The sequence below is a fragment of the Callospermophilus lateralis genome, chromosome 14, assembly GCF_048772815.1.
Source record: "Callospermophilus lateralis isolate mCalLat2 chromosome 14, mCalLat2.hap1, whole genome shotgun sequence".
Classification (NCBI taxonomy): Eukaryota; Metazoa; Chordata; class Mammalia; order Rodentia; family Sciuridae; genus Callospermophilus; species Callospermophilus lateralis.
Window position 1 is genome coordinate 108,902,491 of NC_135318.1, and position 72,089 is coordinate 108,974,579.

General features: G+C 35.1%; 1 protein-coding gene across 2 annotated transcripts; it reads left to right on the top strand.

Annotated features, from left to right (window-relative positions):
• The first annotated feature begins 13,940 nt into the window (after positions 1-13,940).
• Positions 13,941-38,976, top strand: LOC143380501 (leucine-rich repeat protein SHOC-2-like). Of its 2 annotated transcripts, XM_076833567.2 has the most exons (8): positions 13,941-14,643; positions 17,968-18,105; positions 26,401-26,531; positions 32,507-32,695; positions 35,446-35,568; positions 36,950-37,087; positions 37,397-37,514; positions 38,768-38,976. In XM_076833567.2, exons 1-8 carry the CDS (start codon positions 13,941-13,943, stop codon positions 38,974-38,976), a joined length of 1,749 nt encoding a protein of 582 aa, XP_076689682.2. The 2 variants fall into 2 exon arrangements, with proteins under 2 accessions (XP_076689682.2, XP_076689683.2); XM_076833568.2 differs by lacking the exon at positions 17,968-18,105.
• The last annotated feature ends 33,113 nt before the right edge of the window (positions 38,977-72,089 follow it).

A 72,089-nucleotide genomic window follows, 5' to 3' on the forward strand; every position in this document is an offset into this window, starting at 1 on the left:
AACTCTCATAGATTATATTTGCATCAAGAGTGAAACACTTTAAAATATAATTTTAGTTTAAAAAAACTCAACATATATTATATGACAAATGTAACACATTATCCCTTTCCTATAATATACTGAAATTAAACAGTGTGTGGCATTCTTAGACATGGAAAGGGCTAAATGTTATGGTTTACAAATTATTTTTATTCATATGTGTTTGAATCACTGTACATGCATTTTTAAAAAATATTTTTAGTTGTTGCCGGACACAATACCTTTATTTATTTTTCTGTGGTGCTGAATATGGAACCTTGTGCCTCACGTGTGCTAGGTAAGCACTCTGAGCTATGACCACAGCCCTCTTATGCATATTATAAGATTCATTTTTTTCCTAAATCCAGAGTTGGCTTTAATTATAATGCAAAGTGATTATATAGAATCACATATAGCAGTTTATTCTGAATAGACTTAGATAATGATATTTCTGTTTTCTTAATTTCTGAATCTATATGATAGCATCTTATACTAAGGATTACCATATGTTTATAACAAATACTCTGTATTTGTGTTGATTTCACAATTTCATAGCCTCTTATTTTGAGAAAAGAGCTATGGACTTAAGAAGTATTGAGAAATTCAAAAGTCAGCTCATCTTTGTGTTCCTAAAGGCATCATATATCATTTTATCCTAAAATGACATCTAACAGCAAGTCATTGTATATGAAAATTTTTTTTTTCTGAAGTTAGTGTTTCACTAATTTTGCATTTTATTTTGAAAGATAAGCATACAGCAACTGTAATCACTGTAAATTACTAGAAGAACTTATATCCAGAATTTATGACTTAAACAGTATAAAACACTTATGTACTTTAAACTACTTTATAAAAAAATATCCAGAGATTCTGAAATCTTACTTCAGTTTTGACATCTGGCAATATATTTTAAAATACATTCCCAAGAAACAAAATTTCACAGTCTTTCTTTAAAATAATGAGTAGTTCTTATAAGTAATTGGTAGAGAGCTTGCCCATATTTATATATGTGTGTGTATGTAAACATCAGATTTGGGGGCTTGGTATCCTAAAAGATTTGGGATATGTGTATGTCTTTAACTTGAAATATATACATTCAGAAAATATATGTTTTAATTCCAAGTTTAAAGGGTACCACATACTGAAATCTTGTGGTAATTTCATATAGTTAAACTTGTCAAGAAAATTTGAATCAAATGTTAATTAACTTATTCCTGCTTTGTTGGAATATAAATTGAACTATTAAAAATAGAACTGAGCCTGTCACAGTGGTGTATACCTGTAATCCCAGTGGCTCAGGAAGCTGAGGCAGGAGGACCACCAGCTCAAAACCAGCCTCAGGCAAAGAAAGGCACTAAGCAACTCAGTGAGGCCATGTCTCTAAAAAAAAAACAATACAAAATATGGCTGCAGATGTGGTTCAGTGGTTGAGTACCCCTGAATTCAATCATCAGTGATCCCCCAAAATAGAATTATGTATTTTTTACCATGTTCTTAAATATGATGGATTTACATTAGTTTTATCAGTTTAGAAAATGTTAAAATTTTGTGTTTTAAAAAATAGATTTTAAAAGAAGTCTTCTATTTGGTAATTTGTTTAATCAGTGCAAGTGAAATGAAAAAACAGTATAAAAATGAATGTAGAAAATGAGCAGATACTGAGTGTAAATCCAATAGGTGAGTAGAGATTTATGACAAGTGCAGGCCATTCGATAGTAAAACCCTACAGTCATGATCATGATTACCTTGTACTTCTATTTACACACACACACACACACGCGTGTGTGTGTGTGTGTGTATCTGTGGAAAATAGATAAAATGGTACTGGTTTCCCAGGAATAAATCTAAACAGAATTTATTTCAAAATGGAAGAGAGATTTTTTTTTTTTTTTTTACAATATCTGCTGAACATTGCGGTAGAGGTATGTATTGACAAAATATTAGTACTTAAACCACCTTTTTATCATGTATTGCCTCAGTAACAGCATTTTCTTCAACATTAGAAAATAGAAAGACACTGAATTTATAAGGACCCTTAAGAGCAAAAAGGAAATTAAAAAAAAAAAAAGTATTTTAAGCATCCACTGGCCTACCAGGTGATGTCCCAAGTTTAATTAGGGTGACTCTCATGAAATTACCATTTCTAACTGTTAATATAGCAGTTAGAAACTGGAAATGTCTCAATCTAATAATTGATAACTGAGTCAGATTACATTTCCCATTATCAAGAAAGGTAAACTAAAACACTGACTTTAATGAACAAGGTTTCCTTAAAATATGCTATCTCATGTTTAGATCACAACATCTATGTTAATATCACATCATAAAATCATTATACATTTGGGAGCAAAAATAATTAAGCACTTAAAAATATTAAAATGAAGAATCTTGAAAAAAGGAGATAAATTCATGTTTCCAGAAAGTCTATTATTTATTAAGCATTGCACGCTATACTGTGTTGTTTATCCACAAGACTGGCAGGTAATTATTTTACCATTCATACAAACAAGTAAACTAAGTTTCAGAGTGTTTAAATGACTTGCCAAACATGTTGAAGTACAGTTATCTGTTAGGGTTAGGAAATACAAGTAACTCAAAAGAGCGTGAAACACATTTGGCCAACCAATGATCAGATGTGATTAATGAACTCAACTGTTGATGGTCCACTGCCTTCAAGATAAGGCTTACTTTTAAGTTCATCATCTAAAAACTCTAATAATCTCCCCAAATTTGACACATATTATTACACTTTCCATACTCAAGAAACTTTCCAGCCTTAGGACAATATAACCTAAAAGAGAGCAACCAATTTGGAGTTCTTTATGATTCCCCCTATTAATATCATCCTTGCTTTTTCAGTTATCCAAATCTTTTAGGATATACCTCAATCTGACTCCCTCCATGAAGACTTTTGTAACAACTCTATAGTCACAGCTACACTAAGATCATATACTGTTCATTTAACACATCTTGGAAATCTGTTTGTTGTTTCTTTTTGAAGCAGCCTTGCTTTTCCAAATGGCCATGACTGTGATTACTGTGTACCAACACCTGGCAAATCATCCTTCATTCTGGCAACTCAGAAGTTCATGGAAATCACATGGAGACATTTGATCTTTGCTCTGAAAACTTTTTAAATCAGAAAAGCTATTTTATCACTCTGTTGGTTTTATTTATCAATGGTTATCTCAAGGCAGAGCTCAAAAAGTTTTTTTTTCTTATGCAGTAGTAGGGACTGAACCCAGAACCACATGAATGTGAGGCAGGCACTCTGCCATTGAGCTACATCCACCACCCATTTTATTTTATTTCATTTTGAGAGTGGGTCCCATTCAGTTTCGAGGCTGGCCCTGAAATTACAGTCCTCTTACCCTGACCTCCCATAGTAGCTGGGATTACAGATGTGCACCACTATTTCAAGATTTTAAATGTTTTTAAATATGCCTACTTATAACTACCATGCATCAGATCTATGTGCATGGGCTATAATATATTTTAAGTTGAAGAAACAAATGTTAAATCAAGCTCTAAAAAGGTTAACATTTAAAATTCCTGACATAAAGTATAAAAGTTAATAACAAACATCATTGTAACTTAAAAAAAGCATGACAGGTATGGTGGCATATGCCTGTAATTCCAGTGCCTTGGGGGGCTGAGACAGGAGGATCATGAATGAGTTCAACACTAGCCCTACTGTATTATTTTGATTGTATCAATTTGTGATCATGAAGCCTTGTATTAGAAAATATTAAGAATGATACTAAAGAATATAGTCAGGCACTATTATTAGATTGGTTTTTAGTTCTTTAGTATGTCTTACTGTTGATTCCTTTTTGAACTGAATCTGAAAATTTAACTTTGATGTTTTAGATTCTGCCACTCAAATAATTTTACTTTAAGACCCTTGATATAATAACAGTAGTTATACAATATATTTTTTTCTGAATGACATTTTGTTTTCAAAGGAAAATTCCAATTATTTTTCTCACTTAATGATACTTTTAAAATAAATATTTAAAATCCTTATGTTCTCTGATTTGGATATATTCATTTGACTCAGTTCCATTCTCCCTGTCATTTTGGATTTGCAAGAGCAGTATAGCAGTTGGGAGGAGATCAGTGTTTTTCCCCTTAATTTTTCCTAGGCAATGACAAGTTTACTTTCTTAGTTCCAAATTAAAAATATATCTGACAGGGCTGGGGTTGTGGCTCAGTGGTAGAGTGCTTGCCTACCATGAGCAAGGCACTGGATTTGATTCCTTAGCACCACAAAAAAGTAAATAAATGAATAAAATAAAGATATTAAAAATTACATCATGTTTGATTCCTTAGCAGCACATAAAAAATTAAGTAAATGAAGAAAATAAAGGTATTAAAAATGACATCATGTTTACAAACAAAGTACATCTGACAACCTCACAGAATATTTTTAATATTTGGTAGATTATTGGAAATTGTAATCTCAACTCTTTATCATTCCAGTTACTGGTAACTTTATACTTTTTAAAATCTCAAAATTTTAATGGTTTTAAAAATATATATCAGTGTTCTAGTTTGTTTGATAAATGACCCATGTTTTTTAGGAAATGGAACTGTGAATGCTTAAAATATTATGAGGTTAATAGATATTCCTGAGAAAATGTTTTGTTATCCTCATAAATTTGAGAATTTTTGTGTATAATATAATGATGACCCCATGAAAAATATAAAGAGCACAAATAATTTCTTCTGAAAAGGCAATGAACATTGATGTTAGAAACACATTTTATCCCAAATCCCTTTGACCATTGAAACTAGAGGATATTGAAATACATTTTGGGGAGATATTGAGAATGTATTACAGAATATTTTCAGATTAATATATTGTTAGGATAATCATAAAGATATGTTTGGAGACAATGGTTACCTAAGGCCATAGAGACCTAATATACTTTTAAATATTAAAATATCTCAGTGTGTAAATATTCTTAGAACAATTAATAATGTTGGTGTCTTCTATTGTCAAGGGTATATTTCTATAATCCTAAGAATTTTATTAGAATTGATTTTTAACATTATGTATTAAACTTTTGTTTTTTTGGAACTACATTCTATTAAGACTTAGTAGTAGAAATTTTGGTGTTTTAAGGAACCTATGAAATCATTTAATGTACCCTCAAGACTTAATTTTCTTATAAAACAATTGAAGCCCAGAAATATATTTTTTGCTCAAATCATATTGCATTTCACCAAGGGATTGAGAACCAAAACACCAGTTCCAGATCTTTTGTTGTCTTTTTTTTTCTTTTTACTGCATTTTTATTTATGTATTATTCTTTTGAGGACATTCCTTCTGAGATGGAAATTAGTTAAATGATATCTCCATTTAACAAGAGAACTGAGGGAAAGGGTTGTTTGTATAATATGAGGTGAGTCATATTTAATGAGAAACTAAGTAAGCCACTAGACACACAGTTCTCTCCTCAATAATCTAAATTATTTTTCTCTTCTCTTTATCTCTCATCCACCTTTTGTTGCCACCCAAATATAAATTACTAGTTTTAAAATAAGCATGTATCTTTACTGGTTATACTACTAAGCGAATTATCAGGGCTAGGTATTAAGACCAGGGAAATGGGCCAAGGATAGACGAATTCAATTCTTTCTGAATTGAGCTGCATCGTCACTTCCTAGTGGTTGGTTATGGAAATATTTATCTATATCATCTAATATTATTAGACAAGTACACTTAAATGACTAGAGTTAATATCTACATTTTGAATTTAAATGTATTTTAAAAAACTATTTTGGCACACTTTTTGCATAGAGATATTTAGTGCAATTGGACTTTATGAATTATGCATTTGATATAAGTGTATTATTGAAAGACATTTTTATTTAAGTTCCAGAATTATCAGTAAATTATTAGTGCGGTTGTAGGATCAGGACTGAATTGAGGGGGGAAATAATTTCTAAAAAAATAGATATTTTTTTGTATTCAGTTGGCAATTCTTCCCTTAAACCATAGAATGTAATCCTACCTTTAGAAATCTTTTTCTGTCAAATATTTTTCTTGGTTCATATGTCCAATTCAAAATATTTACATGATTATTTATACTTACTTATTGTATTCTGAAATACAAGAGACATATATTATTATAGGTGATCGTCTTATGACTGTCAAAAATATCTTCTTGGATAGGTCATTTAATTTCTTTAAGCCAGTGCCGCAGTCCAGCTGCAGCAGAATATCCGGGGGTGACGAATGAATTGTGTACGTTGATGCAGCAGGAATGGAAGCCGTTTATTGTAGGATAACAGAGGTATTTATACATTTTGCACAGCTTATCTTAATTAGCATAAACTAGATATAGCAGTCAACCAATCAGGAATCTCCACACTTAATGGCTCCCTTTTGTTACTTTACAAACCACTCCCTCTGGCATTTTGCCAGGCGCCATCCAGACTTGTTTACAGACTCTAACATATCCCCCTTTTGTTTAATTTAAATAACGACCATAGTGGTTTTTACACAAACACCATAAATAACCTGCTAGAAACAGAAAGGGAGGATACAAAATGTTACAATTCCAAGCTAATTGATGGCTCCATGCAAGAAGCCCTTGGAAAAATTATACCAGCAATGACACCGTTAGCAAAGATACTGAGTTACAATTTGTTGTAGATTACAGTTTGTTGTCTCAGTCCAGATAAAGCAGTGTCTCAATAGATTAACTCACAGTCCAGGTAAATCACAGTCCAGGTAAGTTCTGCAGGCAGCTAGCTTAAGTTGTAGCAGCAGAAACAGCAACAGCTCCGAAGTCTCCTCGGGTTCTCAGCTGAAGTTTCCTCCGGTTCTCAGCAACACTGTAAATTCTTTCACCTTTGTTTTCACCAGCACTGGGATAAAGGCAGGAACTCTGGATGGCTAAAGAAAATCCTGTAGCATTTCACTAAGAAAACAACCTTCTGAACAATTTAGTACATTATCTCAAGGAATTTTTACATTTGAAATAAGCCTTAATAGTGCTCATTACCCATTAGCTTCCAGGTATGGGAGAACCATTGTAGTTACTGGCCTTGGAAATGATCAAACTTCAGGGACGCCAGTAGAGTCTTCTGCCAGCTGTAGCATCTGAGGCAGCCCCAGATGGCCCTGGGGAGAGTCCCAGACTAAAACTGCTTCCAGGCACAGGGAGCAAAAGCCTGCGAGACTGTGCCTCCAGGTCAGGTCTAGATTTGGGCTCGCAGTGGCGATCCGCTCCCCTGGGCAGGGGGGCGGGGAAGAGCCCGCAACTGCCGCCGCTTGGAAATTCCTTGCCTCGCTGTGACCAGCTCCTGCACGTGGCAGTCACCATTGCACCGAATCACGCACCCTCCGGTAACGAAAAGTATTCAGTAATAGCCTTTTGTTGTAACTTTTTTCCTGATAATCCTTCTTCTTCTGAACTTTCTTTTTCTTTCTGACTAGAGTTTCTGGGCTTTTATCAACACATGCCCTAACTATTCTTGGTTCCACTGGGGTGCCTTTTTCCCTTATCAATTTACTTCTCACCCCTTCCATATTTTCATCACAAAGACAATACAACATTTCAAGACAAAACAAGACACAAACATACTGCATCAATCTTCTCCATTTTCTCGAAATGGCCATTTTTCCTCTCGCCCTATCTGCCTAGGGACAAGCAGATTGCTCCCGTCCTCTCTGTGGACGGGCAGCTTTTTTCGTCACTTACCCCCGAGTGTCCCGGGGCTCCCGGTATGGGCCACCATCTGCCGCAGTCCAGCTGCAGCAGAATATCCGGGGGGGTGATGAATGACTTATGTATGTTGATGCAGCAGGAGTGGAAGCCGTTTATTGTAGGATAACAAGCCAGCATTTCCTTATCTATAAATGGGCCTTAATCTCTCTCAGAATTATTTTAGCAACTTAATGAACTGACTGATAAAAGCACTTAGCACAGTGCTTGGCATATACCAATTGCTCAATAACTATTTTTTTGCTGCTGCAAATACTGTTGTCAGATTCAAATCATACTATTTGGCAAATCATTTCACTAGACCTTGGTTATCTGTTAAATGGGAATACTGCTACCTGGGATGCTTGCTTTTTTAAGCAAATGTAATAGTTGGTAAACTCTCCTGTCTGAGCTGAAGTAGCAAATTTTATACTATTAGAACCAAGTGGGGTGGGATGGGGGGTAAAAACATAGAGTGGATATCTGCTTTTAGGGAAAGAGTTTAACTAAAGGCTCTAAAACGGATTTGCCTTTGCCGAGTTCTGCTAGACTGAGACACATGGGGATATACAGCTTCCTTCTAGGCCAGCCAGACAAATACAGACTCCTTTGTTGATCGTCATTTAGAGATACATAATCCCTTGCAAATTGAAAATTATCAATCAAGATATTGATTTCATTGGTGTTATTGATATATAGTACCCATGAAATCCTAAAAGAGGAATCTGTGGCAGGGTATAGACTCTTTTAACGGAGTATCCATAGCCTTTTAGAATCTGCCCTCAAATTTTTTACCTTGTTCAACTTTATGCCCTCACTATGCTCCCCCCCGCCAATCATCTCAACTCCCACATCTTTTCCTGGGAGAGATTAAGCAGGTAAGTTAGGTGTATATTTTTTTAGTTCTTCTGTGCTCTTATATAGATGTGTAACTCTCACATAAATTTATACTTTTTTATTTTAAAAAGATAAAAAAGTTACTCATTATGAGGAAGACATATTTTTGGAATTTACATCCCAATACCAGCACATATGATAACAACAGTCTATAATTACAAAATCTCCTTCAAACTTCTGTAAATGCTTATAAAGTATACTACGTATAACTTTGGGAGATATTACATATGATTTAGCATATACAGTATATGTAAATATAGTGATTTATATAGTTGTATAATTTTATAGAGATGGTTAGTGCATTATTTAGGTATTGCTTATGTATTATAAGAAATTTATTAACATTCAAATTTACAGATTCCTGCTTCTTGTCATCTTTTGTTCCTGTGGTTTTTATCAGTTATTAGTTAATTATGTTTTTCTGTTGCCTTTTCTGTGACCAATTTAGAAACCATCCTCCACTCATTCTGGTCTCTTGAGTTATTGGCAAAGAAGGGGGTGTTGAAATCCTCAATTATAGATGAAGATTTATGAGTTTTCTTTTTAGTTTTATCATGATCATCTGAGACTTATGAAATAATTATTTAAAATTTGAAACAGTGACAGGATAAGGCTTGTTAAACTATGGACCAGTGGCCAAACGTAGGTTGAGGCCTGGTTTGCTATAAATTTTTGTTGAAACTCATCTACTCCTGTTTGTTGTGTGTTGTCTTCTTCTGTTCTCATACTGAAATAACAGAATTCATGTTCCTGCCACACAGACTTAATTTGGTCTGCAAAGCCTATGTCTCTCTACAGAAAAAGTTTTTGACCTCAAAGTTTCATGTATTGAAGGCCTGGGCCCCACCTATGGCCCATTTGGGAGGCTTTGGAACCTTTTCTGAGGTAGAATTTAGTGGAAGGAATTTAGGTCTTCAGAGGCACACCTTTAGTGGGGAGATTGAGACTCTGGGGTGTTTTTCCCATTTTGCTTCTTGGCGAGCATGTTGAGAGCAGTCTTGCTCCTCGTGTATTCTCTGCCGTGATGTACTGCCTCACAATAGGCCCAAAGGTAACAGGGCCAAGCAACCAGAGCCTAAAACCTCTGTAATATGAACCAAAAACAATCCTTACTTCCTTAAAGTTGTTTATCTGATATTTTGTCACAGTAACAGAAAGCTTCATGACAGAACCCTGACTTAGAAGATACTGGAAGTCTAAATTAATCAACATCCATATGCAATCATGATATGGATGCTTATCTTTGTAATTGAGCATGTTGTAAGGCAAAGGATACACATGGAATTTAAAATCTGGCATCCCTTTTTGTAAAAAAAAATTTTCCACTTATTAGATGTGTCCTTGTTCTTGTTTATACATAGGGAATAGAGTCGCTTTTCAACTTAGAAATTCAAAATTGTTTTCATAATTTGTAACATTTCTTTTGCTCATGAAAGTTACCTCAACCTAGACCTTTGCAAGGGGGAAATCAGTGCCATTTTCTGGTTTGATGCCATTTTGGATTAATAGTAAAATGGATTTAAGAGAGTTAACTTGGTTATAAGAATGGGATTTATTTAACATCTTCCTTAGGATCTGGTTGTGAGACTTTGAAATAAGATAGATTAAAACCTCATATAAAGTGCTCTCTTTACAGTAGTTATTAGATGGTTGGAAATAAGAGTTACCAGGAGTGGTGAGTATCTCAGTATAAAAACACATTGCTGGCATCAATTTAATTATGATACAATTTTAGGATTTCTTCCTCAACTGGATTTGAAGCATTTGAGACTGAGTACTATGTATACTACTTCATGAATGAGTACAAAATTCCCAATTTTTGTAAATGTAGCTGTCCCTCCAAACATTATACAATTAAAGTAATTACATAAAGCCCAGACTCTTGAATATCTTATTTTCACGCAACATCAAAGATTACTCTGAGTACATTTTCCCTTAAAAAGTTTGGCAGTTTCAATTGATTCAGACATAGATTGAGAATTTACTATTGGACTGTCAAGTCAGTTCACTTGAACAAAATGTGTTTTACTAGATGTGAATTTTTTAGTTAATAGTCCAGCCTGGTTATTTAATTAAAGAATAAAAGCATGGTGAACTGTGAGTAAACTGTGTAGTAACAAATCTCATTAGGTACAGGAGCTGCAGGATGGGTATATGACTCAGCTCAAATCCATCATGGCTAGAGTAAAATCATTGAAATAGCTCAAGTATTGGTAGTCTGAATCTCAAATATAGTGGATGATGTTAATAAACTAAGGGAACTCCTTTAGACTTCAGGAGGACCCTAAAATTATGAGTAATGTTTTTTTTTTTTTCATTAATGTACTTATTTCACGAACTATCCTTGACCTTCAACCTCCATTGCTTTAGAATGATACTTGAGGATACATTTACTGGTTTTCAGATCCCACATTTGGTCAGATCAAATGTTTCCCAAACTTGATAAGCTTTTATGCAGACACTTTGTTTTAGGTTTTAGATTTCCTGGACTCTCTTCCAGGAAAAGGTTCTGATTGAGTAGTTGGAGATGGAGCCTCAGCTTTTGCAATTTTAAATATTATTTATTTTTACACAGTTTTAGGGTGCTGGTTAGGAATATAGAGTTTAGAGTTTTCCTTCTAAATTGTGTGTGTGTATCTAAATAAAAACTGATTTTTCAGAAACTTAGTATGATGGCCTTTCTTTCCATGCTTTTTGTTTGTTTGATTTTAGTACCAGAAATTAGACCCAGGGGTGCTTATCCAATGAGCCACCTCCCTGGCTTTTTTATATTATTATTATTATTATTATTATTATTTTATTTTATTTTGAGATAGGAACTTGCAAAGTTGCTTGAGGCCTCACTAAATCTCTGAGGCTGGCTTTTAACTTGTGGTGCTCCTACCTCAGCCTCTGGGGAACTACTAGAATTTGCAGGCATGTGACTCCATGCCTGGCTCACGATGACATTTTAAGGACATGTGAGCAATGCTGTATCCCTGAAATGATGCATATTTTCCATTATTAATTGTTGTATTGTTTAAGTAAAAGCACTTCATTAGTTTGAAGGGGCCATAGTGGTGAATGGCATGAGCCAGAGCTTTCCTGGTATGCTAGCAAATAATAGCATGTTTATTTAATTGTATTTACCAGTGTAAGTTCATACTTTGCAGGTTAAAATTATAGATCCTTCATTCCCTAGCCAACTGCTTTTATCATTGCAAGTCTCCTGTTTGATCAAATTCCTACCTTTTCACTATCATATGCAAAGTAAGCCCATTCATTCTTATTTTAGGCAAAATGTCCCCTTTCCTGATGTACCACCCACCTCTCCTTGTTTGAACTCTACTCCATTAATAATGGGCGAGTTAGCCTAAATTCATCTCAGCTGTTTTCACTGATAATGATTGTCCCAAACGTTCTATAGCTTGTGTCACTCATATGAGGAATTAATATACTACACTTCCTAGTTACTTAGTTATCTTGAGTGTTCTGACAGTCTAACCTGTAAACTTGTGTGGGTGAGGGGCCATAGCCTACAATTTTTCCTGTTCCTGGGATCAAAGCCAGAGTCCTTATTCATGCCAAGCAATGTGTATCATCAGTTAAAGCTAACGAGTTAAAAACAAGAATTGTGTATTTTAAATTTAAAAATTTGGGAGAACTGATGCCTTCCACAAAAGTTTTCCATACCATTTCTTCACCAGTGAAATTTTTATACATTTCCTGTGCTGTTAATCTTTCACTTTTCCAAGAATATAGACATCATTAGAGATTGCTGTGTCATGGATTCTCAAGGGTGATCCCTCTGATTAACCTGTATGAGAATCAAATAGAGTGCTTACAAAGTGCACAGTTTAATACTGTTTTCCCTTATTTTAAATTTTTTCCATCTATATAATTTTGTTCTTTTGCCACACTGCTGGTCCATTCTTTTATCAACTTTATAACCCTTCCTGTTTTCTAAAGCTATAATTAGTTTCAGGTAGAGCAGTTTTAGGGTGCTGGTTAGGAATATAGCCTGAAGATATATGCCGATTTAAAATGTTGTCTGTTTTTCACTTCCACAATAACAAAGCTAATTATCTAAAAGTACTTCTGTGTTTCAGTGTCCCTTTGTAGAAAATGTGGATAATAGTTCATCTCATAGTGCTGTTATATATATCCACGTAAAATATATAAATATTTGTAAATTCTTCAGTGTTTGTATTAGCACTTAATAAATGTTAGCTGCTGTTGTGATTTCTCTCACTTTAACTTCCATAAAGTTTTACAACAGAGTGATTTGTAATCATATACCTCTATCAGATTCCAAATTCCTTGATGGGAGGGCCTGCCTTATTTTTTAAGTTTTTAATTCATTAAATTTCAGTAAATACTGTATCAAGTAATAGGAAGATGGCAAAATCCTGTAACAGTGTAGCCAAACTAGCAGGTTCTGGCGAGGGGCAAAGAGGGATAAGGAAAAAAGACTCACATACAGACAGATGTTTTTGAAGGTAAAGCTGGGGTTGGTGCAGTGCTGTTCTCTGAAGAAGATGATCTAATGAATTATGCCACTATTCTTTATTTATATATGCCTCATTTTCAGGTTAAAGCCTCTAGAAGCATTATTCTTTGTACTCAGATGTTTATAGGACTAGCAACATCATGCACTATTCCACAATCCACAGTTGCAGTGTGGAACATGAGGAGCTTTGTGTAGCTCTCAAAGTTCATTGTGTGAACTTACTGTTAGGTGGACAGGTTCAGGAGAGGCGCAACTGGTGGAACACTGGTATTCTAGCAAGAGATTTCCTCTATTCCCAGGAGCTGTGTGTCTGATTTGAGACTGATAAAACTCTAGCACAGAGTCTCCTCATGGAGGGCATTCCAACAGCAGGTAGGCATTCTGCACCTCTGCAAAGAGACATTCCTGTCTTTCAGGCGTGCCCCAGCCATGAGGTCATGTAAGACCCCTGTCCCAGACAGTGTTCTCCATTCTCTGTGACCACTCTTCACAGCAAAGTTCACAGAAAGACTTTTCCTGAGACTGTTTACTTCATATTAATTATAACATCAGGTAATTTAATACTCTCTATTGTATTTCAGGAATTCTAATGAATCATTGATTGAGCAGCACCATTTTACCAGTTCGAATGAGTTTTCAGAAATGGACAGTGTACTTTTGGATCCAACATGTGACAGATGGGTGTAACTCCATGCTAATTACCTTTTCAAGCCAACACTTGTTTGATGGTGTAAGATGTTTTTCTGTTCAATGTTGAATTTTATTGCTAGAAAATAAAGTAAAAGTTAATGTATTTTTTTTTTCAAGCTTGAGTCACAATGAGTGGTGATTTAGGGAAAGAAAAAGACTCTAAAGATAAAGATCTGAATGTGCCATCAGTCAAAGAAAGAGAAAAGACGTCAAAGGCCTCTGGAGATTTGGGGACAGAAAGCCATGAAAAAGAACCTAAAACCAAAGGGAAAGATGCCAAAGATGGAAAAAGGGTCTCCAGTGCTGCCCAACCAGGGGTGGCTTTTTTAGTTGACAATAGGATCAAGCGGCCAAGTCCTGCACGTGGGACTGGGAAAAAATCCAGTAATGCAGAAGTAACTAAAGAGCTCAACAAATGCCTGGAAGAGAATTCAGTGCGTTTGGACTTATCCAAGAGGTCTATGCACATATTGCCATCATCAATCCAACACTTGACTCAATTAACTGAACTTTATTTATACAGTAACAAACTGCAGTCCCTCCCAGCAGAGGTGGGCTGTCTAGTAAATCTCATGATACTGGCTCTAAGTGAAAATTCACTTACCAGTTTGCCTGACTCTCTTGATAACATGAAGAAGGTGCAGTTGCTTGATTTACGGCATAATAAACTGAAAGAAATTCCTTCAGTGGTGTATAGGTTAGAGTCTCTCACCACTCTCTACCTTCGCTTTAATCGCATAACTGCTGTGGAAAAGGACATAAAAAACCTGTCAAAACTCAGAACGCTTAGCATTCGAGAGAACAAAATCAAACAACTACCTGCTGAAATTGGTAAGAACATTTGGGTTATTACTATTGATTTTACTATTTGTTATGCTTAATAATTCTGTTGAGTGCTTTTCCATATCAGAAAATTCCTAATATTTGTTTCTAAGTAATTAGACCTTTATTACAAACACAGTCAGCTCTGATTTTGATTGGAAAAAATGAATTTGAAAGATGTTTGCTTAATTGTTAAGTTGTCATCTGTTTTCAAAGCACCAATATATTTATACTAGATATATTAAGGCTCTACGTGCCCATTCTCTAACTTTCCTTTTTTATCTAAAGGCTTTAAATTCACATCACTTTCTACTTAGTGTATTTCTAAAGATCTTCATATTATACCTTTGTGAACCTGAAGTGCCATAGGAAATAGAAAAACATTTTTTTTTAAATTTTGGTAGTACCTACATTTTTATTTAAAACTCTAATATTACTATACTAGAGTGAATCTCATCATCATGTATGTCCACAAGACATTAATCGAAAAAAAACCAACAACTAATGCACTTAAATAGCAGAAAGATCAATAAAGGAAAGGGAAGAGGATCTGAGGGGGGTGGATAAAGGCAATTATTTTATACTGAATTTGAGCAAATCATACTCCATGCATTTATAATTGCATCAAAACAAATCCTAATGTATCACTAATATGATGCGATTAAAAAATAGAAAAAAAATCGAACATAGTAGCTGTGCAGGGTGCCACATACCTATAATCCCAGCTACTTGGGGGCTGTGGCATAGAAAGTGGCTTGAGCCCAAGATTTCCAGATATTCCGGGGCAACATATTGTATCAAAAATGAAATCAAAACAGCAAACAAAAAAAATCCAGGACAGAAAAGTAGAAGAAGAGAGATCTGTCTTAAACCAACACTTAGCATTTCTATACCACTCATTCTTGTCTTTTATAGTAAGCTGAATAGTAAGAAAATAAAGGAAATGTTTTAAGAGAATAGTAGTAGGAAAAAAGTAATGAATATAAATGTGTAATTTCAGTAAAAAAGAAATGAATTATCTTTATTTTTAATTATGGGAAAACTTCTGAACTATTTTGAATATCGAAATTTATTCGCATCAATTTTGTGAAATTAAAGCTACAGTTTGTGGGGTTTTGTAAGAGTTTTAAAAAATCAAAATACAAAGTATATTTTTATTTTTAAAGGGAAGCTTTTATTTTGTAAAAGGTTTAGTCAAAATACACAGACGAATTAAATATATTCTTGATTCAGTATAGATCTTGTTAGTGATAAAGGAAATTTTCTGATTTTAGGCTCTGGAGCTTTTCTGGGAGATAATGTTCTGTGTTTTAAAATGCAGTTAAACTTTTAGATAACATGTTTTGTTAGATTTAAGTCTAGACACTTAAATATTAATTTTAACTTCAGATTTCTCAAGACTATCTGTTATAGACTTTCTCAAGTAATACATGGTATGTATGAAGTAAGTATAGTTTGCTCAAGAGGTATTAAAATATTCCCAGGAATTTCTATGTGGAAATGATTTATTACATATGGCCCCATAGAAATGAGATTGTATAATGACTTCTGTTAGTATGATATTGTCAAAATTTGACCTGCATTTATGGCTTATTGTTGGATAGAAGTATAGAGTTGGAAAAACAAATAATGAATATTTTGTTGTTGTTCCGAGGAATTGAACTCGGGGACACATGACCAGTGAGATATACCCACCCCACATTTTGAATTTTATTTAGACACAGGGTCTCACTGAATTGCATTATGCCACACCCTTGCTGATGCTGGCTTTGAACTCTTTGTTCTCTGGTCTCATCCTCCTGAGATACTGGTATTACAGGCATGTGCCACCATGCTCAGCCAACTGCTGAATTTTTGTATGGAAATGTGAGATATTATTGCTTTTCTTTGTTATTGTTGTTTTGTGTTTGTGATATACTTAGTCCTAAAAAATTTGACTTAAATTCCAAAGTCATTATGTAAGGGTTTCTTTCTATAGCATTGCTATAAAATTACCTAGACATTAATATACTATTGTTGAATGAAGAATTATTTAACAGGATTTTAAATTTAACTTCAGTTTGTTCTTGAGAGTATACATGCAGCATTTTTACTGAAAATTGAACATACTTTAAAATTTTTTTTATTTCTTTTTTAAGTGTAGATGGACACAACACAATACCTTTATTTTTATGTGGTGCTGAGGATAGAACCTGGACCTAGCCCATGCTAGGCGAGAGCTCTACTGCTGAGCCACAATCCCAACCCCTGAACATAACTTTTTAATTTGGCATATTGTATGTTATTAAATGATCCATATTTGCAGCTACCTAATTTTTGTCTTTTATTCCTAAAATTCTAATTCTAAAAAAAATCATGGAATTGAAACGACTTCAGGTATTATGTCTTTGAAAAGATGATGACAGATCTTAAGTTTTATTCTGAAGTGAAGAGTAGAAGTATCCAAAATTTCCTTAATTATCTTTATTCTTTCAATTAATATAATGCTTTTTACTAAGCACCAAACAGACACAGTGAAGACGAGGAAGTACTTATGCTCTAAGGATTGCTATGTTTTAGGATTGTTCTGTTCATTTATTATTATGTAATGTTTTTTTATATTCCAGATGATTTTCCTTGCTTTGAAGTTTGCTTTGTCTGAAATTATAGCCATACCAGCTTTGTCTTCATTGTCTGTTGTTTAAAATTTCTATTAAATTGAGAAGTTATTTTTATTTATTAAAATTTTATGTATTTATGTAACATCAGATTATATGCCTGAATTAAGCATGTATAATAAGCATGTATATTTTGAGGTGTAAGGCATTTCTCCATCTGAACTCAACATGTATTTGATATAATTGTGCTAAATTTGTCAGCTTTTAAAATCTGGACTATGTCATCCAGCATTTGTGGTTAAATTTGCTACTTGAATATATGACATGGAGCCCTGGATGCAGCTAGTGGTAAAATATGGTCTTAGTAGGTGTGAGACCCTGAGTTCAATCATTAGGACAAAAGAAGAAAACCCCACATGACACAGATTAGTAAAGTAATCTTTTACAAGCACTATTTTCATATTATTAGATGTCATTTTGAAATAATAGATTCAAATTTTGAGTTCAATTTTAATATTTTCAGAAAGAATGTAAATATGTTGGGGAAAAACCAGGTTTTTAACTTACAATTCAAGTATGTTCTTTGATTTTTCCATTTTCAAAAAAAGTTGCCTATGTAATAATATTATATTTCTAGTTTTGTTTGAAATCATAAAAATTACTCCCTTGATTCCGAGTATCACCTGAGATATTATTTAATAATGCTTATTAAATCACTATCTTGGTCAATTTACAGGTGAATTATGTAACCTCATTATGCTGGATGTAGCTCATAATCAACTTGAACACCTTCCAAAGGAGATTGGAAACTGCACACACATAACCAACCTTGACTTGCAGCACAATGAACTGCTAGACCTCCCAGATACTATAGGTATGAAAGGAGAAAGAAGATATTGATGATTATTTATAGCAACCTAGATATTTAAAGAGTTATTTTTGATCCATTTTGGTAACACAAATTAAAGAAATTATCAAAGTACTATATAAGTAATAAGAATTTTAAGACAGTGTTTGAAAACTTTTTCTATTTCAGGAAAATAAAATTAAATTTTAGGAAATTAACTCAGTCGGTTTAAAAGAATGTTAAGTTTCATGTATATACTCTATTATTTATAGCTTATTATAAAATGATGGATTTTTGGTATTGTTATTTCAGCATATTACATGGAGGAGGTCCATTTTTGCTAAAGTAGGCAATATTAAAAAATAAAGCCTTTGCTGTTTAGTTTTCTGAACATGGCCCGTATAGTTTAAAGGTTGCTCATTTGTAGTGTTGAGGGAGTAGTAAGAAAAGACATGTTTTAAAGACTTACATCACACTGCAAAAAGTTTGAGCTTACCAAGATAATGTTCTATATTTATGTAGATTTTTTTCCAAAAGCCCAAACATTTCTACAAACACAAAAGGTAATTTTAAAAACATAATGCTTTTTAGTTATTAGTGTAATATAGGAATACTATAGTGCTTAATATTGGCAAAATATTCATATAATTTCATTAAAATATTTCAGAGATGCTATTGTATTTTTTTGTGATGTAGGTTTGTCTCATCTTTCTCTAGAAAGATTTTTGATTGCCTGTGGCAGGTACCTAATGGAACCACTATAATCAATCCGTGTTCATAGCTGGATATTTTTGTGGTCCATTAGGTAATACAAACTTTGTTACAGATTATTTAGAGGACTGTTTTATCTCTAATTCACCTATATTATTGGTTGTAGTCATGATTGGTCCCACTCTGCTCAGGCCCTAGATTTGACTCTTGCCAGAATGACAGTCTTGGAGCTGCAGGTTAGGAAAATGCTCTCAAACTCTTCAGCCTTTTGCTTATTTATGGTCTATTATTTAGTTCTTGTTAGTTCTTTTTTTTATTTTGGAAAATGGTTTTTAGAGTTTTTTAAGGGTATGGTTTGAATTAACTCCCAAGGAAATTGTTAAAGAATTTTAAAATCCAGTTATTTGGCTCAACTCTATACAGAAAAGCTTGCTGAGACTTAGTTATAGATACTGTCCATTGAACACATGCTTTCCTGAATTCTTGTCATGGGTCTTTATATCATATTCTTATTTGAAGTGGTAATGGGTTAAAAGTATTTTCTAAATGTTTTTCTGAAAGGCAAGATCATCTGTAACACACAATGAATTGTTCTTACAGCCATAGTGAATATTTTATATAAATTTTCTATATGATATTTATATTCATGGTTCAATATAGTAGGAAACAAGAAAAACTATTTCCTAATTTTCTTTCTTTAAAATCTATTGAAGGGGCTGGAGTTTTAGCTTAGTAGTAGAATGCTCATCTAGCATGTGCAAGGCACTGGGTTTGATCCTCAGCACCAAATAAAACTAAATAAATAAAATAAAGGTATTGTGTCCAACTACAACTTAAAATTAAAAAAATAAAATTAACTGAAGTGACAATGATGAACAAAGAGAAATGATCCTGGAAGAAAAAAGCATAGAAAATATGTATTGTATATAAAACATAATCAGACTAACTAAAAAAGGAAACATGAATAAAATACAAGTCTTCCCAAATCAAACTGAATAGAAAGTGCTATATACTATAGTGAACACAAACACCAAAAATAGTGATCTATAGGATAAAGTATAGTTTCCCTCCATATCTAGAACAAAAAGATGGGAATGTATGTAAATCCTGTGAAAAATTATATTATGAGAAATAAAGCTAGAAGTACTAGAGAATACTGGAGTAATCCAATGAAGAAAATTATAAAATATAATTTTAAAATATGCTGATTTCTTAAACCTGATTAAAACCCAGATAATAAGGATAAGACTAAAATTGCTTTCCAAAAAAATGATCAAAAAGGGTACTTTTAATTTTAAAATTATATTCATTGACTTATTTAGAATAAATAATATATTCACATATACAATTTTACAACCCATCTTTGTTTAGTTTTGGTCTCAGGATACTGCTGGCCAACATATAGTAAGTTGGGAATGCTGTTCCTCTTTTGTTTTGGGAACAATTTATATGAAATTGGCATTATTTCATCCTTTACTATTGATAAAGTTTTCCATTGAAGATGTCTAGGGCAGGGGTTTTATTTATATGAATGCTTTTTAGAACATTTCCAATGTGTTTAAAGGTTATAGGGTTGTTGAGGTTATTATTTTCTTCTTGAGCAAACTTGGTCATGTGTTTTTTTTAAGGAATAAGTTAATTGCATTTGAGTTGTTATTAAAGACATAAAATTATAACATTTTCTTATATTTAATATCTACAGAATCTGATATTGGTAAATTGTCTCTCCCTCCCCAATATTCTTTATCAAAACTGTAAGTTTTATTGCTCCTCTCAAGGTTTTATTGATTTTTTTTCCTATTTCTCTGATGTTTAGTTCATTGATTTCCATTTTGAACTGCATTACTCCCTTTCATCTGCTGACTCTGAATTTTATTTGCTGTTTTTCTAGTTTATCATGTTAGGAGTTTGAGGTTATTGATTTAGATCTTCCTTCTTTTTTATAAAGATATGTAGTGCTGTGATATTCCTTTTAAGGATCGCTTTAGTTAGCACCTCACACATTTTTATACACCATGTGTTCCTTCTTTCTGTTATTGATTTATAATTTTATTCCATGTGGGGAAAAGCATGACCTTGTATGGCTTGAATCATTTTTAATGTATTCAAAATTTATGGTGCAGTATGAGGTCTATCTTGTTAAATATTCTGTGAGCATTTGAATGTATATTCTACATTTGATGAGTCTGTGGTTTTGTAAATGTCAGTCATGAACTGTTGTGCAATGTGGCAATCAGTGAATTTATTCTACTTCCTACTTTTTGGGGTCTATTTTCCTTGTAATTTTTATAGTGTCTGGACAGGTAAGGTACACTGCTGTGCCAATCCCTAATCTTCATTTTTGTTGAAGTCTTAGTGGTTATCAGCAGGACTGTTACCACAGTTGCTTTAGTCAGTTTTCCTTTGGTTAAAGTCAATCCTTGTAGTATTTCAAACATAGTTCATGGGAACAGTAGTGTCTCTTTTGTTATTGTGTTTGTGACCTCTTTACTTGAACAGGTTGAATGAGTTTAAAATCATTGTATTTGACTTCCTTTTCTTGAGGATCTTAGTAGACCTAAGAGGTAGTTTTTCTGTTCTTTGGAATTGAATGATCAAAACTACAAGGCCAGTCCAGTATTTTTCATTGTAAATGATTTAATATATTTGCCTGGCTACTCAAAGATTATTCTTTATTTCTGAAATTCAAAAACTAGATTTTATCTCCTAGTGTTTTTTTTCCCAAGGATGCATGTCCCTGGTATGCTATGCGCCCACTCAACATATACATTCAATTTTTATTTCAGTATACTTTTTGAATACAGAATGTCATGTTTAATTTGTTATATGTTCTTACATTGAAATATGTGTCTTTAAGTTTACTTTGAACAGCCAACTAATTGGGATGGTAAAGGGAAAAATAATGTGGAATCTCAGCATGATAACTTCAGCGGAATTCCATTTTCAGAAAATAACTTTTATCATCAAATACAAAATCTTGTTTAGTTTTCAAAAGAGAAGCGGACAATTTCTTTACTATTTCTGCAGATTAGACACGAGAAACAAAAGATAAGATACTCAAAATGTTTAAAAGTTAGGTTCTTCTCATTGGTGCTTAGTCACTGTGTATTTCTATCTCTCTTTCCTCATTTTTTATTGATGCATCTTAGTTGTAGATTATGATGGAATTTGTTGTAACATATTTGTCCTTGCACAGGATATAACAATATAATTTGGCCAGTTATCACTACCCGGATCCTCAGGCCTCTCACAGCCTTGTCCCTTTCCTCTACTGTCTCCCCCTTGATTTTTACTGACCCCCTTCCTCATCTCTTTTCTTTTTCCTTTTTTATTCTAGCTCCCACAGATGAGAGGAAAATATACAACCTTGGACCTTTTGAATTTGGCTTATTTTGCTTAACCTAATGGTCTTAATTCCATCTATTTTTTTCCTGCAAAGTATACATTTTATTCTTCTTTATGGCTGAATAAATCTCCTCTGTGAACACATACCACATTTTCTTTATCCATTTACCTGTTGATGAACATCCAGCTGACTCCATAGTTTGGCTATTATGAATTGTGCTGCCTATAAATGTGGGTATACATGGATCAAAATTAAAGCTTTAATGACTTTAATTCTTTGAGAAAAAGTACTGATGAGAATTGTACAGCTGGGTCATACGGTGTTTCCCTGCCTAGATTTTGCGGCCCCATCATACTGATTTCCACAGTGGTTGTACTAATCTGCAATCCCACCAACAATGTAAAAGTTTTTTCTTTTCTCCACATCATCTCCCAGCATTTATCATGGTTTGTATTTTTGTTTTTTTGTTCTTGTTGGGTGTTTTTTGTTTTTTATTTTTTTTTGGAATGAATCCAAGGGCACTTACCACTGAGCTGTAACCACAATACCTTTTTTATTTTGAGGTGGGGTTTCAGTGAATCAGTGAGGCTGACCGAGAACTTGTGAATTTCTTGTCTCAGCCTCTGGAGTCAGTTGGGTCACAAGCATTCTATACTGTACCTGCCCATGATTGCCATGAGAGCAAGTCTCAGTGTAGTTTGTATTGCATTCCCTAGTTTTTAAAGGTGTTCAACATTTTTTTTCATGCACTTTGTTAGCCATTTGTACTTCTTCTTTTGAGAAGTATCTATTTACCTACTTACTAGTGGGGTTATTTGGGGTGATTTTGTTAGGTTTTTGGAGTTCTTGTTGTATCTATTAACACTGTTTCAGGAGAAGAGCAGTGATTCTCTCTCAGGTGTGTTCTTTCTCTCATTACTTTCCTAATTGTTGCCTTTGCTGATCAGAAGCTTTTCAATTTGATGTTGTCCCATTTATTAACTCTTTGCACTATTTCCTAAGGCTGTTGGGTTCTATTGAGAAAGTCATTGACTGTTCTAAACGCTGGAGTGTTGACCCTGTATTTTCTTCTAGGAGTTGCAGTTTCCGGTCTAATTCTTAGGATTTTGATCCATTTTGAGTTGTTTTTTGGCAGGGTGAGGCATAAGGGTCTAGTTTCATTCTTCCCACCACCAAGTGTTAAAAAGGTTATTTTTTCTCTAATATATGTTTAGCACCTTTTTGAAGTATCAGATGACTGTGGGTTTGTCTCTGTGTCTTCTATTCTGTACCATTTATCTATGTCTCTTTTTATGCCAGTACTATGCAGTTTTTGTTACTGTCGGCTGTAGTACAATTTGAAGTCATTTATTGTGATGCCTAAAGCATTGCTTTGTTGGCTAAGCATCACTTTACCTATTCTTGATCTTCTATTATTCCAAGTGAATTTTAGGAATTTTTTTTCCAGTTCTATGAGTAATGTTATTGGTATTTTCATGGGGGTTGTATTGAACCTATATTCTTCTTGTTGGAGTAGGATCATTTTAATAATATTTTGTCTATCCATGAACATGGGAGGTCTTTCCATCTTCTGGGGTCTTCAATTTCTTTGACATTCTAAAATTTTCACTGTAGAGGTTAGATTTATTGCTAGGTTGGTCAGTTGGTGATTTTTTGTTGTTTTTTGCTTTAAAGTCTATTGTGAGATTGTTTTATGATTTTTTTTTTCTCTGTGGATTCATTGTTGGTATATAGGAAAGCCATTGATTTTTGTATGTTGGATTTGTATCCTGCTAATTCGGCAAATTTGTTTGTTAGCTCTAGCAATCTTTTGGTGGAATTTTAGGATTTTCTAATTATTGACACTGTATAATTCTTGGAATATTGTGGATGCTATACAACATTGGTACTTGAGCTTATCAAACAAATTCTAGCCTCAGGGTCTTTATATTTATTGTATCTCTGACTAGGCCTCCTTTCTCCTAAACATTGATATCATTTTCTTATTCATACAGTTCATCAAATGGATACATGGGGCTTGGTCAGCAGTCGACCCTATCCATTCTAACATTTTAACTATATTTTCTTGTTTTGTATTTTTGAGCATGTATTTGTACCCTTATTGACTAGTAATCCGTGGGCGATGCAATCAGAGCACTAAAAGAAAGGTTTGGCACACAGAGAGAGCGTAGATGGGGCTAGATGGTAGAATCTCCCAGAAGGTAGGAGGAGGGTCCTTTGGGTTCACTTCCTTTGACACAAAGTAACTTCCCTATGTTTCCTTCTCTGTCCTGGTTTCCTTAATCATTCTATGTTTCATTTTTTATTAGAAGTGATTCTTCTGATTTTAATTTATATTATGAATATGAAAACATTTATCTTCATTATAAATATCTTGTAATTCAGATGACATATCAAAAACACATGGCTTCATGTGTAACGTTTTCTCAAGGTCAGGTAATATTTTAAAGATCAATAAAGACAAAGAAAAATATTGCCATTATTTTATATGATTTGCTAGTGGTCAGCAAATATAATACCATTCCTATTTTGAGTAAAGGAAGTTAATAAGTACTATGTTTTCAAAATTTTATGAATCACAGTTATTTCTCATTTACAGTGTTTATTAAAATAATTTTTTCTCTTTTTTTCATCATTCCTATCTCCTGTATCATGTAGCAGAAGCCTGAGTTTTGGTGAAAATTTGAACTTTTGAATCATGATCTGTTATACACATCAGCAGTCTTAATTGACTTGAGATTCTCCCTGCCATCTCTTGGAGAAGAATGATATACCTGAAACAGTATTCACGAACTTAATAGAAATGTAGCTTTTGATTCTGTTCCTTTCCCCTTTCTGCTAGCTTAGCACTTCAAAAGTGTAACTTATTATGAAAATAATAAATACCCAACTGCTATCTTGAAGTAAATATTTTGCCTGTATTACTAACCACTAACTTCCCTGGAGCTTTGAAAAGTCACCCAAGCCCTCCGTTCCCTTCTCCCCTTCAAAATGGATGCAGTTTACCAGAGTGTCATCAAAAAGATGCTAGTGGATTTCCTTAGTTAATTGAGAAGATACATTAAAGACAAAACACACTTAATGTTTCCTAAATGGTAATTTTTAATCTTGATTTTTGTATACTATTTTATTCCTGCTGGAATATTAATTAATTGGAACTAGAATACTTTTGGGCTCAGTTTACCAACCCTGTTGAAGGAAAGTGATGTGCATGAGCCTAACAATAGTTATACTAGGAAGAACTGAGATGATTGCTGCTTTTCTGCATTATAGTTGACTGGATTTATAGTATAGACTCATGAGATTTTTTATTACAGCCAATGACTAATTTTTATAAATGTAGAAAGTAAAACTGTACCAGTTAATCATTTTCATGTAACTTTCTTCAGCAAGAGGGAAAGAAGCCAATGAATGAGTGAAAGAAGGTTATGAAGCATAATGACTGTCCTCTTAAGTTCCAACGCGTAATTTATGCCATCAACTTAATGTATGCTATCATCCCTTTATGCAAGCATTATAAACATCAAAAAGAAAGTTTATCATACAACAATTTTTAAAAAATGATCAAACCGTAAAGAAAGAAATGGACAGATACTAGAAGGTTCTGAAAATTGAAAGCCCACAAGTATTTGTCACTAAAATCATAAGTGTGACCTAGAGACCAGACAATCATTTCTATGTCTTCTAACATTGGAAAAGAACATTTAAAAGTAAAGGCAACATCTGACATTTTAATCTACACTGTGTAATAATGTCACAGCAACAGTTATATCAAAGAAACTTTTTTTCTTATATATGTTATTTGGTAAGTTTAATTTGATTTGAATCTTTTATGATAGTAGATGTCATTATATCCATCTGTGTAGCTCATGTGTATTCTCGTACTGACAATAAAACTAGAAAATGCCTGGAAAATAAAATGCTATTTTTATTGTACTCATTAGTGGCTAATATGTTCTTAAGCAGGATTTGCTTAGATTTCATTAATGTAGATGTATTTGTGTATGGTGCTCAGAAAGTTATTGATCTTGGAGCACTTCAGATTTTCACATTAGAGATGCCCAATCTGTGTAACTTCTTGTCACAAGTTGGTTCTAAAGATTAAGTTGTTAAAAGATGACAATGATTTTCAATAGGACACTTAACAAAGTATAGCTGCATATTTGATTATTTTTCTTATACAAGTTCCTTGGTTCTAGAAGATAAGAATCTTGTAATCCAGTGGATAGCCTGTGACAGTAAAGAGGTTCATTTTATATTTCCAGGCAACCTGTCTCATTTATATCGTCTTGGTCTGAGATACAATAGACTGTCAGCAATACCCAGATCACTAGCAAACTGCAGTGCACTTGAAGACTTAAATTTGGAGAACAATAACATTTCTGCTTTACCAGAGGTAAGGATTGGATGAGAGAAAACATGACTGGATTGAAATAAGCCTTCAAGATAATTTAGGGAAAACTAACCAATCTTTATAGCTGGGGACATAATTTGGTGACTGAAATTGTTTAAATAATGAGCATCCTATATAGCTAGCACTAAAATAGAATTCAAAAGAGGAAAGAAAGGATACAGGGAAGCTTTTTTAATATAAATAAGGTAAAAATCAGAAGGAAAATTAGTGTGCTATAGTTCCCTTAGCACATTCTTATGTCATTTTGGGCAATGGCAGTAAAAATATTAAGGAAAAGCTGTATGGCTGGTTTTAAATCTCATCTGTCCTGCTCAGTTCCTTATAAAAATGTACTGTAGAAAGAGGATAAATGGCAAGAACTACCTTGATAGAACATACTACTTGTTATTAAAATTAATGTTAGCTGCAACTCTAATGTGACACAAATTATTACCCTTATCAATGCAGTAATATTAAAAGTATTTAGTATATTAGAATCACCAAAAACATTCATTTTTAAACATTACTTTTTAATTTTTGAAAAAAATTTAAATTAGTTTTCCATGACAGTAGAATGCATTTGTGCACTTTTATATACATAGATTCGTATAATTTATCATTTTACTGATTTTTCCATGTGACTGACACAGTACTTTTATTTTTGTTTATTTATTTTCTGTAGTGCTGAGGATTGAACCCAGTGCCTCACATGTGCCAGGCAAGTGCTCTACCACTGAGCTACAGCCAAAGCCCTGATTTTACAGGTTATAGAATCACATGAGTAATACAGACATATATGTGCATAAGGCAAAAATGTTGGTGTCATCCTTTCTATCTCCCTAACCCCTCCCCTCTCTTTACTCCCATCTACCTAATGTAAGGTAAACTAAAGTACTTTTTCTAGTGCCCCCTCCTTATTTTGAATTACCATCAACATATCAGAGAAAACATTTGGCCGTTGGTGTTTGGGGATTGGCTTATTTTGCTTATCATGATGTTCTAAAGCTCCATTTATTTACTGGAAAATGCCATAATTTCATTCTTCTTTAGGGCTGAGTAATATTCCATTGTACATTTGATTTAGCCATTCATCTATTGAAAGACACCTAGATTGGTTCCACAGTTTAACTATTGTGAATTGAACTGCTATAAACATTGACATGGCTGTGTCACTGTAGGATGCTAATTTTAAATCCTTTGAGTATAAACCAAAGAGTTGGATAGCTGGGTCAAATGGTGGTTCTATTTCAAGTTTTCTTAGGAATCTCCATCTGCTTTCCATAGTAGCTGCACCAATTTACAGTCACTCCAGCAATGTATGAGTGTTCATTTTTCACTATCTCTTTGCCATAACTTCTTGCCTTTATTCTTGATCATTGTCAATCTGACTGGAGTGAAATGAAATCTTAAAGTAGTTTTGATTTGCCTTTCTATAATTGCTAGAGATGTTGAACATTTTGTCATTTTTTTTATTGTATTTCTTTTGAGAAGTGTCTGTTCAGTACCTTAGACCTTTTATTGATTGGGTTATTTTTGTGTGTGTAAGTTTTTTGACATTAATGCTTTATTGTACATGCATGCGGTAAAGATATTTTCCCAATCACTAGGACCTCTCTTTATATTATTGATTGTTTCTTTTGCTGAGAAGACATGTTTTAGTTTGAGTCTATCTCATTCATTGATTCTTGCTTTTACTTCTTGCACTTTAGGGGTCTTGTTAAGGAAGTCAGATCCTTGGTCAACATGGTGACGACTAGGGCCTTCTTTTTCTTCTAGTAAGATGAGGGTCTCTATTCTAATGCCTAAGTTTTTGATCCACTTTGATTTGAGTTTTGTACAGAGGGGGAGAGAGAGGTTTAATTTCATTTTGTACAGAGGGAGACAGGTTTAATTTCATTTTGTTACATAAATGTTACTTTTAACTTGGCTTGTTTGTATATATTAAATCATTTTTTATTTATTTTGTGTTGGTAGTAATTGGGTATAACATAACACTCTTTTAAACTGTGTTTCTCAACAATGAAAGGGAATTTTACTCATAAATGTTTGCTTATGTTTATTCAAGCATAATATTCTAAGAAAAGAATGGAATGTGGACTTAAGAATTGATAGATCTTTTGCAAATTTTTTTTCTTCCCTAATGATTAAAAATGTAGATACACACACACACACACACACACACACACACACAGTAAATTTGTGTATCTGAATTTTCATGAAACACTTGGCCAGGGTTGAAAGATGAATTTCAACCAGGCAAAGTGGTGCTTGTTTTTAACTACTCCCGAGACTGAGGCAGGAAGATTGCATGCCTAAGGCCATCATGGGCAATTTAATGATACCTTATCTCAAAATTAAAAAAAAAAATAAAAAGGGCTGAGATTTTAGCTCAGTGGTAAGAGTGCGCCTGGGTTCAATCTGCAGTATGGGTGGGTGGAGAGGAAATGAGTTCCCCACCATTGCAGTTTCTAGACGGCATCAGTTCATCAAGACTGCTAGACAGGATCTCACCTATGACAAAAGAGCACTTCTGCAGGCAGCAGGTGGAATGGGGTAAGGAGTAAATCCACAGATACTAGATACAGCTCTGAGAACCAGAATATCTGGGTTTCTGTCTTTGATCATAGTAATTCTCACATGATCAAAATGTATGAGGTTCTTTTGTTTAATGTCACCCCTCTTGCTAATGAATGACTTGTATCCATAAGAGGGTAAGTAATTAGCACATTGACTAGTTTTTTTTGAGATTATATTTGGACATGGTTTGTGAGCTTAATTAAGAATGACTGGTTTTAATATATATCCATATACATAAGTATAAAGACTGGGTCTATATCAAAATTCAAAAAGTGGAAATTCCATTTAAATGTGTGTGTATATATTGCCCCAGTTTTATTGTCAGTGAGGGGAAGCTTATATATGCGTATATATATCTATATATATGTGTGTGTGTGTGTGTGTGTGTGTGTGTGTGCGTGTGCGTGCGTGCGTGTGTCTGTGCACATGCACGCATTGCCCCATTACAATTATACGCTGTACTTGGGTTACTTTTGACAAACTCATACATGCAAGGAATTAGTTCAGGCTCCTCTCCTTTACTTCCCATGCCCCTTCCCCCATTTTGCTTCCTGTTTGCTAGTGATTTTCTTTTGCTCATGTACTTGTTCACTTTTGAGGGTTCTTTCTACTTATACATAAAATTGAAATAGCTTATGTTATGTTTATATATGTATACAGCATGACTTTAAAATTGCTTTGCATGCCCCTATCCTTCCCTCCATTCACCCTCTCAATCTCCTTCTAGTCTACTGACCTTTCCTTTACTTTATGAAACTAATCATCTCTTCCTTCATTTCCTTATTTTGCTTTAGCTTCCTCATATGAGAGAGAAAACATTAGACCCTTTAATTTTTGAGACTAGCATATTTCACTTAGCAAGATTAAATACACATAAGGAAATGAAACTAGAACTTTAAGCACATATGCTCAAGACATGAAGCTAGGAGCTCTACATGTATTATTTTATATTCAGTATCTTCCTATGATTTGTTGGGAATATTCTTATTGAATAGATAGGGGGGAAAGACAGATGGTTTTATTTTTGTCAGATTTGTTACCATAAACATTTTTTTGAAAATATGGGAGAGAGATTATCTAATCAGTTTACCAAAGTTGGCGAAATTGATGAGTAGAAGACCTGAGATAGGAATCCAGATATATGTGACTGTAAGGACAGACCGACAGCTGTGCTTCACAGTGGGACCTAAGTGATGCAGGGAGAGGGTGGGCGTGGCTCAGTGGAAGAGCGCCTGCCTCCTAGCACGTGTGAGGCACTGGGTTCCATCCTAAGTACCGTATAAAAATAAAATAAATAGAATAAAGGCATTCTATCCGTCTACAACTACGAAATTTAAAAAAAATGTGTTGAAGAGAAGCCTTCTTGTACTCTTAGTGTAAAAAAATATCAATGTTTTGTCATAGAAGAATACCAGTTCAGCAGTTTGTCAGTTTTAAGAAGAATATTTTTGCAATGAGTCTCAATAAAACTTGTTTGTGATAAAGCAGATTAAAGACATTTTTCTTGAATTGTCATATAAGGTTTTCTTAAGCATTGTTCTTGTGCTCACATTTTGTCTGTGTGCAAAAATAGATGCTAAGGATAGATTTTAATGTTTAGTGTGAAAATCAAATATTTATTAAATAGATAATTCACTTTCAATTCTATAGTTATTTTCTTCCTTCCTTTTATATTGCCATAACTGACATCTCAGGTACCAAGCCTTCGTGGAGGACCGACAGCTGAATTTTGAATGGTATTTTAAACCCACATACTCTCAGTGGGCTTTGTTTCTTTTTGCTTATATTTTTATTTAATCTAGATTGGTTTTTTTCCTGTTCTGAATTCTGATTTCTTTTTTGATCTTTCAAAATTTCATTGCAGTCTATTTTCTGCATTTCTAAGTATTCTAGTATTTCTTGTTTACTTTGGAATTAAATAGGGGTTCTAAAATTCTAGCAGTTATTATATGTTGGTATGGTAAAACTGTTTGTGTATTTTGTCTCCCTTGCCTTACTACAACCCATAAAGTAAGGCATTATCCTTTCAAAAGTGAATAAATCAAGTATTAATACAACAGTTTACCCAAACAGGAATAGTGGTGCACACCTGCAATCCCAGCTACTCGGAAGGCTGAAGTAGGATCACAAGTTCAAGGCTCGCCTGGGCAGCTTAGTGAAACTCTAAGATAATTTCAAAGAAAAATGCCACGGATATAGTTCATAGGTGGAGGAACCCCGGGTTCAATCCCCAGTACCAAAAAATAAAGAAAGAGAAAAAGGAAGAAAGAAAAATAGTTTGCTCCAAATCACAAGCTATTAAATGATAAGGCAAGACTGATTCAAAACTATTTGAATAACCAATAACAAACAGTATTTCTTAAATATTGGTATGCAAGTCAACAGAGCAGTTTGTTGTAATGCATATTAATTCTGTGGGAGTCAGCCCAGAGTCTCCATTTCTAACACCCTTCCAGGGGCTACTAATGTTGCTCTTCCTTGATCCAGCCTAAATAATGAGCACCTATTCTGTGTGATTTATTATTGATGATATACCAATTGTGCATTATTTTCTAAGTGCTTCCTATCTGTGCTTTATATCTCTAAAAATGTTTAATGTTCTTAAAGGCAGAGATTTCTTTATATTTACACACTTAGCAGTTTATTTATATAGTGGGAAACTAAAGTAGGACCATATGAGTTTACGTGTTTAGTAAGTACTTGCTTAATAGGTACTTGTATTCCTTCAAATTGTACCATATAAAAAGGAATGTGTTATAGTATATCAAGAAGTATAATCAGCTTCTGAATTTAGTATTCCTAAAGAACCATTAAATTATTGAATAATGATTTATACTGTAACAGGAATTATGTTAATTTTTTACTATTTATTTTTATTTATTTTTACGTGCTGCTGAGGATCAAACTCAAGGTCTTACGTGCGCAAGGCAAGTATTCTACTACTGAGCTAAAACTCCAGCTTACTCTTAATACTAATGTTAATCTTAATACTAATTTAGATAGTTATATAGCTAAAACTTATATAGGGTTTGTTACAGTAAGTGGCATAGCACTCTCAAACTAGCCACCTTGAGATACTTCTCAGTCATAATGTGCACTTTATATTATAGAGTGATTTAAATAAACTAAAGCCAAACAATTCAAAAAAGGGAAAAATTCCTGATTTCTTGTGAAATCTGAAAAATCTGAGTGCACTGACTTCACAGTTTCCATGAGGCAGGACAACAGCTGGCTGGAACTGAGTACTGACTGTCTGGAGGAAGTGTCGCAGAACCAGCCTGATCTGTTTCTGTAGATCCTTTCCTGCAAGGCCTTGAGGCATTTGTGTTTAGAATTTGCTGTTCTATTCAAATGAAGTTTTTTCAGTTCTAATTTAGATTTATGCTTGGTTTTTTTAACAGAGCCTTTTATGCAGTCTTGTGAAACTGAACAATTTGAACTTGGCTAGAAATTACTTCCAGTCATATCCAGTGGGTGGTCCAGCTCAGTTTTTCACCATCTGTTCCCTCAACATGGAACACAATCAAATCAATAAAATCCCATATGGAATTTTCTCTAGAGCAAAAGCATTAAGAAAACTAAATATGAAGGTAAACTTTTTGTATCAGGAGTAAAGGAGGAATTACTAATGCATTGATATTCTATTGTCTCTAATGATGTGGGTTATGTGTCATTTTACTTTGTTGATGAAGTCTACTTAGGGGACACACACACACACACACACACAGACACACAGTGGGGGAGATATTTAGGTGTCAGTGGGCCTTTATTTTATATATTTACATGTGGTGCTGATAATCAAACTCAGTGACTCACATATGCTAGGCAAGCACTCTACAACTGAGCCACAACCCCAGCCCCTTGGGGGCAGTGTTTATCAGATAAAAAGTATTTTAGAATTGTGTATAATACCCTAGGAATTTGTCCTCAAGAATTAATCATGAGATTTTATTAAAGTATATTTGTAGGTATATTTATTGCAGAACAGTTTTAAAGGTACCAAATTATTATTACTCTTAGGGATTTAAATTTTTAAAGTGGAATACTGCAGAGCCACCAAAATTGATGCTCAGATACAGAAGAATATTAAATACCAGTTACAATAGTCTTAGTTTATTAAGAATTAGGAAGTCACAGCATATAAAAAATTCTTTGCATACATAAAGTTTAAAGCTGTTTAGAGTATGATTAAATACAGTAAATACTTAAGTATTTATGTGTACATATATAGTCAGTGTTTTCTAAAATTTATCTCTTTAAAGACTACCTGTAAGTAATTCTGATCTGCAGTTCTTTTTATTTCTTATCTCTATACTGTCCAGTGAAAGGATCTCACGTTTATAATAGTTTACTGTGAAAGAGGTGAAGAAATGGTGATTTATCTAGCCCAGTGATTTAATTTTTAGTAAACTTTCTACACAGAGAAAACAGTCTATTTGGCCATACAGCTATTTCATGGCTGAGGCAGAAATTCAGCTTCCTAGATTTTTTTAATCTAGGTAGAGGGTTCTTTATATTATATCATTCAATATCTTTTTGTCTTTGATGAACCAGTCACACAATTATTGTTCTTTATAATTTAAATTTACAATTTCTTGACTCTGTCTATACTTTGTCATAAATATAGCATGTATCTTTTATGGTAATTTGGAAGCACATAATTACTGAAGTCATATAAATTCAAAATCCTATTACAAACAAAAATTTTAATATAGTTACATAATTAATATATGCAGTAACAGTAATGTAGTGGTAAATAATATTAATTCTGTGTTTTCATTTTGTAATAATAGATTTAGAACATAGTGATCCCAATATTAATTAGTTTTTATATTTGATTATACACTTTTATGAATTTGACATTATTACAGTATGTTAGCTTGGAAAGGATTGTTGTTTTTAGTAAAAGAACAAAACACTTTATAGCACTTTTCCTAAATTTCTATTCAAACTTGATAAAGGTTACACAAAACTTTCTCTTGAAAAAAATCAAAATGAAGCTTGTTGTATTCTTCCTCATATAAGCACCTATAGTAAATATTTCTTAATAAAAATACTTAATCATACTGTACCTATTGGTAGTCTGGGCATGGGTAGACAATATTAAATATTTTTAATAAATAATAAGTTTCAATTTAGAAAATATAAGCTGGATTTTTAAATATATATTCACTTATTGGGATTTCTTATATTGATGATTTTGTGTAAAAAGACACAAGGATCCATGAATGTTGCAGAAAAAAATTAGAAATATACACTAACAAAAGAACATAAAAGATGGGACTGAGTTTGTGCCCCAATGTTAGAGTGCTTGCCTAATGTGGGAGGCACTGGGTCTGGTTCTCAGCACCACATATAAATAAATTAAATAACAAAGGTCCATTAACAACTAAAATATTTATTAAAAAATGTAAAAGAAATCCATGACCAATTGGTTAACATATTGGCACATTGATACCCAACTGAGACAAAGGTGATATCACCCTCTTCCATTATCATTGTAATAGTTTATTTAGGGTTGAATTTGATGGGCATGGTAGCACACCCTGTAATTCTAGCAGGTTAGGGGGCTGATATAGGAAGATTGAACAACTTACTGAGGCCCTATGCAATGCAGTGAGACCTGTCTCTAAATAAAATTTAAAAAATAGCTGGGGATGTGGATTAGTAGTTAAGTGCCCCTGGATTCAATCCAAAATATAAAAAAGTGAACATGTAAAAGCAGGAAAAAGGTAATTTAAAATGCTTAATTATTATCATAGCACTCCATCATGTTTTTATTATTTAGTGATGAATGTATTATGTCTTCCTCTTTTGTGAGGGTGTGTGTGCTAGGGATCACACCCAGGGGCTTGTGCATGGGAGGCAAGCAATCTACCAACTGAGCTACATCCCCATCCGTGTCCTCTTTTTTTTTCTCAGCATGTCTTCCATTCCTGAGCTCACCTGGGTTTCCTTTTTGGCCATGTATCTTCTTTCATGGTGTTCATATCTCAATTTGAATAGTCACATTTTCTCCAATGGTTTCTAAACATTATTGTGAAATAAAACATCAAATTTATGACTATTATCTTTGAACTCTGAAGTGGTTTCTTGGTGTAGTATTTTTATATTTCCATTACTCATATTCACATAGGAAACAAACTTCCTTTTTAACTTCAAAGCAAAAGCTCGGTACTATGCAACAATCTTGGAAAATCGATGCTTTAGTTGCTGGTTGTAAATCCCTGATTTAGATATCAAGAAGGGGAATAAGGTTTAAGATTTTTCCCAAAAGACTGTACACATGGAGCTTTGTTTTAATGGTTCCACATGAAATGCTGCATTTTGTCTTTGCCAGGACAATCAGTTAACATTACTTCCATTGGACTTTGGAACTTGGACCATCATGATAGAATTGAATTTAGCCAATAATCAGCTAATAATGATCCCTGAGGATTTATCTGGTCTTGTTTCTCTTCAGGTGAGTGTATTAGTGAGCATTTTAAACTTCTCAGTCTCTTTCTCAATTATCTACTTATATAAAATAAGTGATTTCTCTTTGAAGATCTTAATTAAAAGTGATGATAATAAGAACTCTTTTAAACATATGACCTTGTTAGGACGATGCAGGATTGGATCAATTAGTCTAGACTCAATACTTCTGAATACTAATCATTAATATTTAATACTACTGAATATGAATTAGTCTAGGTTCAGTATTACCATTGCCCACTAAAAGGTGGTAGGTTTGAATTCTCTAATATAACTTTGAAGGAAGGGGTATTAAAATTTAGCATCTTTAGGCTATTTTTCTGAATTCTTTTTAAAAACCATATCTTGTTTACCATAATAATTATGGATAACTGAGACAGGCATTTAGAACCTTTTACTGTATGATGTTGACCTAATTTCCATCCTAAATCACTCACCTGCTATTTGTTGGAAATCTAGCATGTTTTCAGGTCTGTATGTTTATTCCAGTTGTTTCCAGCATCTAACTCTTCTCATCCTCTTTTTTCTTTAAAAATTCATCCACATGAATAAAGATCCATCTTATTTTCACCTTCTTAGTCAGGGATGATCACTTTTGCCTGAGTCCCTAAAGTTTTCATCTTTTTGATGAGTAAAGCTTACTAATAGTACTTCAACTTTTAAAAAATTTTCCTATATCGTGTTTTTTTAAATCTTGTTTATTTAATTTGGTAAGATGAAATAGTATTGTGTGATTGAAAGCATGGGTGAAATAAGAAGATATAAAATTAGCTAGAAGTCTCTGAACACCTTTCTTCTTAGTGCTTGTTTCAAAACCCCATTGCATTATTGACTCCTACTCCTCTGGTAGTTTATAATTTGTTACAAAACAAGGACATCTTCCTCCCTCCCCCAATTTTATTTTTTTAGAATGCTTGAAATGTATTAAATACCACAAATTATAAATACTGTGGATTGTCAGTTGTGACCTTCCTTAAGTGATTGTTTACAACAGGTGGTTTCATAGACATTTGCAACTTTTCAGTATCAGATAGATTAACTAACTATATGATATTCATGATAAATTTAATGTTTTTAAATTTTTTATCATTTAGTTATAGTCAAATTTTTAGTTTAATTTTGACATTAAAAATTATTTCCAATAACTCTACTGGGTTTGAAAGTTTTTAGAGTGGTAATTTAAATATTTTATGTAATTTAATCAAATGTTACCTATCCTAATACTTATTGTTTGGAAAATTATCATTGCTTATAAATTTTTAAGCCACACAGTTGTCATATATATGTCTGATATAAAAATGAAATACATATATATATATTTATAAAATTCCATATCATGTTTTATCAAACTGTCAATTATTTCTCTGTAGGTTCTAATATTATCAAACAATCTTCTAAAGAAGCTTCCCCAAGGTCTTGGAAACCTTAAGAAGTTAAGAGAGTTGGATACAGAGGAGAACAAATTAGAATCCTTGCCAAATGAAATTGGTTATCTTAAAGATTTACAGGTGAATCATGTCAGGGGCTTTATAAGTATATGATTGGAGTTTTTGGAGTTCATCTTTCTAACTCTTCACCATTTTTTAATTCTTGGACCAGATAGATTTTTCTATTATAGGATTAGGGCTGAGTTTTAAGTTCACATAATCTCCTTTTATATTTCTAGCAAATGATAATTTTTGAAAGAAGATCCTGTAACTTATTAAGTCTCATCTGATTTAATTTCCCTGTTATTTTATTTTTTGTGGAAGTATTATTTTAAATTTATATAGTTGTAGGAAATGTGTATATAACTTTTTAATTGTTATTTTTTTTAGAATTTAGTCTTGACAAACAACCAGTTGACCATTCTTCCCAGAAGCATTGGTTACCTTACCAATCTCACACATCTAAGCCTTGGAGATAACCTGCTTAATCATCTTCCTAAGGAAATTGGTAGGAGCCCTATGTATTATTAACTCTACTAGTAATTACCTGTTGTATTTTCACACAGTATTTCAGATAAATCTGGTTTTGTAAGCTGAGGTTATATTAGCCTTGTGAGTTTTTTTATGGAGTACTGATACTTAATGTTAGTGGGTGCTTTGATTGTTTCCCCATGTGTTATTGTGATTAATATTGTATTTTTTAATATAGTATGGTATATTTTTATTTCCAATAAGGTGTGTTTTATGAAATCTTAATTTAAAAGAATTATTTTCTGTTTTTGCTAAATTTGAAAAATCACACAGACTTGAAACAAATTATTATTATTGGGATTTAGGCTCAATAATAATTGATTAATATTAATATTTGGGTGCATTTTAGAATTTTGCCAAATCTTTTTATATCCATTATCTCATATAATTATGACCACCTTTAATTTTATAAGTGAAGGTTGTAATACTATTTTACACAGAGTTAGTTAAGGTCACATAGTGAATAACTGTGAGTTCTTAAATTAATAATTCTATGTATACTGTTCTGCCATCTATAATGTGCTTAAAACAATATTGGGTTAGTAATTAAGAATATTTTTTGGGAGCTGGGATTGTGGCTCAGTGGCAGAGCACTTGCCTAGCATATATCAGGCACTGGGTTTGATCCTCAGAACCACATATAAATATATAAAAAACAAAGGTTCAACAACAACAACAACAACAACAAAAAAAAACAACAATGGTTTTGGAGATTGATAGCAATTTAAAATCTGAATCTCTCACTTTTTAGTTTTATGTCTTTGAATAATCCACACAAACCCTTGCTGGAAGACTGGAACTTCTTATGTGTAAAATAAGCATAATCGTGTAAGGAAACTTTTTGAAAGACTACATGAATTTATTTTCATTTACCTACGAAATATGTGGTAACTTTCTTCATGAAAGATGTGTATCAAACACACATACACCAACACACATATGAATGCCAAACTGTCTCAAAAAGATCTCTAGAGTTGGAGCATTTTCTAAAAACCACGCATAAAAGAAGAGGTTCTGAATAAATTGTTATGGAGTGTGACCTGGTCATCAGGGTTTTAGAAAATCTCCCCAGATAAGTTGTATATGTAGTGAAGTTTGAGATTGATGGTTCTGAGTGTTTTAAAATGGAGAGAAGAGTGGGAAATATGTATTATATATTAATTCCCACTTGCACCTTTGTATAGTAACTAATGGTTTTTTTTGAATTATTGATTTTAAAAAATAAAACAGGTAAACTGGAAAACCTTGAAGAACTGTATTTGAATGACAACCCTAACCTACATAGCCTTCCTTTTGAGCTGGCTCTCTGCAGCAAGCTTACAATCATGAGTATTGAGAACTGTCCACTCAGTCACCTTCCACCTCAGATTGTTGCTAGGGGACCTTCTTTCATCATTCAGTTCTTAAAAATGCGGGGTACATATAATGCCATGGTCTGATAAAGCTCTGCTGGTCCCACACACTGTTCAAATCATTTGCCATTAATGTGTCATATCTATATCTGTATATATTTATGGAGATATTGATATACATGGCAGATTTATAAAGATTCCATTATGTGTTTCTGCAAATAGATAGAGGAATTATAGCCATTTAGATCTTTATAAGTCTTTTGTAGAAAAGACTTATAATTTTTCTTTCCTGAAATTGATTGATATTTTTCTGTTTTGTATTCTGATGTGTCAGTTTGCTTAAAAATTTGCCAAAATTATGAAGTTATTAAATTCAAGTAACAGAATAGTTATATATGATTCTCTTAGGAAAAATAATGGGTAAACTATTTTTGTGAATTATTAATACATTTTCCTATTACTAATTGTTATATCAAGTAGAATTTTTCTTTAACTTTTGCAATTTGAGATTTAATTTTTTATATATTGTTTACAGTGCTGAAATAGCAATAGGACTCATGTGCATGTATACAAACTCTATTGAAGAAATTATGTTTAGTTTCTGATGCTTAGTAAATGAGATGGTCAGAGAATTGTAAAACTGTTGATCTCAATGTTGCTCATTGTTAATCTGTAGCAGTAAAACAGAAATAGTGATATCAAATAGCCCTCCTTTGTATGAAGTTAGTACTTTTTAAATCCCAGATTTTTATTTCATGCATAAAGAAGGGGGAGATATTAAATAATTTACGGACTTCAAGGATACTCATGAAAACATTAGATGATACAAAGTGCCAGAGGTGGGGCTGGGGATGTGGCTCAAGCTGTAGCACACTCGCCTGGTATGAGTGGGGCACTGGGTTCAATCCTCAGCACCACATAAAAATAAATAATAAAGATGTTGTGTCCACCGAAAACTAAAAAATAAATATTAAAAACACTCTCTCTCTCTCTCTCTCTCTCTCTCTCTCTCTCTCTCTCTCTCTCTCTAAAAAAGAAAAGAAAGTTTCAGAGGTGAAAAATGCACCAAATGTTAATTTGTTACATATATTAAAAGGTGCTCTAAAATTAATATTGCACATTTTTTATTTATCTTATCGAATGTATCATTTAAAACAGTAAATTCTTCCGTGTCCATTAATCTTGTTCTTCTGTGACAATTTTTGTTCTGATCTTTTGTTTTACATCTAAGTTTTTTCTAAGCCATTAGACCTGTCTCAGCAAAGTCATGATATATGGTTACTCTTATATTAGATGAAACAATTTAGTGTAATTCAAAGGAAATGGAATTAATTCCTAATATCTACCAATATTAAATATAATGAATAACACTTGAGCAAAGGTCTCCTTCTGCCTGCACCAGAAGAAAGATAGCATACTAAATATATTAAATAAACCTTTATCGTGATTTAATTTTATTGACTTGGTTAGCTTCACAAATCATTCAGACAGTTGGAAAAAGAATGACAATCTAATTTGTGAGAATTTGAATATGTTAGAGTATTGATATTAAAGTGGGTACCATGAATGTTGATTAGAAAATATGAGAATGTTTTATAAAGTGGATATCAGTACTGTTATTAAATAAAATGCCTTCTGGTAACACTAATTCTCAGGAAACATTTCTGGGTTTATTCTTAACTTTGAAAATAACATTAAAAAAGGGTCATTTTAGTTTTAATTTTAAAAACTGGAACTGGAATTTTCATGACCTTAAATATTTCCTTTTTTTATACACTTGGTAAATATTCCACTGCCATTTATACATTGTAGATATAAACTGCCTTGAGTGTAAATACCTGTCTGTGATCAAGACTTTAGTTAGATAGTAGTGTACGTCAGACTGGGACCATTCTCAGGTTTGGTGGGAAAAGTCTCCACAGTTTCAGTAGTTGGGACTGAGCAGTCATGTGACAGGTTCTGTAGTTTTTGCATTATATACGAACATGATATATTGGGGAAAATGTTCATTCTTAGATTTGTATATTATGATAGTATGTAAGTAGATATTAGTAAAATTCCTTGTTCTAACAAAATCAGTGTGTAACATCAAATTTCTGACTGAGGGAAGGAGTGAGTCTTGAGAACCAAGCCCCCCTGCCCCCCCCCACACACACAGTCTTACACAATGGTGCTGTTTTCACAAGAGTAGAGACTCAGTTTGTGCAAATTATTAGAGATCTATTATAACAATTCTGTTAGCAATGGAATAATGTTTAAATGGAGAAGTAAGCATTTCTGATAGTATAAATACTCCTATAAATCACTTAATTGGAAAATCTGATTTGAGTCTATGTGGGCTTTATCAGTAACCATAAAGTTTTCTGTTATCTAAGTTACATTTGATCATTACTGTTATCATTTATGTGGAGAATTTAACATTTCACTGGTATGATGAAGCTTACTGCATAAGTGGCATTTGGAACAAACATCATACCATTTCTTTTCATTATTTTGAAGAAATCATTCAGTAATTCTGTCTATCCTAGCTAGTTCTTAAAACTTGGCACTCACTACTAAGAATAATGTTGTGTTTACTTATTTTAATATTAGTAGTTAATAGAAAATTATGTTAGTGTATAATTTTTCCTCATTTACTATTTTTCTCTCACTTTAGACTCATTTTAACTAGTTTGAAAAGTTGTTAAATAAGAATACAACAGAGTATTCACAGTTTGAAATTTTCTCTAGTAAAGACGAGGTCTCACTGATCTCTAATGGGTTTGTACTGTGTTAGATCCTTTGTTATTCTGAATTATGATTCAAGACTAAAAGTGTAAGCAGCCTTTAAATAATGTACGTGTTGTTGATTATTTTCACTATATAAAATTACTTTGGGCCAGTTTATATTAATTTATTTGTAATTGTTCTGCCATTACCATTACCATTTAAACTTTTAGAAAACTTTGAAGCAGTAAATAACATGCATAAGGTATATAAATTAGATGCACAAAATATTCAACAAAGTATGTGGTAAGTGTCCTTCAGTATAGTTGCTTATTGTTTATATTTGCTGTTTATAAAACACCAAAATACAGGGGTTGAGTTTTTTGTTTGTGTTTTTTGTTTTTTTACAAACTTTTAAATCTGGCAATGTGGACTGTCCTGTATTGTAATTACTGAATTATTAGAAATAATTTCCCCTTTCTCTGAGCCTTTTAATCCTAATAGTATTCTATCATGTTCTCCATGTGCTATGAAGAAAATGCTTGCTTGGTGTAAGTGTGTGTGTTACAGAGAAAGTGTTTGTGTGTGTGTGTGTGTGTGTGTGTGAGAGAGAGAGAGAGAGAGAGAGAGAGAGAGAGAGAGAGAGAGAGAGAGTGTGTGTGTGTCTGAATTAGCTGTTTTAAGATGTCAGGGTAAACAAATGTTGAAATTGGGGCTTGAGGTTTAGTACATTTTAGTACATTTCTGTCCTGTGTAATAAGTATCAGCTTTAAAAGTAACAGTAGTGCAAGTACTTCTTTCAAAGGGAACCTTCAAATAAGTTTGAGTTCATCAAGTTTGCTTATACCTACCTACCTATCTCAGCAGTAATTTTTATAGCTTACAGCTTTTCTCTATTATTTGTCTAAGAGGAAGGTTTTGTTTCAGTACTGGGGGTCAAACTCAATTTATTACCGAACCACATTCACAACACTTTTTATTATATTTTATTTTTTTATTATTTTTATTTTTGGGTGTACCAGGGATTGAACTAAGAGGCACTCGACCACTGAGTCACATCCCCAGCCTCATTTTGTATTTTATTTAGAGACAAGATCTCACTGAGTTGTTTAGTGTCTCATTTTTGCTGAGGCTGGCTTTGAACTCATGATCCTCCTGTCTCAGCCTCTGGACTACTGGGATTACAGGCATGTGCCACTGCACCTAGCTACAGGCCGTTTTGTTTTTGAGATGGACAACTTACTAAGTTGTGTGGGTCCTCACTGAATTGTTGAGGCTGACATCAAACTTGCAGTTCTCCTGAGCTGCTTGGATTACAGGAATGCACCAATCCACTCAGCTTAAGAGTAAGATTTTTGACAGTTCGGGTTGTACAAGGTATTTTTTTAACACTTTTTTTATTTGCAGTTGGACACAATACCTTTATTGTATCTTTATGTGGTGTAAGAACATAACTGAGTTCAATAATACCATCAATCAACTATATGCAGTTGACATCCATCACTCAATGGCATAATATGAATTATTTTCAAGTTCATATGAAACATTTTATAGACTGCATTTTGGGCCATACAATACAATAAATTTTTTAAAAAATGATAAAAATGGTGTCAGACTGCAAAGAAATTAAGCAAGAAATGACAGATGAAAAATTCTAAAATACCGAAGATTAACAATATTAGGGTAATTCTCAATAACATGGGTTATTTTGACCAATGTGCATTTGAATATTCAAAAATAGTTTGGGATAAATGAAAACAAAATGTAGTTTATCAAATTCAGTGGGGTAAAGTGAAATTGATGCCTACAGGAAAATTTATAGCATTGTGTGTGTATATTAACGAAGGATCTAATATCAGTATAAGATTCTGTCTTAGGAAATTATTAAAAGAACAAATTTAATCAAAAATAAGTAAATTGAAAACAGGAAATTGGGAAAATTAGCAAAACCAAAAACTAATAAAACTAATAATTTTCTAGCTAGGCTAATCAGGGGAAAGAAGATAACACAGATTTCTCATCAGAAGTGAAAGAGGAGACATCATTATAAACATAATATGAAAATCCCAATTCCCACAAAGTTGATACCATAGATTAAATGGACCAATTGCTCGAAAGATATAATATGTGAAACTGACACATAAAAAGTGGAATGTATTAATAGGTTTATATTAAATTCATGAATAACCCATGAATCCTATTAAATTAGAGGCAAGTAGAAGATAGAAGCTCAAATATTAGCAACAGTAGTTTTCACTTCACAGAAAATGCTGGCTAATTCCTTTAAAGAAAACCTGGGGATTCAACTCCTCTTCTGCACTGGTCCCATGGAATAAAGCCCAGACATCTTGCATGGCCATAGAAAACCACAGTTTTTTCTCCAGTGTATATCTACTTCCTTCCTCTGTGTGCACCAGATAAATTAACATTCAAACTACAGACAATTTAGAGTTAAATATGCTATATTTATGACCCCAATAAGTCTTTCTTTATTCAGGTTAACACTAGATTTGGGCATTGTTACCAGTTATATGGCCCATTGCTGAAGGCAGGATAATGCCCAAGTGTACTCCAATTCTTCCTACTCATCTGATGGTACACATTTTTTTTTCAGTTGTTCCTTTATAACTTTAAGAGGAACTCGAAACAGGAGTAGATATTTATTTGGTGTTTTCATGAATGGAGGGAGAGTAAGGAGGCTCATATTTCATCATATTTTAAAAATGATCCTTCTTAATATGTTTTTTTTTGTGGATGCTTGTGTGTAATTCCAGTGTCACACACATTGTGCACACAGTGGTCCTATAAGTGATCTGTGTCTCTTATTTTGACATCTACCTTTTTGTTTGATTGTAGCATTCACTCACATTAAATACTTTTCTTGGTATGGTTGGATTTATGTAGGTCCTTTTGTAAATAGTTGTATAGAATACTTTTATTTAGTATTTATGTGGTGCTGAGGTTCAAACCCAGGGCCTCAAATGTGCTAGGCAAGTACTCTAACGCTGAGCCACAACCCCAGCCCTATATAGGCCTTTTATTGCACTTAACTATATCCTCTAATGTCCCAGGGCTATAATTTCAGTCTCTGATTCTGATGGGGGTGTATCATGTATGCTTGATAACAAAACAGTTTCTACAAATGGATAATAACAGTTTAAACTCTATATTCAATTTATGAGAATTCATTTATTCCACATGTACATCATGTACATCAATAATATTTAATTTGTGTATATGATATGATTTTGTTTTACATTACCAAATTAAAAACTTGTTTAGTTTTTAATGATTATTGAACACTTAGATATATCTTTTTTTTTCTTTTTTTTTTTTTTTTTGGTACCGGAAATTAAAATCAGGGGCACTTGACCATTGAGCAATATCCCCAGCCCTATTTTGTATTTTATTTACAGACAGGGTCTCACTGAGTTGCTTGGTGCTTCACTAAGTCGCTGAGGCTGGCTTTGAAGTTGCAGTCCTCCTGCCTCAGCTGCCCGAGCGACTGGGATTACAGGTGTGCACCACCATATCTGGCCAGATATCTCTATTAAAGTGGCTGTTTATGGCTTTTGCCTAATTTTTTTTTGCAATCTGTCTTTGCCTGTCTTTTTATAAGTGTGTGTTAATATGTGAGGCACTTAGTTTATTTCACCCTGTCACTTCTCTATGCACCCTTTTATGGAATTATTTGGTGAATAAATTTTTATCTTAATATTTTACAACTTTTAAATTTAAAAAAATTATTTTGATAAGAAATATGTATTATTTTTTTCCTTTTTGTGATTTGGGGAATTGAAATCAGGGTGTCCTATTGTTGAGCTATATCCTCAACTCTTTTTTATTTTCTGTTGGGGTTTTCCTCAGTTGTTTTTGTTGGTCTTAATATTGTGAAACTCTTGCCTTAGCTTTCAGAGTACGGGATATTTCAGGTGTGCACCCTCACATGCATTCAACTTTTGAATGAATTATATTTTCTTTTCTATTTCATAGTATTGATTAATAATTCTTCTGTATAGTATGTGAACATAAGTTGTTATGTAGTATAAGTGAAGGGTACTGGTGTATTTTAATTATCTGTGCACATTTATGGCATTAAACCTTTACAACTCCCTCTGGGGGTAATTTTTCAGAACGTTTTGATACGGGCCAGCCACGTTCAGGTGTGCTGCACCCTCAAGGACAAGAGGTCACCACATTTCAAACACAGATCTGAGGGCATTTTATTATCACACAGACGTCCCAATACCTTTGTATTCCCTTCACATCAAAACTTGGTGTTCAAGGTATAAACAGAGTCGAGTGCACATGGGGAAGGAAGCCTCCTATCCTGGCAACTCTGTGTCCTGGGGAACACAGGAATGTTGAGGTACAGTTTTCACCTAAGTAGGCCATGGATGGAACATTATGATTCTATTCTCCTGACTCTATTTCTATTCTTTGAATACACATTGTTGGTCAGCCATGTAGAGTCTAGTATTGAAGGGAAAGACAAAGATCATCCTTGTTCTCTGAGTTCTCAGATTTGTGAAGGGATATTAAACTATTATAAGGAGCTAGGATGAGTATCCCAGTGAATTCTTACATGTATTTTCCAAGGCAAAACTCACATTATATAGATATAACACAATATAATGCCTCATGGTGGGGTAAGATCTTAAATGACCCAGATATTTATGGGAGAATTTTCCATTTTGTAGGATGATCTTACTTGACTCTGGATCATACCTTTTTGTTTTTCAGCCAGTACCACCACTCTGAGGATGTCCATTGAATAGCAGATGTTCACTAATTTTAGCCTCAGTTTTTCATTAAGTAATATTTTATCAATAGCATTTGAAAGATATAAAATTGTTTCTGAAGAACAAATATATAAGTGATCATACCAGAATATGTCATAAACTCAGGCCAACTAATGCTATTAAATATTAGATGGTATAGAAAACTAGTTATAATTATACCACTTTTTTAATAAAATAAGGGAATAATTCAAGCAAAGTTATGTAGGACATGAAATTTGTAATGTAGCCCTCACTGCATTTCCTGAGTAATACATTTACACTTTTGTTGGTTGTAGTTGTTGTTAGATATACATGAGAGTAGGGTATATTTTGACATATTATACATACATGGGGTGCAGCTCATTACAATTTTGATCCCATTCTTGTGGTTGAACATAATGTGGAGTGATACTAGTCATATATATATATATATATATATATATATATATATATATATATATGAAAGTTATGTGTGATTTATTCTACTCTTTCCTATTCCCATCCTCCCTTCCTTCCCTTCATTCCATTTTGTCTAATACAATGAACTTCTATACTTCCCCTTTATATCCCCTTTTTATTAGTTAGTGTTCACATATCAAAATAACATCTGATCTTTTTTGGAGTGAGACTGGCTTATTTCATTTAGCATAATATTCTTTGGTTCTATCCATTTACCAGCAAATGCCATAACAACATTATCCTTTATAGCTGAGTAATATTATATTGTGTATATATAACACATTTTCATCCATTCATCTGTTTAAGGGTACAGACCTTTTTCTTCCATGGCTTTTAAATATTTTGAATTGAGGTGCTACAGACATTGATGTGGCTGTGTCACTGTAGCATGCTGATTTAAATTCTTGGTCCTGGTCTCTTTTCATCTATATTCCTGGGCACTAAGAAGATTTCTGGAATATAATGTAGAATGGAAGGTCCTCAGGAAGTGGTTGAGGAAGTTGCAGTTTTGTGGTCAACAGAAATTTCTATCTCTATTGAAATTTTAGAGCAAAATATAAAATACTCATTAGGCAGAGTGTCTCAAGGTTTTATATTGGTACAATCACCCAAGCTTAGGATCTTTTACTTTGATTTACAAATTCAAGAACTCAGTTCTGTCCATGTTCAAGAGGTAAAAAATACTTAGCATTTTAAACAGATTCAGTTATTTATTTCGCAGGTGGCTGCTGTATAAAACAATCCATCACAACCAGAACACTCATATCATTTATCCAGTGTATTCCATTATCAATGCATACAAGGTGAAATGTCACATTGGTAGTCAGAAGTTGAGTTGTCACTCTCAGAATCAGACCAAAGGCAAGCAGAAGGTGACCTCCTCCAGGTTACAGTGAGGCCTAAGGAAACATTCCTGCTCACATAAGACAGCACCTCCTCTCCAGCAGATCCAGGGAGCATTTGTTGAACCCCCAGTATTCACCAGCACTAGGGATAGACACACGGATAAGAGAGCCCCACCAGTGGCTCTTCATGGAGTGAGGACTGGTGATCGACAGAAAATCGCTCCGTTTGGGGTAAGAAAAGTCAGCTATTTGACAAATGGTTTCTTTCCACCCTGGACAGGGCCCAAACCTCATTTCTGTCTTTCCAGTGGAGCTTCATTCGTTCTGTTGTCACAGAATTTGGCTATTGTGAAAACATTCTAATTCTTCTTTTTAGCCTTTGGATATTTTCTGGCTTAAGACTTATCAGCCCTAGTATAATGGTTACAGATAGATTTCCTTATCCAATGTGGTATGAAATTCCTTGATTTAGTGAACTGTAAGGGTATTCTGTACTAGTAGAAATAATTATTAATTAGAAATGTGGAGAATAATTGAATCAATATTAGTTTCATAATCTTTCTTGTGTGCTTTCAGGTTTTAAAGGGAGAATATAAAAATATTATAACAGGATTATCCTTGACACTGATACAAGCAGACTCTTTTTCTTCAAATCTGGTGCTATGATTTACCAATGTGTCCCCCCAAATCTCATGTGTGAGACAATAGAAGAAGGTTTAAATGTGAGACAATTGGGTTACAAAAGCCGTAAGCCACGTAGTAAGTTAATCTCTGAGTGGTAACTGAAAGCTGTTTGGGTGTGGCCGGAGAAAGAGTGTTCCCAGGAGACATGACTTTGAGGCACATATTTTGTCTTTTTTGTGTAGAGTGTGTGCTCGCTCTCTCACAAGCACACACACTCTCTCTCCCCCCTCCCCTCCCCATCATTGATTCCTAGTGTTGTGTCTTAGCCACGTAGCTCCACCTCAGTCTCCTGGTGTGGTGTTTTTCCTCCCCTCAGGCCCTGAGGATTGGAGCCAGTTGTCTATGGACTGAGATCTCTGTGAGGCCCAAATACAATTTTCCTCTTCTAGAACTGTTTTTGTCAGGCCTCTTAGTCATACCAGAGAAAAACATCTAGAAATCAATATTGGGAAAGAACCATAGAGAAATAAAAGTGTTCCTTTGGGCAGATAAACACATGCTTTGTACACTGAAGGTATTATACAGAGATGCATTCTTCTAAACCCACACATAATACTGCCTTAAAAATGTATTTGTTTTTCTTCTTCCTATTTGGTGTTCCATCTATATTGAAGCACAAACTTGAAAGTTATTTATTTATTTATGGTACTGGGGACTGAACTCAGGAACACTTAAACACTGAATGGCTCAGTGGTTAAGTATACATATTTATTTATTAAAGACAGGGTCTTTCTAAGTTATTTAGGGCCTCACTAAATTGCTGAGGCTGGGTTTGAACTTGTAATACTCCTATGAGGCTTCAAATTTTAGATCAGTTTCCTGACTTCAAGGAACATAAAGCAGATTTTTTTTTACATTTTTTATGAAAGACTTTTATGTAGAGTTTTATAGTATTGTTTTAGTAGAATTTTACTTCTTTGCTATTCAGCATTAACCTCCCTCTTCATCTTTATTCATGGTACACAGTATTACATATAGTTCTAGAAGTAACAGTGATGTAGATCACTTAATCCAATACTACAAAAAAATCAAATATCAAGAGCTGACAGTTTTGCCTTAGAGAGCGCCAGACTGGAGTTTGTCCTGTTGTGTTCAAGAACATTAGAGTGTTCATCAGTGTTTATGGTTTTGATACTACTGAAGGCTGTCACAGTGGCCTGGATATGTGCTGAAAGCTAAAGTTTCAATTTTGTTGGTTTTTTTAAACAAAGAAATATTTTAAATAAAGCCTATTTCAACAGTGAAATTGTCTCATAGTAAAATAATAAAATCTTATTAAATATTAGTGTCATTATAGTGAAATGAAAGTGTTAATACTGTTTTGATAAATATTAGAGGTTAACCCTAATGTAACAAAAATTAAAATAAAAGCTTCCATCTAAAGTGTGATATTCAGAGTGCAGTGTGTCAGTCCTGACCTAGCAATGGCCATGTCTCAGCCACAGAAAATCTCTGCTCATCTCTAAATGTAAATATGTGGTGCGAGGCTGTGCAGTCAGGAACTGAGCGACCCAACATGAGAAGCAGATGCAAAGGAACTCTTGCCCACCCACAAGCATATACCCATGTTCAGCCTGGGACTGGATGAGTGGACCTTGGCCAGCAGAGTCACTGCCACTGAGTCTTTCTCCAAATGTGACCAGTCAGTAAGCACCCAAAGCACCTTGCACTTCACTAGAATACTTCATAATCAGTTGAAAATACAGCATCCTGTCCTGCGGGAGCCATCCTGTCCTGCTACCCAGAACCAGATGGGTGTGCCTGGTGCTGTGTTCTTCAGAGCCTGCCTTAATAGCCTACCATGTGTTTAAGGGGACGTACAAACCCAAGTAGAACGGTGTTGGGATGGACTTATGTTAAATAAGTGTATCTTTCCGAATTTTTAAGCAAAATACTCAACTTTTAGCTTATTTTCTAATTTTTATTCCATGGTAATATCAAAAATTGGAAAGTGTTTAACATTAAAACTCCTAATTGCTATCGAGCACTGAGGAAATGGGAGCTATCAGTTAAAATAAAAATAAAGACAAAACATTTTTCTTGAGCATACATATGTGACAGGGTATTAAAAAGCCAGCACCATCTGCTAACTCCAAGGGAGTTAGCTTGTTCACACCACTGCGGCCTTTCTTCATTCAGGGTAGTGTGTGGCCAGCCACCCTCCATGGTGCTGTCTGATGCTAGTCTCATATGCTGGTATCTGCTGGCCTTTCCCAAAGGTGGTGAGGGAAATGATCTCCCTGTTCAGCCTCCTCTCTCAGGATGGTCCTGTGGATCCTTAGCAGGGCTGGCCATCCTTTCCAAAACACAGATGATTTGCAAGTAACAAGTCAGGTGAAACTGAAGCAATGGAGTCTGATGAGACTATTGCTGAACAGTCCCAGGGCTGAATTTACATGAGGTATGTGGTCCACTCTTGCCAAAGGGCCAGGACAAAACTCTTCTCACCTAGAGGAAGGAATGGTGGCCACATGTATCACTTCTCCCATGTGCAGAGATAAGGCATTGGTGCTGAGAATGAAACCTTTGCAGCTTCTATTGGACATGCTTTCTTTTTAGGAATGAAGGAATATTCTTCCATTTTTTAGCCATTCTTTTGTCATTTCTACAAAATTTCATGTAACTTTATAAGTATTTTAAAAAGAGTGTTGTAAATATTTAATATACTGCTAATTTGATTTTCAATTATAAAGGTCAAGTATTCTGTCTTTGGGGTCTTTATTTTTATTATACTTTGATGAAAATGAAAAAAATCGTACCTTTTCAAATTGTTTTAATGTGGATTTAATTTACTGAAAATAAACATTTTTTTAAATGTCAAAAAATTGCAATTTTAAAAATTCAAAAAATATTTTCCACGGCAACTGCCATATATGATTTGGTTACTGATTGTTGGAATTCTTGTCTTACTATTCTCTCCCTCAAACCTTGCCCTTATCCTTCTGGCCACATTGCACTCCATTTTGTTCCTTAAACATTGCATGCATTTTTTTTTTCCTCTCAGGAAGCTGCAAACACAGTGCAGTTTCTAGGTATCTCAGTTCCAGAGCCCACCAAGGAAGTGACCCCAGATTGTGCTTGCCAGAGCCCACTGAGGAGGAGACCACAGCCTGCACCCACCAGATCCCCTGGTGGAGGCAACCCAGGCCTGCCTCCACCCGATTAGGTGCCCCAGCCCTGCACCCTCCTGAAGTCACCAAGGAGGTGGCCCAGGCCTGCACCCACCTGAGCCCACAAGGAGGCGCCCCAGGCCTGCTTCCACTCTAGCCCACCAAGGGGGAGCCCCAGGCCTGCGCCCTCCTGAAGCCACCCAGAAGGTGCCCCAGGCCTGCTTCCTCCCAAGCCCACCCAGGAGGCGCCCCAGGTCTGCGCTCTGCTGAAGCCACTGAGGAGGCGCCCCAGGCCTGTGTCCTGCTGAAGCTGCCAAGGAGGTGCCCCAGGCCTGTGTCCTGCTGAAGCTGCCAAGGAGGTGCCCCAGGCCTGTGTCCTGCTGAAGCTGCCAAGGAGGTGCCCCAGGCCTGAGTCTGCTGAGGAAGCGCCCCAGGCCTGTGCCCTCCTGAAGCCACTGAGGAGGTGCCCCAGGTCTGTGCCCTGTTAAGCCACCGAGGAGGTGCCCCAGGCCTGCGCCCTCCTGAAGCCACCAAGGAGGTGCCCCAGGCCTGCTTCCTCCTAAGCCCACCAAGGAGGCACCCCAGGTCTGCGCTCTGCTGAAGCCACTGAGGAGGTGCCCCAGGCCTGTGCCCTCCTGAAGCCACCGAGGAGATGCCCCAGGCCTGTGCCCTCCTGAAGCCACCGAGGAGGTGCCCCAGGCCTGTGCCCTCCTGAAGCCACTGAGGACGTGCCCCAGGTCTGTGTCCTGCTGAAGCCACCGAGGAGGTGCCCCAGGCCTGCGCCCTCCTGAAGCCACTGAGGAGGTGCCCCAGGCCTGTGTCCTCCTGAAGCCACTGAGGAGGTGCCCCAGGTCTGTGTCCTGCTGAAGCCACTGAGGAGGTGCCCCAGGCCTGTGTCCTCCTGAAGCCACTGAGGAGGTGCCCCAGGTCTGTGTCCTGCTGAAGCCACTGAGGAGGTGCCCCAGGCCTGCGTCCTCCTGAAGCCACTGAGGAGGTGCCCCAGGTCTGTGTCCTGCTGAAGCCACTGAGGAGGTGCCCCAGGCCTGCGTCCTCCTGAAGCCACTGAGGAGGTGCCCCAGGTCTGCGTCCTGCTGAAGCCACTGAGGAGGTGCCCCAGGCCTGCGCCCTCCTGAAGCCACCGAGGAGGTGCCCCAGGTCTGCGTCCTGCTGAAGCCACTGAGGAGGTGCCCCAGGCCTGCGTCCTCCTGAAGCCACTGAGGAGGTGCCCCAGGTCTGCGTCCTGCTGAAGCCACTGAGGAGGTGCCCCAGGCCTGCGTCCTCCTGAAGCCACTGAGGAGGTGCCCCAGGTCTGCGTCCTGCTGAAGCCACTGAGGAGGTGCCCCAGGCCTGTGCCCTCCTGAAGCCACCGAGGAGGTGCCCCAGGCCTGCGCCCTCCTGAAGCCACTGAGGAGGTGCCCCAGGTCTGTGTCCTGCTGAAGCCACTGAGGACGTGCCCCAGGTCTGTGCCCTCCTGAAGCCACTGAGGAGGTGCCCCAGGTCTGTGCCCTCCTGAAGCCACGGAGAAAGTACCCCAGGCCTGCGCCCACCTAAAAGATGACCGCAGCCTGTGCCCGCCCAAGCCCACAGAGGAGGTGCACCAGGCTTGCCCCCGCCCTAGTCCACTGAGAAGGCGCTCAAGGCCTGTACCCACCCAGGAGGCACCCTAGGCCTGCGCCCCACCCAGCCTGCCTGGCCTGGGCCCAGGGAAAGGCTCACCTGCCTGTGGCAGTGCCCTCTCCAGGCCCACCGACCTTGCTCTGGTGCTGGGAAACAGGTGCCGCGGGAGCACCCAACATCCTTGGAAACAGGGACTGAACTTAGCAGCCCACTGCCCCTCGCTGTGCTTTTGACTGATGTCTCAGGTGCCACAGGGTCTCAGGTGCCACATGGGGACCATGGAGATGAGGGCTGGACGGTTCCCCCGCTGCCACTCCAGAGGGCCAGTTCAGGGGCTGAAGAGTTGTTCAGGACAAACGCTCAGCACGTTGCCCTCAGCATTCAGAGCCACCCACACCCGATGCTGAAAAGAATGACCGTCAGACCACTTGCCGCAGCTCGCCACTCACTGCCGAAGGGCTGAGAGGGGCAGTCTGCGCCCGCCGTCCCCGCTGCCGTCCCCCTGCAATTCTGAGCCAGTTCCTGGGGCCTCCACGCACTGTGCACAGCGTCTCTGGAGGACACTGCCTCGGAGGCCATTTTGGCAAGCCCCCCGGTGGTGGGCTGCTGGGCCCAACGTTTCCATCTCTGGTACCAAAAACTCTAGTATAGAATTGAGGTAATACGCAGCCACTCGGTTTGAAGGGGGAGGAAAAGGCAGCCTATCAATCGGCTGATCTCAAACACCAGAGCATCTGCAAAGTCCGATTTCAAGTCTCCAAGAAATAAGATGTGTGTGTTTTAAAACATAGTCTTCATTATCATTTAGGCATGGCAGGGCCCACAGCTCAGAGGAAGCTGCCACTGAAGAGGTGGCTTGTTATGTTCTGTTTCCAGATAAAGGGAGCCCCAGGACATGAGCCCACACAGGGCTGGGAGCTGGCATCAGTCCAAAGCACAGAAGAAAAGAACAGAAGGGGGAGGAAATGTGGGCAAGAGCCCTTGACATGGTTTCTAGGATTGGGAAGAAGTGGGGCGGGGCAGTGAGGTTTAGGATTGGCAGTGGGACTTGGGGCAAAGGGCTGTTCCTGATGATCTGCCATCTGTTCCTGGGGGCATTAGCACAGGTGGATGATGACCCAGGGAGTGAGATCTCTGTAAAGCAGGCTGTTGGGGCATGAGCTGGCTCATAAAAGCCTACTCGGGCCCACATTGCCATCTCTAGGAATTAGCAAGTTTCCAAGTGGAAGGATGTCCCTAGGGTTTCAGGAAGACCCCAATGTCAAAGCCTCAACTGCAGGTGCTTCCAATTTGGCCCTTTTAATCCATTTTATGTAGTAAAGAGTCATAGTTTTACTTTTATGGAGGTAGGAATATTTATGTGAAATTGTTTTTAAACTATACCTCCCTATTCACTTGAAAAACAGAAACAAAAACCCATGTCTGTTCTTTTCACCCCTGCTCTCTGTTGGGAGGGGTCTTCTCTCAGATATATTCTGAGGGTTTATCTGATTCAGAATCAGAAGGCAAGCTGGGCTTATAGAAAGACCAGTGGTTCTTAAGTCTGCAGGGCACTTGAAGGAACTGCTGAATGAGTCTGGGAAAGTTATAAAGAAAAAGGGGTAGTTTTTAGTAAAAATTATGTTTTTGAGTATGTTCTAGTGATGATGTTCAAGATATAATTATGAAAATCTGTAATTGTGAAATTATGGGGGGAACCTGGAATATTTTCTTTCAAATATGATATTACTCTGAAACTCAGTCATGCCTACCATAGATTCAGTTTGTTACATGATTACTAAATGTCTTTGGATAAATATTTTATTTCCTATAGATATTTTTTTCCTAGAACATAGAGCCTTTAATTTTATATGCATGTAAGTGAACTTTAAAATTTTAAAACAAAAGTAATTCACATATAAAACTATTATTCTAACAAAATTATAATTCTGCAGATTTTTTTTGTAATAGCACTTTTAAAAAAAAATTCCATTAACAAAATAGTGTATTTTCCACTTACATGTTAACTTTACATTCATTTAAAAAATACATAGTATTTCATTAAATAGATTTTTTATCACTAAACAATGATAATTTAATTATTACATACTTAAAGTTTGCTTTCAATATTTAGACAATAAAATGCTGGGTATCTGTGGTATATGTAGTCCCTTAATTTTCGGTCTTGTTTGTTGTTTTACTTGCAAGGCTCAGATAGAATGGAGAATAAGTATGGGTAGCAGGATCTGGGGGTTATATATCTCTCACTGCAAGCTAATCATGTGTGAAGATGAATTTAGAGAATCACATGTCTCCATGAACTACACCAGGTACTGAATAGAGAAAAAAGTGACCTTGACATTGATGAGATTGACTTATCAAATTTTGATGAGCACTCGAGATGGTTGAATGCAGTGATACTTCCTGTGTGGTGGCTGCTCTCATAACTGCATTAATCAAGGTTTAAACAGTAACTTCTGTAGTTCATTTGAATGATTAGGTGTGTGTGATGTGAGGGTGAAAATTTCACAGCAGATATGGAATTAAGTAGGCAGCTGTTCAGGAATCAAGTAACAACAAAATATGTACAGAGGGGAACTTTATAATGTAAAGAACTTTTTAAAACCTGTTTAATTATACTTGGTAGTAAATCTCTTTATTTCTAGTGCCACCCCATATTAAAAAATAACAATAAATTCTTCGGAGAGCTTTAAAAATGACAAACTTATAGTCATCTTTTGTATACTCTCTTCTTTCCACCCTTTATCTCTCAGCCCATTTATCAATTACTTAAAAGAATCACATGTCAACTTAATTTTATATATATATATATATATATATATATATATATATGTAATTTATATATAATTATATAATTTACATGTAATTATATATGTGTGTGTATATATGTGTATATATATAATAAGTTACACACACATGTTCATCTTCATCATTATCACCATCTCAATTCTATTATCTGTAATATTTGTATGAATATTTTGTTCCCGTAAAGATTAATGGATTGAAATTTTGCCCCTGGTATGGCAATATTAAGAATCTTTGAGAAGTGGGACCATGGGAGGTAACTAAATCATAGGGACTAAACCCCATGAATGGATTATTGCTATCTCTGGGAGTGGGCCAAATCTCATAGAAGTGAATTAGTTCCCATGAGAGCTGATAGTTACATAGAGAGAAAGCCTAGGTCCTACCATCTTCCACTGGCTATCTTGCCATGAGATTTATGTGCTCCACACCATTGTGATGCCATCCACGATGAGGTCATTATCAGAATAGAATAGATGCTGACAATAGGATCCTCCACCTCCAGAGCTGAGATATATAATCCTCTTTTTCTATAAAGTATCTAGTATCAGGTATGTTTTTATAGCAACACAAAAATAGACTAAGTCAGTTACTCATCTTCATTTGTACTATTCACAAGTTTCTTGAAAGAAGTTTGCATTCTTATAATTGTGTAGTTGGGAACTTACTACTTCACTTTACAGTTAATTTGTTAGCTCTCTCTAATCGAGATTTTGACCCCCACATACCATCTGAGACTGTTTTGTTATAATCCACAATGACTTGCTTTTTTCATAAGTCCAATGAAAAATATTATTTTTATTTTACTTCTATTACATCTAAAATCATTTAAGTTACTTCCTGTCTAAGCCATTGTGACAGTGTCTTTTCCTTATTCTTCATCTGTTCATTTTATTTTACTTCATAGTTACTTCATTTTTACTTTTTACTATCCCCATATGCTCAGGGTTTTTAAATCTTTTTGGTTTTCTACTATATCAACATGCTGGTAATTCTCAAATATCCATTTGATGACAAAACCTCCCTTTCTTCCAAGGTTATACCCCTGTAGTCAATGCCTATTAAATTTCTTCAGCTGAATTTTTTTCTCATTTAAAAATAATTAACTGATATATAGCTCAGCTGAATTCCATAAATGTCATTAAAATGGAATGCATATATTTCTCATCCTAAAGTTCTACCTGAAATTTGTAACTCTGGGATTCCCACCTCTTGGGTCCCCTTCTTCCTCCGGGAGAAGTCTTTTCTGCTGTCCTTTAATAAACTTCTAATTTCTATTCTGACCTTGCCTCGGCGTGCTTCTTTGGTGTTATTCTTCAACATTGGGGAAGCAAGAACTCGTCACCGGTCAACAGCGGTTTCATATTGGAGGTCCCATACCGAGATTCTACACCGAGGTAAGTGCACGCACCCCATGTCTGTTTGAGGTGCATCTTTCTCTCTCTTTCTCTCTGGAGGGTAAGGTGGGCACCCGACGGCTACTTAAACGCATGTAGTGCAGCCGCCACTCTTCAAGACTCAGGTGAGAGGTTTCTCGGCCTAGGCAGCTCTTAATCACCTGTTCAATACAGAGCAGGCATGTTGGGTTCTGCCAAAGCCGCTTCCAACTTTTCTGTCTGGGCCCGGAGAGCAATTGGCGTGAGTACACGGTGTCCCAAATCCCGATCTGCCTCAGATGCGTGGAGGTGGGCGAAGGAGTTTGGAACAACTGCGGAATTCCGGTCTGGGCTACTCTCAGACGATTCTTAAGGTTCCTTTCTCTTGAGCCTCCTCCCGACAGCCCTCAGGGGTATCTAGGGTGATCAGTAGATGAATGGCACTGAGGGAAAGCCCCAATCACATTTGCCTCCGTATGGGCTATGCAACACTCCCAACCTCACATCCAATCCCTCCTGGATGCTCCCCTTCCTTCACAGGTCAGAAATGTTAGCAATTCGGGTTGAGACTGAGAAAGGCATGAGATAATTAGTAAAATCTGCCCAGGTTCCCTAAGGTGCATAGGTAACTTTCAATAGTCTGTTTTACCGCCCAATGTTAAAATTGTGCTGCGTTCCTTAAGCTGCTAAGAGAAGCATTTTTAGAATCAACTCCTCAGGTAATCTGCTAGTCTACAGAGCAAAGGCAACAAAAGAGAGCATGTTTCTCTTTACAATGGGTTTTTAGTGGCCGGGAGGGTAAGCAGTAATGCCCTTAAGTCTGAATCCTCCCAGGGTCTCTGGGACAGGGCAAACTGAGACCCTAGCACTTTGCTAAAGGGGACCAGAAACCCCTTGGCAAAGCAAGGAGAGAGACGGGTTTTCTGGACCGTTTAGGAAGCTCAAACCTAGGGAGAAGTCCCTAATGAGAACAGTTTTCTCTGGCGCAGCGTGGGCGCCTGAATCCTGTTTTCTTCTCACTCAGACAGGAGCTTCTCTCTCTCCAATATGCCAGGTGCACCACTAGCCTGCGTATTGAAAAATTGGGATAGTTTTGAACCTCAGACGCTCAAGACAAAGCGCTTCATTTTCTTGGCCTGGCCTCAATACAAACTCTGATGGAGAAACCTGGCCACCTGAGGGAAATATCAATTTTAATACAATTTTACAGTTTGATAAAATTTACAAAAAGGAAATGGTGTGAGGTGCTGTATGTTCAAATTTTCGTTGCTCTAAGGGAAAATCCTAAATTATGCCAACAGTGTAAAGTAGACTTAGCTATGATATCTGCTATGAAGAGAGAAAATCTTGGACTCACTGAGGAAAAAATCAAGAGAAAAATTTGAGCCGATCAAAGTACATACCCTCTTCCCCCTTCAAGACCTAAGGCAGATAAAAACTGACTCTACTGGAAAAGTTAGGAGATATGCCAGATTGCCTGGGATCGGCTCTATCCAAAGGTGCTAATCCTATAAGTAAAGGGGAGACTGAGAAACTCCCAGCAGCTGCCAGAGCCATTTGCTCTGGGGAATTTCCTCATTCTTTCCCTGCACTGCAAGGATTACTCCACCTGAATGCAGTAAAGTCAGTCACACTGAGACCCTTAATTTTACACCTATAGTTGCCCCTATGTGAAAACATCTGGTCCACTCATGGGGAAATCTATGGTGCCACTGATAGGAGTCATAATTAAATGGAAGTTCAAAACCTGGAGAGATATTTTCTTATCTAGTTGTCTGATTGTTTCTTGGGGATAATCTAGGCTAAATGTGTGTCTAAAAGATGATGTTTCATTGTAACATCTGGTATCTAAATGAGTTTGAAGCATTGCACAATCTTGCAGTTAAAAGTTAGGGTTAGGTAATTGTTTAGTTTGTGATTTCAGATAATTCATGCCAGAGAACTTAAATACTTAGGATAAAGAAAATTAAAAGAACTCTACTTCCAAGTTGGCAAGTAACTCCCAATCATTCAGTGTTATTTTTTTCATCAATTTTGAACTGGGTAGCCTGAAAAGATTTCACTAGGTGTACCAGTGCATTAATTTGGGCAAGGATAGTAAATTATGATTTGGTATCTGTTCCCCTTAGTGTGTAAAATTCAGGAAAAGAAAATGTTGGATTGGGACGTTGGTCTGGCTTATTGAAATAACATTGAATAGCAACAGTCTTGGAAATTTTTAAAGCTTAATTTGGGATATACATGGTAGTGTGTAGTTCTCTTTTAAGATTTTTTTCCAGGTGATTTAATGTAACTTAGTACTACTTTAGAAACTTCAGAACAAAGAAAGTGACTTAATGATCCTAAAGAAATTTCTTCTGATGATAGAGATCCTATTTTCAGTTTTGTGTGAGCAAGTTTTTCTAGTGTAGAAAGATGTAAAGGTATGAAATTTTATAAATTGTATCTTAAACTTGTATCATAATTTTCAACATCCAAACCTGGAAATTATGACTTATGGTTAAAATGCCTTAGGCATGAGGTTTGTGCTCAGAATTCCAGTTTTCCCAGACCTCAGCCAGGACTTAAATTGATATGCAAACAGAAGAAGCCTGGAGCACTCAGTAGGAGACAGATCTGAGGCCCAAGAAAAAAAAAAGGGTAAAAGTGTCTTTTTATGGGAACTCAAACTAGATTAAACCAAAGAGTAAATTGTATGGCATTTACTAATTACTGGCCGGTCAATTTTTTCTAGGACCTTTTGCTTTTTTCTTAGATTCTGTAATCTTAAAGAAACAGCTGGTTAAGCAAGTGCTGTTGTTTTAGAGAATTGTGCTAGGTTATTTCTTTAAAAGCTAAACTTGGTTAATATAAAAACATCAATGGAATTGGTGCTAATAATGTGTTCACATCTTCCAGGTATACAAGTCTGTTAGGTAGAAGCTTTAGAAAGAGCATTATATCAAGCTGTGTTCTAAAGTTGTATGGTAATTTTAGGCTTAAAAGACTTCCTGGTGGAAAACATTGTTAGTCTTTGTCTTTGCCATCATACTCATTGGCATATTCCTGTGCTATGGGATTTATTGCTGCATCAATCTGGTTCCAGTACTAATGAATTCTTGTTTCTCTTATAGACCACCCATCACTCAAATGGCCCTCCAGTCTATTACTTCTTAATCAGACTTCTATCATGGACCCACTCGATAGACCCGATTTTTAAAGGGGGACTCCAAACTGCTTGCCCCACACCGTCCCTTTTCAGCCTGAAGAAGCCAGAAAGATTTTCTTTGCCCCCCCTTCCTTATAGCAGTAAGGAGTTCCCAAATTAGAGGGGGGAATGAAGCCAGATTTAAAGTTAGGTAGTCAGTGTAGTCAGGTAAATCAGGTCTAATATCGAGTGAAATCTAAAATGGAGGCCATGCTGGGAATGACTCAGGGAAAACACCTCATGGAATGTTAATGAAGTCCTGAAAAGGCCCTAGGCCAAAGTCCACCTCAAAGAAATGTTAATGGAGCCCGGGAAAACAGCCCCAACAGACTTGGAGATAGCCCATCCCAAAAGGTGATAATTAAGCCCACCTGTAGGCCTCCAACCTACATTCCATCACTGAAAGAACTATAAAAAGGGGAAACAACTGCACTTCCACGGATTCCCACCTCTTGGGTCCCCTTCTTCCTCCAGGAGAAGTCTTTTCTGCTGTCCTTTAATAAACTTCTAATTTCTATTCTGAAAAAAAAAAAAATTGTAACTCTGAACAGAAGTGAGGAATACTTCCAGTCCCTTAGTAAACGTGCAAGAAATGGAATAATCCTTCACTCTTTCCTCCCTAGTTTTCCTCTCCATTCTCCATTTATCTTCTGGGTAGCTTTCAAATTCACTCCAGAGTTGGAATTCTAATTCTTTATTATGTGGATTGTTAAAATAGCCTTTGATCTGCCTCTACTCTCTATTCCATTGGGCTGTTCTTAGTACTGTATCAGGACTAAGGTGCATGTATTTAAATCCCAGCATACTTTCTAAGGGATTATAGTTCACAATTAATGTACCATAGCTTTCTGAATAACACTGAATTTATAACTACAGAATACTGACTTTTGTTACTCCATTATTTTTTTTTCTCTTTGCATGCATATCTATACCACTGTATCAAAATACTACTTAAACCCCAAACTCATGCCCCTGGGAATCTTCATTCTGCCCTTCTCTGGAAATCACTTCCCTTTCTTTCACCATGTATACATTTCTTCTGAACCTTGGGATTATGGTTAGTTATTTCTTTCTCAAGAAGTCTTTCTCTGACTCTGCTACTTTCGTGTATGTATTTGTTCTCTATCCCTGTGACCCAAATCACTACAAACTTGATGACTTAATAAAGAAAAAAAACTCTTTAAAAATTCGTTCTCACAAGTCTGAAGTTAGCACCCAAGAACCTCTTGGAACTTTTCTCACTACTGTAAAATTCACTTCTTTGGGGTTGCAGATTTGGGTCCCCATGCTCTTGCTGGCTGTCAACTGGAGACCTGCTTCATGGATTGAAGTCCTCCCTCTTTCCTTCTTGCTTGGCTTCTTCAAACCTCAGAGTGCCTCAGGGGTCAGTTCCTGTGCTTCAAGTGTCTCTTATTTATGTCCCAGCCAGAGAAGGGACTCTGCTGTGAAGGGCTTGTGTGACTGGTTAGGCCTTCTAGATCACTTTCCTACTTAAGGGTGATCTGTGCCATAAAACATAAGAAAAGCTTCAGAGTGATATTGTATATTGACAGACTCTGGAGATGGGCAGGACAACGCTGAGGGCCTCTTTAGACTGTTTGTGTACAACAACCTGATAGGATTTTTCTACTTATATGTACTTGAAAGCTTCTTATTGGGGAAATTATATGCCACAAACCCAATTTTATGAGGAAAACTGAACCTTAGAAAAGTAATGTAAATCAGTGTTGAGGTATACTAGCTAGGGTGATGTTGACAGAGATGATAAGAAAGTTGTTAAAACACTGAAAATGTGGTTATTTGTATCTTCTTGGTATACATATATCATCATCATAAATAAGGCACTTAAATTAACATAATTGCTTTATATAATAAATTAATAATAATATCCTGATGGATATCTGGGGGAAACACCATATACAAACCATTTTACTACATCATATAATCTATTTTGAAATTAAAACAGAAAAAGAAAAAAAGGGGAGGATGTAAATATGCTAAAGTGAGGAAATATGCTAAGTTGAGGAATCTTATAAATATATTTAAAAATATAGATGAAACATACTGAAATTAAAGTTATTTTTAGATAAAGGATATTTGTAAATGATTAATCAAACAGATAATTACAGTTTCAAGTCTCCTAAAAATAATTCTATTTTATGTTGTTGATACACCCTCTTCTTGTATCCCTGTGACAAGTTCTGCTCCCTCACATGTTGAAGTAGAACATTAGAAAATTCACACTAAGGCAAGCATATAAAGCAGGTTTTATTTAAAAAGGGATAGCAGAGACTTCTCTGAGGAGGGAGAAGGGGGCCATAGTTGGTATTTCTAGAAGTGAGGCCATTCTGCCCTTTTTTAAAAATAGGATTTAGGCTTCCTTTGTTCTACTGCTCTCTTCCCCTTATCTCTCTTCTTCCTGCTTATGTGACTAGGCACAGGAGATGCTCAGTGGGATGGCCAAAATGTGAGCAGTAGATGGATGGAGGGTACAAGTTGGAGACATCAGGGCCGGAAGGTCATTAACAACTCCCTGTAGGAAGGGACGATCTCTGGGACAGGTTATCTTAGCAATGGGTTGGAACAGGTGCAGGTTATTCTTGATATGGTGGAGAAAGGGCTCTGAAGGCATTAACATTTCATTCCTGCCATTCTCTTGATCTAACCCTTGCCTATCTTCCTCTCTAATTCTTGCTTCATTGTTTACTTTAAAAATTTATTTTCAGAACAAAATACTACCATTATATAATTCTGGTGTTATGTATTATACACATATATAATATTTGAAAGTTTTTTACAAAGTTTTAAAATATTGGTGTATAGAAATACATTCTTAAAAAAGTCACTTTGATAAAGACAGGTCATGGATTTAAACACATCAGCTGCATGCTATAAATTCTCCCTAACACTAAAATATTTCTCAGGGAAAGGATATCCTTATTAATGCATGCTACTATATTCAAAATACTATTTTTACTCTCAAGTGGCATGATTAATCAGAAGGAAAATAAGCACAATGGCTAAACATGACATTTATTGTCACCAGTGATTTCTTTTGAATTCATGCTAAGAGGAAGTATTTCATTTCTCTGTAGTTAAAAAAAAAGTATAAAGATTAACTGTATGTTCACTCTCATTTTTAAGGCATTTTTCTTTTACTGATCCACAATTTCAATTTTTATTCTAAAATCTCACTTTTCAACTTATATCATTGTGATGAATCATTGAACAGTTTAATTCCTACCTGGAAAGGTAATATCAACAGGATCTGTACAGGAGAGTAGTCCACAATGTCACAACTACTTTCTTGCCCAATGGCACTCTCTCTATCCTATCTCCTTCATTACATTCCATATAACATGTTTTATTAATGAACATTACTTAGCAAGCTGAAAGGAAAATTCCCCTTTTTATTTTCTCTTAAATACACTGGATAGATTTAAATGCAATTATTTAAAAATATATTTCATTATTGACATTATAAAATCTGAAAATGAGGGATCCACAAGGCAGACAGTTCTTTATAATTAGACTTACTCTTAGAAAGCAGGATTGGCCTACTATTACATCTGTACTGATGGTAGAATGTTGATTATATTATAAATTCTTTATTTCATGTGGGTTTTTTCTCTTTTATTTTTTCCTCTCCCTGTCCCCACTATCCACCCTCTTCTTGTATTATTGCTTTTTCACTTAGATTGGATTAGGACCATTTATACAAATCACCTGTAAACTCACATAAAGCTGTGAAACATCCAAAGCAAGATTCTTTTGCTTGTGAGAACATAAGACTTTTGTTCAAGCTTTCCCTTGATTTATATCTATAAGGCATATGTTTTTAGTCTTTTTAGGCATTTCCAAGTCTTCTATTTCCTGCAGAAAACACATTGTTGGATTTTATTTTCCTTTTTGGAATTTATGGATCCTTGTCTTTTATTTGCTTACTTTAATCCATCTTCATTTGTTTTAATTTCTAACTAGGTTTTTATTCTGCCATGATATTTAATGTTCTTTTTATTCCCTGTACTTCCTGTGCTCTTTTAATTCTATAATACTTTCTTCTGGTGTTTAAAAGTTTTATACAATAATTTTATTTCTGTTTCTCTCTAGAGACACAAACAATACTTCTGTTTTTCTAATATATCAGTGGCTGTATCTTCCCTCTTAGAGAAGAAAAGCATTAGTAAACCCCATGTCTTTACCATCTCTATGATGCCTGGAATATTACTTACTTCTGGTGACATGAGTAACTTTCTCTTTTCTTACACTTATATATTCATGAATCATAGTTTATTATATTTATTTAAAATTATTCCACTACCTTTATTGGTTCTTTGGGTTTGGAGAAGAACCAAAGGCCAGAACATAGTGTTTATCTCTGTAAGAAAGCTGAAGGATCTTGTGTGTGGGACAGGGTGTGGGACATGGACTTTCTGACAGAAATAAGACATAAGACAGGGTTATCACTTGATTTTGAAATAGCCCAGAAGAAAATAACTATGGTCAAGATGGCACCCCATGTTCTTTTTTATGTTGAAATGTAGATAGAAGACAGTTTTGCCAGATTGCAATCCACAAACACTGAGAGTTAGATTAGAGAAGTAAAGGACTGAATGCCCAATGCATGTCAGCCTCCACCTACTTTAACTTTACCCAGAAGAACTCTTGCCCAACAAGATCCCCACAGCAATGATGTGAGGGCAAAAGGATAGGCAATACTAGTACAAAGGCAAAGAGGTGGGAAATGGAATGGGGAGAGCTAAAGAAGAATTGGAACTGATCTTCCTGTGTTGTCTCTAGCTCCTCTCTGCCCTAAGCTGGCCACTCACTCCCTCAACAGAGCAGTTTAAAATGTACTTGTTAGTGGTGGTGGTGTTGTTTTAGATCTTGTAGTCCATTTTTCTAATCCTGTGGATTCTCAGCATCATTTTTTGAGGCAGTAACCTATACAAGTTTGACATCTTGTTGAATACCTGCTATCTTGGGGGAATAAATACAGATGTGAGAGCATGTTGAACTCGTATCTATATTCAATATGTATTAATTATATAAGGGATTTCTATACGTATATATATAAAGGTTGATACCTTTACTATACTTCATGTTCTTCTTAAATCATTTGTTTTTTTTTTATTTTCTGGTATTCTGTGATGGTGCACACACCTTTTTATAGCTAGATAATATTGTACAGTTCAAAATCTGCTTATTTTACAATGAAAAAAGTTTCCATGTACAATGAAAATATATGTTCTGAAAGATGACCTTATAAAATTCCTTCGAAAGGACACTTCATATAGTGTGAAAATATCAAACAAAATTTTTTTAAATGCAATTTTTAAATAAGTCACAAATTTGAAACATGCAGTCAATAGGCAGCATTTGGAAAGAGTTTTGAAGTCTCATCAAAATTTTTGTTCTTTCATCTACAAAATTGAATACTGGTAAATATTACTTAGTTTATAGCCTAAGTAACCTCTGAACATCATTTTAGTTTACCAAAGCTTCTTTTATTTTTATGGTGCTTGAGCTTGAACCCAGAGCCTATGCATGCTAGGCACATGCTCTACCACTGAGTCACCCAAACCCCCATATTGATTTGGCTAAAACAAATATAGCAATTAACAGAAAAGTTTGTTTGATGAATGTACATACACAAAAGCATTAACGTGAGCACATTACCTTGTGTTGGTACTGACAAAAAAGCAAATACTGGAGAAAAATTAATACTTACTCAAATTCCAGTTTAGATTTTGTTAATTCTCCTCATCCCCAAAATAATTTGTCTCAAGAAACACTGACTGTACTACTTACTGGCTCCTCTCTTCTTGTCCCCTTTTAATATCCCTGCTTCCCTTTTTCTTCTTGTTCCTCACCCTGCTTCTTACTTTTTATTTTTCTTTCTTTTATTTTCTGCCACCACTGTTTCATCCCTCTTCTTCATATTTTCTCTCCTTTTTCCTTCTCTTCTTCCTTGGTCATCAAGTAGCAGTGGTAGTAGTTGCCAAGTTGCACGTACTAATAATGGTTGTAGTCACCATTCAGCAAATGCTTTCCACGTGCTGGACATTGAGCTCAGCTTTTAACCAGATGAGTAATTTTAGTTGGTAGTGCTTGGAATTCAATGGGAGGTTCAGTTCAATTTGCATGCAGTTTAATTAAAATCATGCTTGGACATCTTTGAAATGTGATTGAATTAAAAAACTAATGAATTTATATTAAAGAAGATAGACTTTACAATAACTCTAGAGTTGTGTTTATATACTCCTAGTAAAGTATATAGCCCCACTATATATACTTTTTCCCTGGGTTAATTTAAAAATGGAGAAAAATATATAATTCTTGAGAAACAAGAATTGTCAATATTTGAAAATAAAATAATGAATTAAATTTAATTGCCCATAATTTTACTTTATAAAAACATTACTTTTTTTTTTAAAAAAGTACTCTTCTCTTTGCTTTAAAACACCAATATAAAACATATGGTACTTCATAATAAACTTAGTGGAGATGTTATTATATGCAATAATAATATTTAGGGTTGCTAAAAAGTTTCTTTCAGAGAAATGTGTTATAATAGAAAGAAAATATAGAACAGTGCTTCCTTCACTGATGTATTTTGTGATTGACTTTCGAGGGTAAAATTTATTATCATGAAATTCTGTATTGAAATTATTTTACAATAAATTGGTTGCATTAGACAAATGAAAACTAGGTGTTTTTCTCTAAGAAGTTCACCATGTTTGCTTTTCTCAGCCCATTTATAAAGAATGAAAATATGTAAAGCCAGTTTACATTGTAACTGCAGACATCAAACCAATTTGACTTTGTAGATGCAAAAAGTGAAATGTATAAAATCATTTACATTTTAAATCACAAGAATAATGATCCTAAACAAGATGAAGAAGATTGTAGAATAGAGTTTTGTTTAGACTTGGTTGAAGTATAATAAAACACAAGCTTACCTGTGAGAGCTTATCAGATTCATTAGGCAGAAAGTAATATTTTGGGCATGGTATGGTTTATAGTGTCCTAGCAATTGGTACACAATAAACATAGCCAGTCTACAGATCATGAACAACCAAATGAATGATGGTAATGCATTTTAAATTACCTTGAATTTGTAAAGAACCAGTCAAGCACAATCTCATTCTAGTTTGGAAAGATTAGTTTTACTGCAATATGGAGCAATTATTAAGTGAAACAAAATAAGAGGAGGGACTACTTTTAAAATGTTATTGCACTGATTCTGAAAAACATTTATTAGGTCCTGGAGTAAAGCACTAGCAACTAAAATAGAAGAGGTAGATTTGGAAAGTATTTAGTAGTAGAATTTCTTGAACTTGAGATAGATGATTGTGGGAGTTAGGTGTCAAGGATGACACATAGAGGGGCTTTATAGAAAATTATTTTGATAACTATGTCATTGGGACAGAGAATCTAAAAGAAGAAAAAACTAAAAGATGACAAGTTTTGTTTAGAATATACTGAGATTGTGATGTATGATGGATATCTAAGTAGTAGGCATGGCTGCTCAGCAATTTGACGTATAATATAAACTTTATTAAAAGAAGTGACATAGGTTTTAGTAATGAAATAAATGTAAAGAGTAGGCATGATATTATCACTCATGATTTTTCCTTGGTGAGTATTAGCTTTCTATTTTATTATAGTTGATGCTCAAATGAAGTATGTTAATTGCAATAGAGAATGTTAAAATGGAGCTCAAATGAAGAATGTTAATTACAATTTTTAATGGGGCATCAATGGCGTCTAAAGGTAGTGAATCAAAAACAGATGAAATTATCTTTTGAATTATTACAATTTCAACAGAAGTTAGCTTCTGCTTTTAAGCCTCTGACATCACTAGGATTTATATAGTATTTTCAAAATGAATATTACAGTTGTGAAGGGAAATACCAAAGGGAAAATATGGATATATATGGATTCTGATCACATAACATGTATATTTAAACTTTTGTTTTTTGATTTCTTAATTCCTAAGAATTAACTACAAAAATAAACAAGATTTTTTTCTTACTAAAACAGGAAACAAAACTGGTTTGAAAACTGCTATTCATGATCTTACCACTATTTATTGAGTTTTGGTAAATTCATGATTTCTGTGCAATCAGTTTTCTCTTTTCTGGGTATCTTTTGATTGTTCATGTCAGAAAGAGAGTGTATGCTCCCTTAAACAATAATGGGAACTTATTAAATGACTACTTAATTGGCTTAGGAAACCAAGAACGAGATTGAGGCTGGACCCCAGTGGCAACTGCTATTAAATCAAATTATGTTAATTTTCTTTCTCAGCACTCTCCTCTCTGTTGTTCTTTGGTTTTTGTATTTTTAGAAACCAAAATCATCTGGTTCTCTGGTTTTCATGAGCATAAATTTAACTATGGCTTATTCTCACACTTTATCACTTTATAGCCAAGTGACACAAAAGGGATTTCACTTGTTTTTCTTACTCTTTTTACCAAAATTGCCATAAAACATTACATTCCAATTTGGGAAAAGGGTATATTCCATAAAAATCAATGAAACTTGACAGTTGATTGTACCCTCCTGCCTGGCAGCTCTGGCAGTAGCCATGTGGCTTGGGAAGCAGAACAAGTTTACAGGAAATATTGTGCAAAGAATGCAATGGGGAGTGCTGAGCAGAAATCTAGTGAGTCCATGTTCATCTGGAAGATGAATGCATTCAAGTAAAGATATTTTGTGTTCTTACCCCAGCTAGTAGCACTATTTATACCTTTCTGCAACGTGTCCCGCCAACTTAGACCACCACATACCTATTAAAATGTCTCACAGTTTTCTCACTTTTCAATATAGTTACAATCTTCCATTCACCTTAATTCTCAGTTTGTCCTGTTTTTTATTTCCTATGTACTCCTGTCTCCAATTGAACCTGGCACTCTGAAGGCATTTCCCATACCAGAAAAGCCACCACCAGTCAGCCTCCCATTGCTCAGAATAGGAACTTTGGAGTCAATCTTGGCATGTTCCTTTTCTTTAACCTACTCATGTCATTAATGACTAGTTTTTAATTTTTTCATGACAATAAAATATGAAGGACTCTATTCCTCTTGCCAAAAGATTTCTTCTAGACAGTATTATCAAAATTCACTTCTTTCCAACTTCTATTTTCTTTTACATACAGCAACCAGAATGAAGCATATAAAACACTTCTCTGATTTCCCACTGATCTACACATGAAATCCAGTACTTAGCAGAACTTGTCATAATTCTGAAACTCCCCATCTAAATTCTATTCAATCCATACATTCATCAGTTTGTCAAGGGGGAAAAACTCTTTCCCCATTTTCCAACTCCCTAGCATTTTTCATTCCTCTAATACAGTTCTCAATTATTTTTTGCTCACATTCCTTTGTATCATTTATAAAAATTTGTAGCTGTAGTCCAATGTATGCATCCTTATTGGAAGTCTTTTATCCTGTGAACTATAAGCAATAAAACAGCAAGGACAGGAGCACTTAATTATCACACTCTCTACAGCAAGAACATATGAGTATGTATCACTGTCTTTGTACAGAGCCTGAACCTCTTCTCCACTAGCTGTAGAGTAGATAGGAGTCCTTCTCAGGAGTTGGATTCAAAACAGACTCACGATGAAAAATTGGCCAAAAGTGTCCTAGAAATAGTAAGTTTAAAATACAAATGGTCCCACAGTTATGGGCATTCTCCTTATGACTTATTGACTTCACAAGGGTACAAAAGCAATTGGTGTTCAGTAGAAACCACACTTTAAATTTTGAATTTTGATAATTTCCTGGATTAATGGTATGCAATATGATAGTGTCACAGTGTTGGGCAATAGAAGTGAATTGCAGCTCACAGATGGCTGCACAGTCACAAGGGTAAACAACCCATAGTGTAATGTATGTATTGATAGAATGTGATGTTGAGTGGATGAGGGGAATTAAATTATTTTTTTTACAAACAAACTTTTCAACTTAGGTTTATTGGGGTGTAACATCATCATAAGTTGAGAAGCATCCATGTACAAAATAATACAACAGATATTAAGCAAAATAAAAGTTTATTATATATCTGCACAGTTATAAATAATGAACTCAGTTTAGTTTCCATAGTGAAATATAGTATGATTACTGGTAAATGAATAAAAAAATATGCTTATTAAATATTTATTGCAGTCAACTAAGTTCAGCTTTAAATGTCTTTGCATACCACTTCTGTTATGAATAAACAGATATCAAAAGAAACTAAATAATTCCACTAGTCACAAACAATCTCTCAATATCTGCCATACTAGATATAAATTTATATAGACTTTGTTCTATACATATGGAGGTGGCATTTTATTTTAATGTATATTTTTACTTTTGCTTATGAGTTTGTTGAAGAAAAAATGGTGGGTAATGCATTTCATCACAGTTAGAACTTCTTGAGTTTACCAATAAAATTTTATCTGTGTGCATGAATTTTCTAGTGAAATTTGATTTGAAGAATCATTGTTTGCTAGTTGATTATCAACCTGTCAGGCTGTGCTGATTCTGCAAGTGGTTACTGATCTTCTTCTTGTCTCCCTTATGCTGGTGCTTCTGGAATGCTGTTATCAGCATTAAATGAATGTTAGTGAGTGACTGAATTAAAGAATTTTGTGTCACTTCATGGTTTATTATGAGAATTTTTATATAGATTCAAGTTTAATCAATTCCATAAAATAAAAATACTCACAATCCCATAGAATGAATCTCCTTCAAAACAAAAGTCTTACTTTTAAACAGTTGTGATAAAATAGGCAAGATATTATATTCTGTCTTCCTCAATGAAAATATCAGGAAAGAACTTCAAGAATCTTTGTCATATTTCCAGACTATCATTTCAGACAGGTTTCTATTTTCAGTAATACAGGGTTTTTTTCTATAGAAAGAATTTTCAAGGTTGCATTTAGGGATTTACACTTATTGTATTGGTCATTCCTATTAATTATCCAGGGTTCAATTATTCAAACACACACACACACACACAAACACACACATTTTTGAGAATTAAAAGGGGAAAATAAACAGTCTTCTTTGCATTCTGAAATTCAGAAACATTATGATTGGATATTAAATTTTCCCCAAATGCCTGAATTCTAAAAGCTTTATTGCCAGACATTGGCACTTTGGGGTGGTGGTGGAACCTCTACAAGGTAGGGCCTAGTGAAAAGAAGCTGGGTCATTGGAGGGATGCCCTTAAAGAATGTATTAGTATCCTGGCCCCTTCACTTCTCTTTCTTTCTTAACTACCCTGAGATGAGAGGCTTTATTTCACCATGTGCTCACTATTATGACTTTCCACAGTCCCCAAAACACAGGGCCCACAAAGTGTGGTGTGAAACCTGAGTCAAACTAAACCATTCCTCCTTTTCAGTTTATTATCTTAGTGACAGAAATTTGACTAACAGAAGAAAAAAAATTGCAAACTAGAAGATTCAGAGAAAGTTCATTAAATCATAATGCAATCAAAATCTGGGTTAGAGTACAACTGTATGAGCTTCCAGTATGTTTTTCAAACTGAGATTACCCGCTGGAGCTGCAGACACAAAGGGAAAATTGTAGAACACTCCTCCAGGACAAGAGTCTATAAGCTAGTGCACA

Coding starts and splice junctions, on each gene's coding strand:
- LOC143380501 (XM_076833567.2), top strand. CDS start 13,941: ATGAGTGGTGATTTAGGGAAAGAAAAAGACTCTAAAGATAAAGATCTG. Junction 18,106..26,400: donor AGACCTCCCAGATACTATAG/GTATGAAAGGAG, acceptor TTATATTTCCAG/GCAACCTGTCTCATTTATAT. Junction 32,696..35,445: donor TAAGAAAACTAAATATGAAG/GTAAACTTTTTG, acceptor TGTCTTTGCCAG/GACAATCAGTTAACATTACT.